The following is a 69,752-nucleotide window of genomic DNA, read 5'->3' on the forward strand; positions in this document are numbered from 1 at the left end:
TGTGTTCTCAGAAGGGAAGAAAGGAAAATACATGCAGTTACATGCAGGCTCCTTCCCCTCCCTTCATCTGCTCAGTTCACACACATCTGTGGAGGCTTTAGTAAAATGCTGGCATGTCTCAGATCTTGTCCTTGAAGCCTAGGTGGGAGAGAAAGAAATGTTGACAACCAGACTGTGGGTCTGGGAACTAAGAGCCACAAAGGAGGACTAGGTGAGACTTAGCAGAAGTTGGAAAGACACAAGGTTGCCTGGAAGGGAGGGTATTCACAAAGGCTCCCTGAGGGAAGGGCTGTCTTAGACATCTGGGTATGTGAAACAACTGTACAACTCACAGCATCCATCTTGAGGAATCCTCACAAATCAAAGTAAACCTGGGTAGCCAGCACCAGGGCGGGAAATGATGGCTCACACCTTTACTCATTGGGATGTAAAGCAGGCAGATCTCAATGCATTCAGGACCAGCCCTACATAGTGAGACCCTTTCTCAAATGAGAGAAAGATGGTGAACTCAGGCCGACTTGATGCTCCCTCCTTCTTGGCCTTGGTGTTTACACAGGATGAGATCAGAGGACATCTGGCTGGGTACCGGTTACTTGTTTATTTGTTATTAGTTACTTGGGTTTTTGTTTGTTTGTTTGCTGTGGCCAGATTCTTGAAAAGAAGCAACTTAATGGGGGAAGGATTTGTTTTGGGAGGTGGTTTGAGAGGGGAAACACTTGGTGACGGCAGGAGGGTGTGGCAGCAAGGCCATGAGGCCACATTGCATCTGTAGTCAGGAAGCGGGGAGAGATGAATGTTCGTGCCTGTGCCTTCTCTCTCCAGTTTGCCTTTTTATTCGGTCCAGGACTCTAGTCCATGGAATGGTGTGGCTCACTCTCAGGATAGGGCTTCCATCCACAGTTAAGCCTCTCTGGAAACTCATCAATGACTCATCTCTGCAGGCGTCTCCTAGGTAATGCCAAGTCAACTTGACAATGGTTAACCATCGGTCAGTCACCTCAAGATTATAGGACCCACATCAGAGATTCCAGTTTCAAACATCCTTAGAGTCCTTTTAGACTCTAATAGTAAACTCAATTTTTAGCCAGTTCCTGGAGTTACAGGGAACCATGAGGGCTTTCAGCAAGTGTGATGACTCGTATCGATTGTCAACTTGACAGGATCTGGGGTCACTTAGGAGACAATTATCTGAGCATGTCTATGAGGGAGCTTCTAGATTAGGGTGTCTGAGATGAGAAGACCCATCCTAACTATGGGATGGCCTAGGGGCCCAGAGTAAATAAAAAGGAGAAAGTGACCAGGTTAGTATTCATCCCTCTGCTCCCTGGTTTGAGGTTACATTGTAGATACAATGTTACCAGCTACCTAAAGTTCTTGCTGCCAGGCTTTCCCAGCCATGGCGGACTGTGTATCCTTAAACTGCAAACCAAAATAAACCCTTCCTTAAGGTGCTTGCAACAAGAGAAGTAACTAACACTACAAGGCAATGGCAGAGTTTTGAAAGATGATGCTGGTCTGTCTGTATCCACAATGCCGCCAAGAAGGAATCTTAGGATATGGTGGTGGCGGTCCAGAAATGCCCTGGCCTGAAGCAGTTGAGGAAACCATTGAAGGAGGGTGCTTAGGAAATAAATTAGCTAGACAGTGCTGGTTCCTATCAGATATGGATGATGGGAATATAGACGATTCCCTGGGCTTCTGGCTTGAGTGGACGCCACAGAGATGAGCAAACTTTGCAGGCAGGAGAAGCAAGGTCAGATTTTTGTCTGATTCACTTATCTCTGTTGACACCATGCAGGCATCTCTACAGATCTCTGTAAGAACCTTTAAGCATTCAGCAAACGTTTTTGAAGCGCTGCCTATATATCTGATACTGTTCGGAGCATCAAAACCAAAGGGGGACAAAATATGGAAAATTCACTGTGTTTCCCCAAAATATGAACCTTTTGCTCCTTACTGTTCATTACATATTATTCAAGGAAAGAGTCCTTGCTAGGTTAGTTCCCAGAGATGCAGACACGAGTGGGTCATGCGGAAGGGAAGAAGAAAGAATGGAAATGGGTAGTAGTCTGTGTTATTGTTAGAGTCACACTATTCTCCTCGAGGCACCTTATACACACCACTGTTTACTTTTGTCAGGGGAGGCCTGTTGAGGCAGGGTATTAGTATATGTAGCCCTGGCTGTCCTGGAGCTCACAATAAGGACAAGGATAGTCTATAAATCACCAAGATCCACCAGCCTCTGTCTCAGCTTCGAGAGTGCTGGGATAAAAGGTCTCCTCCATGATACCTAGCACCTTATCTGCATTTTTATAGAAAAAAAAGAAAAAAAGAAATCCTCTTAGGAGCCAAGTGCTTCATCCTGAGGCTCAGAATTCATAAGTCTCATTGTGTAAGCCTAAAACTATGTCTCTCTGCACACTAGAGTCAGGACTCTCAATCCCTCATCGTTGTAAGAGGAAGATGGGGCTGTGAGTGGCTTGATTCGGGGCCTAGGGTTGACTAGCGAGCTGAAGACAAAGGCAGAGGTGTTGAGATAGGTGTTTGTCCTTTGTCTGCCTGTGGCTCTGCTCCGATGACACACATGCAGCCATATATAGCCACCTGAGAGGATCCTGTTGTTGAGATGAGGTTCAAAGAGGTCAGCCTCAGGGTCAAGTTTAGCTGTGGACCATGGTTTAACTGAAGAGCCAAGGATAAGACACAGTAGGAGAAAAAGAAGAAAGAACCGACTGTTCTATATTTTGCTCAGAGAGACCTTGGGCTGTTGAAAGCAGACCAACCTTGACCTTGAATGCTGGATTTACCTTCTTAAGAGTTGGTTTGGTCTTGCGGAAACTCTGCAAGTAAAGTAAAGATAAGCACAGATGTCTTCAGCAACGTGTGATCAACAAAGTAAGAGAGATTTGCTTTGAGAGGGGAGGAATAAAACATCAAGGAAGGAACTGAAGGCCCATATTACATCCAGAGAGATCGTTAGCCCGAGTCTCACTCCTAAGGCCTCCAGAGCCTTTCCCTGGAAGAATTAATTGAGCTCCCAAAGGATCCTATTACAGGGGTTGTCAGAACCTGTGCTGAGGAGGACATGAGTGATTGGATTGTCCAAAGGATGGGTACTGAAGTCAGAAAGGATGGAGGGCACACAGGGCGAGGCTTAATAACCACAATGCTGACACCTGCTCTCAGAGGGCCTGGATCCCTCATCTAAGTAAACATACGGAACCATGCCCCTCCCACCTCCCTTCCCAGGGTGCCCTGTCTTTGCTTTGCCCTTCTCTGATGATTGGGGCTTCTTGCTGGTCACTAACACAGCAGGCTCCTGTGCGAATGCTCATCTCTCCCCACCCACCCCCAAACCCACTGCCAGCTAAGGGCAGTTGGACTCCTTAAAGGGAATGTGTCCCTAAAACAAAGCCAAAGAAAAGGCCTACGGACTGAAATGCAGGAGTGTGACTGCCTGCTGTATATTGTACATACTGGACAGCCAGTCAGGGAGTTGGCCTGGAGTGGCTGGTGTGAGCAGGAACCAGAGAAGACAACAGAGGGCGAAGGAGATAAGCTAGCCAAGTCTGTTGTGGGGGATACCTTGCTTCCTTAATCTGTGCAAACCTAGTGTCTCATAGCATCAAAGCACCTGGGGCAAAATCTAGCTAGGTCTTGTGTATCTCTGAGACTTGAGGATGACCTGCTGGCCAAATGGACCTCTTTTGTTATGAGGAGCATCCTTTGGCTCTGTAACTTCTCTCGAAGAACTTCCTGGTGGCAGCCCCAGGCTTTAGCTTATGGAAGCTATGTTCATTTCTCTTTCAGTTCTGCATGGACTGTAGAGTAAGCAGATGGTTGGGGAGTACAAACTGAAATGCATCTTGGGACCCCACAACTCCAGGTCCATATAGGGCATCCGAGTAGAATCTTGGAGGGACGTGCCCAGGGAGGGTCTCATGGCCTCTGTTTTCATCAGCTTTGTCACCACCATAATCAGAAAGGCACATTTCTTCTTTATCGTTATTTTTCTTGTTATTGAACTAGAGGGTCAGTGGATGAAACCTTTATCAGAGTTTACCATCATAGACACCTGGTTCTCAATAAGAAAGTGTCAAGGAAGGAAAACATAGGAAAATAAAGAACTTACTGACGTTCTAAAGTTTTGGTTTTTGAGACAGGTTCTCACCCTGTATCCCTGACTAGCTTGGAACTCTATGTAGACCAGGCTTGCCTCAAAGTTACAGAAAAATGCTTACCTCTGCCTCCCAGGTACTGGGATTAAAGGCATATGCCACTCAATTATAAGTATTTTTAAATCCCAGACTTACACATCACTTTTTCTGGAGCGCCTTCTTGATTTCCAGAGCTGGTCAGAGGTCCCCATACCAGTCCAAGAGAGCTCTTTGTTTCCTATCAAGAGAACCCACTGCTGGATCTTAGAATAGTTATCTGTTCAGTTGTGCTTCCTGCTGCTAGATACTCAGTGAGCTCACTGGGAGGAGGGGGGGAGGAAGGCCACTGCTCACCTCACTCACATGTCACCCCGGCACCCAGCTGAACCTCAGTGAGGATAATCATTAAATGAGCCAATGGCCAAAATTACCTTCCACTCTCTCCCAAGTACTGATCCCAGGCAACATGACTGGATAATTTTGTGGATTTGATCAGGAACGATGTTTCTGGAGAGCAGCAAGAGTCAAGGCTGTGGTGCAAGTAGACATTAAACACTCATTACATGCTTGTACAATGTCAGCCCCTTTGTTAGCATGCAGAATATACTGGATGGGAGGAAGTGTGTCCCAAATTGATTTAGCTTACAAGGTGATTCCAATTAAACTCAGGGGGTCGGGGAGATGGCTCATCGGACAAAGTGCTTGCTGGGCATGCATAAGGTCCTGAGTTTGGATCCCTAGCTCGCAGTAGATACTAGGCATGGCAGTGCCCAACCGTAACTCCAGCACTAGTGGTCAGAGACAGGCAGATCCCAGGGAGGCTAGCAGGTCAGCCAGTCTATCCACAAACTCTCAGTTAGTAAGAAACTCTGTTTCAAGAATAATGAATATGGTAGAGAAACAATTGTGGGAGATATGTGCTCTAAGCCCCTGACTTCCACATGAACCTGCCCCGGTGAATACATTTGCACATGCTTATGTGCACACATGCATATAACATATGCGCACGCGCGCACGCACACACCCCTAAACTCATAAAGAGCCTCAGCATAGGAAGGCCTCAGGAAATGCTAAATATTATTGGAAGAAACTAGCAAATAATTACTGAAGGACAAGACAAGAGTTCTGAAGGAAGAGTGGGTCGTGCTAGGGAGAATCGAATGGTTCGGAAGTGTGGGTGAAGGACTTACCTACAGGATGAGTTGGAGCAGGAAGGCAGAGGGGGTTATGGGGCAACCCTTCCTCAGAGCCACTTCCAAGCAGCCAAGACAGTCATGTTGATGCTCAGGAAACCTGAGCACCGTCTGGAGTCCTAGGCCATCCAGGGCCATCCAGCAAGGCCCTGTCTCAGACACCAAGCAACACCAGATTCTAGGCGCCAATGTTTATAACCGCCATATTGATAGCAGCCCAAACATAGGGACATCTGAGATGTCCTTCAGTGAGTGCTAAAAACAAGCTGTGGCACATCTATGCCATTGAATAACACTCAGCAGGGAGTTCTGGGTGATGGAATATTCTGAATATTTCTTTTGGCCATAGTTACTTGAATGGCCAATTCATACACACAATGACTTGGGCACATCTCCAAAGATTTACACTGGGTCAAAGAAAAACAAAAAAGAAACCCCAAACAAAACACAAAATAGAGGGCACATCAGTGCTTGCTAGGAGCGAAGGAACAGCGGGGTGTGGAAGCAGAGCAGGCATGAGGGGGGAGTCTCCCTGTGATTTATAACAGTCTGTTTCTTGGTTGTTTTACAAGATTACCTCTGGGGACATGGGGTAGAGGCAGACTCTCTATCATTCTTACTATGGCGTGAGATATGTATTATCTCCAACTACAAGTTTAAAAGACTGTGTGTGGAGGCACTTCATTTGTGGGGTGTTCTGGACAAACACCCTGAAGATGGAGCACGGATCCAGATTTAGGAGTGGATTCAGCCGTGAGTGCAAAGACATAGTGTGAGGGGACTTTTCTGTGCCAATGGGATATTCTGAGTCTCTCCTAAGTCCATACATTAAACTTCATAGATCTGCATCCCAAAAAAGAGGAAACTTTAATATATAATCATTAAAGTGAAGAGAAATGTAAAGACGTATGTATCTCCTTGATATTTTATATAGCTCAGTTGTACAGTAACCAAACACAGCAGCCGTAACAGCAGGGGCAGCTGTCTTTATCATTGTCATTGTCATCCTCATGTTTCACTGATTATTTTATTCGAACTTCACAGTAGCTTGTGAGGGAGCCATTCTCAACTTTCCTAGCGCTGTGACCCTTTGATACAGATCCTCATGTTGTGACGACCCCCCCAACCATAACATTACTTTCATTGCTACTACATAACCGTAATTTTTCTATTGTTATGAATCGTAATGTAAATGTCTGATGTGCAGGCTATCTGATATACAATCCCCCAGAGGGGTAGCAACCCACGGGTTGACAACTTCAGTGAGGGAACGAGGGCAGGGACTATTAAACCCTATCTTATCCTGAGATCAGCTCAAGCCTCAGGTTTGGCTACAAGTTTGTTACCTGCTGGGGCATCTCACTGGCTCGGTAAGCCCCATCTTATGGTGAGAACACGAAGGGTTAGAGAGGATAATCTCTCTTTCAAGATCTTACAGTGTGAAGTTGTCTTCCTTGGAAGGAGAAGCAAGTTTTCCAGCCGAGAGCAGCGGATGAGCCTAGGAGGCCAGGGGAAGTGGCCATTGTGCTAGTCAAAGGATGTTTTTGTTACATTTAGAGAAAGATGCCCTTCCTAAAGTAGCTGAGCCATCAGTGGTCCTGCGGTGTGACTAAGCAGGGTAGCAGGCAACACCCTGGATGCTTCATCTGTTGCCTTTGGCTTTGGCACATAAAACCATTTGCTTCGGAAACCATCAGTTGGCGTTAGGAGACAGTCTAGTGACAAGTCTTTCTTCCATGGAGCCAGCCACCTGGCTCCCTCTGGCTCCTCTGGGATGTGGTCTAAGGCCTTTGGTGGGAGGCTGGGAATCATTGAAACGGTAGTCTTACCGTAGGTCTTCTCCTGTTCTGCAGACACACTGGCAGCTTGGGAGAGTGTCAGAATATCCCTGTGCCTAGAAGCTCTGTCGCTCAGAAATCCAACTGGCACCTCCCCATTCCCCTTCAGATCCTGTCACCTCAGTAAGGCTAGCTAGCAGAAAGTTCACTGAGGTTGGGCAGGATATGCTTTTGATGGCCCCTGTCCCTGATTCTGTAACATCACTGAGGTGTGGACTGGCTCTCAGGGCCCCTCAAGCACCTGAGTTCTGAAATTCTGACCTCTGAGAGGCAGAGTCTGTAACTATCAGAGACCCCCTGGGAGCCTCACTGGCAGGGCTGGGGCCAGCTACCCACTCTGTGCTCACTGACAAGGGGCGCCACAGCCCAAGCAGAGTGGGTCCTAGAGAGACTGCCGTATCATCTGATCCATAGCTGCTTAATCTTTTGACAATGTGCGTTGGAGACATGTCCATGAAGGACGTCACTGAGGTAGGGGAAGAATGCGGCCGTTGTCCAGGCCCAGAACACAAAGGCGGGTCTGTGCACACGTGGGTACTCCCGGCCCCGGCTGGATCAGCTGCTCTCGTTTCCTCCTTCGCCATCACAATACAACTACAGAGATACAGCCTGTCCTTCAACCCCCGCCCCAGGAGAACCAGGCAATGGGATTTCTGCCCACTGGGTGCCCGCTGAGCATAGCCAGCAACTGCAGCCTCCCAGCCCCCCTTGGCTCCCGGTGAGTCTAGAATTTCCGTTGCCTGCCTCTCCCTGACCTCATTTGCTGTGCCCTCTCGGCTTCCTTTTCTCTTGTCCTCCCAGGCACGCGTGTGAGGGGCAGATCCAGGGCGATCTGGACTCTGCTGATTACCAGGGAGCCAAGGCTGGAAGCTGAATTCTTATCTGCTGGGCGGTGGCCAGCTGTGGTGCAGGGTTACTCCAATGCTGGGGAGCAACAGCTGTCCTGGCCTACCATCCTCATCCTAGGACACTAGACCAGGGACATTCTAGTCACCGTCCCTGCCATTGCCCAGCATGGGGACAAAGTGAGACTGCCTGATGGCGGCAGGCACTCAGCATTCCATGCAGCAGCAGCAGCAGGCCAGGCCAGGTCCTTCGGCCCTGTGTGTCTCAGTTTCCCGTTGATAGACATCCAGGAGAATGTTCTTATATAGAGGGCTGTTGAGAGCTGTCTGTGGACCTTGATGCAATCTTTAGCATGGTTAATCCAGGGGTTAGTCCTGAAACAGTAATGCATGTACCAAGCATCAGCACCCAATGCTCTTCATTTGTTCATCAAGGACTGAGTACCTTTACTTGTCAGACATGTATGACTATGTCAGACTTCAGTATGCTTGATAAGTCAGTGAAGGAAAGAGACAAAAATCCCTCCAGCAGGAAGGTAGTCTCCCTCCTCCCCTCCCTCCTCCCCTCCTTCCTCTCCTGCCTCCTCCCCTCCCTCCTCCCCTCCTTCCTCTCCTGCCTCCTCCCCTCCCTCCTCCCCTCCCTCCTGCCTCCTCCCCTCCCTCCTCCCTTCCTTCCTCCCCTCCCTCCTCCCCTCCCTCCTCCCCTCCTTCCTCTCCTGCCTCCTCCCCTCCTTCCTTCCTTTCTTCCTCCTTCCCCACTGCCTCCTCTTCCTCTTCCTGTTTCTCCATCTTTTCACAAGTTCTCACTTCTAAATGGAGAGAAGTAAAAACTGTGAGCCCTAGTAAATGAAAGTACAGAGTATACGAGAAGGTATTGGGGCTCAGGGCTGGGAAAGAGGGCTCTAGCATCAGGAGTCAGGGTAGGCCAGGGTCTAAGCCCCGGACAGTCTTTGGTGATGATGTAAAGGTCTAAAGGAAATGAAGGAGGGTGCCAAGTGGGTTTCTGGGGGAAGAATCTTCTAGGCAGAAGGGATAGCTCCTTACTCCCTGGGGAGCAGCTTACCTGTGTATCTGTGGATTGGGAGGAGGGCCATTTCACTGCATAGAATGCAGGAGAAAGAACTGAAAGATCAGGATAAGGGCATAAAGGGATCTGATAACATGAGACACTTGAAATAATATGTTATGTCTGCACTGAGCACCCGACAGAGTGGCTTACATAACAGTGCGTTGGGTGCCAGCAGCTAGGCTTCCTTACCAGGTGTCAAGGTCCTTGGCTCCCCTATCAGGTTCTTCTAATTATTATTCTTGTGTGTGTGTGTCTGTGTGTGTGTGTGTGTGTGTGTGTGTGTGTGTGTGGACTGGGTACCCTCCCTCTTCCCACCTGTCCTATCACCAAATTAGATCTCAGCGATCTCTTGTCATTTGCTTGCTGGCTTACCTGCAGCGTTCCTGGCGGGCCACTGTGAACTGGCAGTCCTGCCCCTTCCCGCACCAACAGAGAACCTGCTGACTTCCTTATCTCTATCCTCATACTTGACCCCAGAGGCCCTTTTCTGACTGGGGTTTGTTCTTCCTCTCTCACTTGGCTCTGCCCTGAATTCAGCAAAAACCCAACCCACTCCTCTTGATGGGTATGTAGAAGGTTCGTCCCTAAAAACACAATTCTTGCAAAAAACCAATAGCAACTCCCAGGGCTAGTGATGGTTCTCCTGTTTTCCGTCCTGCTATGTATCATAATTATTTGGAAAAGTAACTTGACGTGGTGGATAGTACACAAAGAGCTATAAGGTTACAGATATCCTTTGGTTTGGGAATTTCATGTTTCATGTTTCAGCTAAAGAAAATAAATCCGATTAGAGAAATACCCCACATAGGATTGTAGATGTTCAGTTGGTAGAGTGCTTGCCCAGCGAGAAGGAAGCCCTAAGGGATTACTTGCCTCACTCAGGGATTATTTGATCATTCAGGAGGTAGAGGCAGGATGATCAGGAATTCATGATTATTCTTGGCTATTTAGGGAGTTAGAGGCTAGCTTAAGCTACACGAAACTTAGAAAGAGAGAGAAAGAGAGACAGACAGACAGACAGACAGAGAGACAGAGAGAGTCAGAGGAGAGAAAGAAAAAAAGAGTGGATATTTATGAAAGAAAAAAGTAAAAAGAAAGTGTGAATTTGTTCATGTAAATAAAAATGTGCATCTTAGAAACGTTTATAATATGGAACACAAATGGTAGCAATGACTATTTAAGTATTTGCTAAGAACCAGAAGAACTAGGCGTCATTATGTTTTTACAGTATTATTATTTTATCCAATCCTCTCCCTGTCTCTTTACAGGAAAAAAACAAAGGAACAACGATTATCTAAGAGAGAGCTACAACTGCCATGTATTCATGTGAGGATTCCCTATAGCAACAGACCAATATATTTTAATATATTAAAGGGGGTCTTTTGGACTTGCGGCTATAGGTGAAATAGTCCCATAGATTAGATTCAAAGCAAGCTGGCCCAAGCCCTGCAGGCTACTGGCCTATTTGGTGTTGTAACTGTATCTTTAGAAGGCCATTCCATCATTCTGTCAAACAATCTGTGTCAGGATGGTGGGGAACACAGTAGGGCAACTGAATTTCATAAGAGTGAACCGACTGACGCACATCCTTAGCTGTAAAGCTGGTTCCCTGGTCAGAAGCAATGTTATGTGGAATATTGTGACAGGGGATCAGGCATTCATTAAGCCCACAGACCTTTCCATTATGGAGGATTAGAATGGGTGCCTCTGTGTGTGTGTGTGTGTATGTGTGTGTGTGTGTGTAGTTTTTTGCTTTATATATTTGTTAAAACACCTTTACTGCTACTCAGGACAAAAGATCCCCCTCTGTGGAAACTTGGAAATACAGACATTTACAGAATGGAGTTCAGACAGAGAAAGGAAGAACGCAGTGTCCATCTCAGCCAAACTTAGGTGCCATCCAGACATTATCTTGTAGTGATTACAGATTGTAGCTATTTTTGGAGAGTTTGTGGCCAGTGCGGGAACTTCATGTATTTGGCTATATCCCTGGGTGACTTACCACCAGGTCAATGTCAGTCAATGTCCTGGCTACCCAAACTCTTAAGTTCCTCTGGAAATCCTTCCTAAATGGTAGACACTATAGAAATAGGAGAGTGGTAGCAGCTGGCTCAGGAAAAGAGCTGACATGAAGTTACACCTCACAAGTAAGCTTCTTTAAGAGACAGTCTCACGACCACGGGAGCCACGATCTGGCCTTGAGGTGAGAGAATATAATAAAGAGGCAGTACATCATATCTGTGATGTCGTGATGGGACTTGAAAGGGAGACGTGCCCAGAGGGAGCCTGGGAGAGCATCGGACAATACCTGATAATGTCCCTTCATGGTGACAGGACAGCCTGTGTCACAGGAGGCATAGAGGGCATAACTATACAGAGGGGGTGTGAGGCCACAGCGTGTCATAGATTCCTTATGCCTCAGAGAGAAGACGGCAGAGGACATGGCCTGATTCCTTCAGGTTTGGGGATCTGGCTTCTTGGTTTTTTGTTTGTTTGTTTGTTTGTTTGTTTGTTTGTTTTTCGAGACAGGGTTTCTCTGTATATCCCTGGCTGTCCTGGAACTCACTCTGTAGACCAGGCTGGCCTCGAACTCAGAAATCTGCCTGCCTCTGCCTCCCGAGTGCTGGGATTAAAGGCGTGTGCCACCATGCCCGGCGGGATCTGGCTTCTTATAGTGAGACAGTGTGAAGCTGGTCCCCCACATGAGTTATGAGGTGGCCTTTGCCAAGCTATCCCACGCACTGACACTGCTGAAAGCAATAACAGCTTCTTTACTGAGGATTTGGTTTTGAACAGCAAATCTACTTAAGTATTCCAACTCCCCTGAGCCTTTGAATCTCTCCATCAAAACTAAGCTAGGGGTATTAGACATCTCCAAGTGACCAGCAGGTCATCTTTTGACCTGTATGTCAAAATCAACAGCCAGCTGCTCAAATAAACTCTCTCCACCTTCTTTAAAAATACAAAAAACAAACAAAAATTATTTATTTATTTATTCTTGTTTATTATTTATTTAATGTACAGGCATGATCCATCTGCATATATGTCTGCATCATGTATTTTTCTGGTACCTGTGGAGATCAGAAGAGGGTGTTAGATCCTTTGGGATTGGAGTTACAGATGGTTGTGAGCTGCCAGGTGGTGTTGAGAATTAAACCTGGGTCCTCTGGAAAAGCAGCCAGTGTTCTTAACCACTGAGCCATCTCTTGAGCCCCCTGGGCACCTTCTTTTAATTTTATGAGATACAACATGAAACCTAGGATCTCTGCTTAATGAGCCATATGGATAAACTCCTCTGGTCTAGTTTTATGTTCTTCCCAACGTTGTTCCACTTCCTCAAACCCACTCCGGCCCATAGTCCCCAGGTTTGCATGGGAATGGATTAGGAAATGCATTAAGTTCTTTAGGGTATAGTGCTCCTCCTCATGGACCACACTTCCTATATAGGTTTAGGGGCAAATGCGGTGGACACTGTTTGGAATCATAGATTAGTGCTGCTTTCAACACTGGTCAGAGACGCCTCACTTTGTAGTGGGTACCAGTTAGTGTGGAGACTCATAACTGGCATAAGTGCTGAGAATAAGTGAGTATCGAGGGCTCAGCCCTAAAGGAGACATTCTATCAATAATCCACTGTTGTGGATGGGCCTGGTGCTGTTCTTGTGAACCAATCCCCTGACGAATAAAGGAGCCAATCACGGACAGGGTGAGTAGGAGGGACTTCTGGGTTGAGCAGAGGAAGAGAGGAAGCAGGAGAGAGTTAGGTTCTTTTGGACTGGGATAGTGTGAGGACAAGAGGTAGCTACGAGTGTATCCAGTTTTAATGGCAGATCCATCAGGATTCCCATCCCCAGTAAACCAACTGAAGAGAGAAGCAAAGAGATTTAGTCAATGTGGACACATTGGGAAGAGGAACAAATAAAGGAGCCCTCAAGTTCATCTTCTAGGTTCTGACATAAGGTTTCGCTTTAAATAGAGGCCAGAAGATTCGGCTAACAAGCAATGGAGGAAGTGTGTGTGTGTGTATGTGTGCGGGGAGCCTGTGCAGAAAAGGAAGGGAGGAGAGATAGGCAACGCCAAGGATGTCAAAATTAATTTAAAGAATTAAACAAAAATGGCACCCTGCCCCTCATTGCCTCAGCATTATGTCAGCTCTCGTCTGGCTGGCAAGGTGCTCTGATAAGTTGTTAGACTGTGTACACTCCCTTCCTGGGAAGCAAGGTCCTCTGACTGTCATCAGGACTTTAGCCTTTCCCTTTGGGTTCCTGGGGATCCCATTCTTTGGGTCTGTTGTTTCAGTAGTCTGCTAACTTGAAGGAAGGGAAAGAAGGGCACCTCTTTACACCCCCACCTCCTTTTGTCCTGCCAGGACGATTACAATGTAACTGTCTGCATCATCTCCAGGGTTCCATGGAACACCTGCACGTAGAGAACCTCTGAAGTGCCTGCCAGTGATGACCTAGGCATTTTCCTTATTCATTGGGCTGTGCTTCCCAGAACTCCACATGGCAAATTTGGAACTCCAGATGTGCTTGTACAGATAGTGTGCCTCTTTACAGTACCCCCTGCCCCTTTAAAGCCTTTTCAGCCCATTCATTTTCGTGGGGCTGCTGTGTTTTCTGATCACATCTGCATTTGAGTCTCCCTATATCTTTCCTCAGGTCAGCTCCAACACTATTAAGTGGCAGCAGAACTGCCCACCACCCTGAGAGCAAGTTGACTCTGTCCCTCAGTGCCTAAGGACTGTGGAGGGAGTAAGGGAAGCCCAGAGAGTCCTCAGCTCCTATGTTCTGTTCAGCTGAGCCCCCAGTGAACTTTTTTTTTTTCTTTTGGTTTTTCGAGACAGGGTTTCTCTGTATAGCCCTGGCTGTCCTGTCGACCAGGCTGGCCTCGAACTCAGAAATCCACCTGCCTCTGCCTCCCGAGTGCTGGGATTAAAGGCGTGTGCCACCACGCCTGGCTTGAGCTTTCTTCTTTAGATCTTCTTGCTTTTCTGCTCACCATAAAACCCCTCCAGTCCTTAATAGCTATATTGGTAAGTTGCAGAGAGTAAAGATGAATCCTTGAGCAGAGAACTGTTTTTCTTGTGTGCGACTTTCAAAGGTCTGCTGTCCTTTTGCCCAGAGTTCTGTATGGGCAGTGGCAATTTGTTTTCCAGAGGGACACATCTCCACCTTTGTAATGACAGGCACATGGAGCGGGACTCCAGGCCCTTGGCTGGTTACCAGGTGGTAGCTAACTTTTGTAGAAGGGAAGATGAAATAAAAAATCCTTAGACTGTACTGTCTGTTTGTCTGCCTGTTCTCAAATAAAATTGAATGAAGAATTCCTGCCTTATTTATGGGTAAGTGAAATCTTTCCTGTATTATGAAGAAATAGCTTCATCTATTAGATCTTCAATGTCATTCCAGGATTGTTAACTATCTTCTGATTGTCTAATCTTTGGTTGGGGCTGATAGGATGCTTCAGTGGGTAAAGGTGCTTGCTGCCAAGCCTTTTGACCTGAGTTCAATCTCCAGGCCCTACATGGTAGAAGGAGATACTCGACTCCTGCTCAGTTGGTTATTTGTTACTTTGTGTCTCTCCTTAGCTGCCATCTGATCCTTAGCTGGCACGCAGAGAAATAAGTGTATCCATTCTGTAAACTGAAGCTCTGTTTATGCTTGAAACTATGTATTCTATTTATGTTTACCTGATTAATGACTGACTCTGCAATGAAGACGGTCATTGCAGGACATGTTCTGTGAAGTTTCTTGGATTCTCATTTGCTTAAGAAAACAAATGAAGATCTTAATTCAACTTTTATGCCAGAATGTAGACTTTGTAAGGCCCTATTACAATCTTCCCATGTCTTGACCTTCTCTCAGGCTTGCTGTTGGCTGTCTTTCCCTCTCACTGTCCCTGTCCCCTCCCTCTCACTCCCTCCATTCCTCTCTTCCTCCTTCCTTCTCTCCCTTATTCTCTCTTGTCTCTTCTCCTATCTACAAACCTCTCTTGTTCTCTCCCCTCTTTCACTTTTTAAAAAGTATTAGATGATGATTTATTTATTTTTAGTTTATGTGTATGGTATTTTGCCTGCCTATATGTCTTATACCATGTGAAGCATGCAGTGCCCCAGAGGCCAGAAGAAGGTGTCATATCTTCTGGAACAGAAATTACAGACAGTTGTGAGTTACCATGTGGGTGCTAAGAACTGAGTTAGGGTCTTCTACAAGAGCAGCCAATGCTCTTAACCTCTAGGGCATCTGTCTGGGAAAGCCCCAGTATTGCCTCTTTGAACTAAGTTCTCCTTTGAAGTTTTCTATCCCATGTGGTACCTGAGCTCTTCCAGTCTCCAAGGTTGCTGATGAGTTAACTTACTTCTGATCCTTTCAAGTCACATTCCATATGTCTTCAAGTGTAAGACGTACATGATTGCAGGAGTCTACATGCCTTAGAGAGGACCGAGTGAAGATGCAGGATTGCAAGCGTGCAGAGGGTTTATTAGGGCTTGATGTTAAGGACATTTTCATCATGACACACTGTGCTTCTCAGAATCATGAACTGTATTTGAGTTTTGAAGGGAGTCTTCTTTGGGCAATGCTGCGATGACTCCCCTGGTAGAATGATGCGCATTTTGGTGGGGAGAAAGGATTGAATGACAGGGGACTTTGGCTGCCTATGAGTTTCCCATGATGGCTGTAAAAAATGATCACAAATTTAATGACTTAAAACAACACAAACACATCAGTTTACAGCTTTGTAGGCTAGAACTTCGTCATGTCTCTCACTGGGCTAAAGTGGAGGTGCTGGCAGGCTTGTTTTTTTGGTTTTTATGTTTTTTGTTTGTTTGTTTTTTTAATGGAAAAGTATTAGATTTCCTGTCTTCTCCAGTGTTGGAAGGCCTTCTGTATTTTCTGTATACAGTCTCTTTCTCCACTGTCAGGGCAGAGTGTTGCTTCTCTATGACCCTTTGTAGTCATGTCTCTCTCTGACTCTCTTTGCCTCTCTCCTTCCCTCTAAGGATCCTCACAGTGACCTTGATGTCTTTATAGCCAGTATAACCTTCCCATTTGAGGATCATCTGATTATCAACTTTAATACCTTAATCCCCATAGCTATGTAATCCTCATATTCACGGGGTCTATTAGAACACAGGCATCTTTGGATGTCATCACTGTGTCTGTCAATCCTAAATATAGAAGTCCCAGTGTGGCAGGGCTTGTGAACATCAGGGGTGGGAGGAGACATGAAAGAAACCAGTCATAAACTAGCTTCTTCTGAGTTGTGACCTTTTCATGTTGTTTATTAGACAAAGGAGCCAGAGAGCAGCAAGTGAGTATTTGCTGTAGGGTTGATATCATGGACATGCAGAAGTGTGTACAGAGAAGGCACTGTCTGTACTGTCCGTGCAAAACACCCTTCAGAGCATCCCCTTGGACTCAACAGAACTGGAAGTAAAGGAAAGCTGGAAATGGTGTGTGTGTGTGTGTGTGTGTGTGTGTGTGTGTGAGAGAGAGAGAGAGAGAGAGAGAGAGAGAGAGAGAGAGGGAGAGAGAGAGAGAGGATTAGTACAGGGATGCATTACTACAGTAGCTGGGGTTAAACTACATCATTTTCTCTCCCTTCTCTGCTCTTGGTGACTGGGCATCAGCAGCTTACTTGTGGGCCTCACTGTTTGTAAAGTGGAATTAACAGATGCGCTGTAAATACGAAGAGAAAAATAAGCATACAGAATGGAGCATTTATCCAGGACTTGGGCAATGACATCCATTCCTCCTTTCCCACGACAATATGTAGGCTGCCCTGCAGTTGACAAGGATTTTTTTTTGCAGCTGCTTTTTATGAATGTAAGGAAACAGAAGGCCTACATCGTAAGCAGGGAGCAGAAAGGAACCAACCAAGCCAGGCATCCAGCAAACGCAGTCGGAACTGTGCCAGGGCCTCTTGGGTGCTCCTACCCTCTGCTCTGTCTGTTGTTTGCGCATGTGCACTCCTAAGTTCCTATACCCAGGAAACTACACACACAAGTCTAAACACTGCTCAGATAATGCAAAGGAAGCCTAGTACAAGCCCACAGTCCAGTCTCTGCAAGCCAGCCCTGCTAGCCAAGGGAGCCCTGTAGCCTCTAGGTAAGGGGTGGGGGGTGAGGGGATGTTCTGAGTTAGCTTCCTGTAAACAGCTGACTTTTGGGCTTGCTTAGGTCAGTTGCTCCATCCTCCAGTAAACCGGACTTCAGAGTAAGAGAAGGAAACACGGACGCATCTTTTCTGCTGCACACAGGAAGAGTGTTTGCATCAAGTTTAAAGGGCACCGTAGTACCTGCCAGCCACATGCAGAAAGCCCTTTGTGTGGTAGCCATGGTGCCTGCCCTGTAATCTCACTTAATCCTTATTTAACCCTCAGGGTGCTGTCCACTTTACATATTGGGAAGGAAATATACAGAAGAGAAGAGAAGGTTGCTGTAGGTCACAGGGAGTAAGCGGGGAGGCCGAGCAGGAGCCTGGTTTGATCTGGACAGTGTGTTCCTGACAGCGGCGCTCCTCTGTAAACGGTGTAGTTTTTCTTTCAGTAAAATGCTTTACTGGAATCAGTTCTCCTCTCTTGCAGTAGAGTTTCTCTTTACTGTTTCTATCATGCTATGTGCTAGCTAGACAGTCTCCTGCCCCTGTACCCCATCTCACTGTAAAACTGCTAGGACTACAGGTGTGCACCACCTTATCTGGCTTTGTCCCAGATTACCAGGCTTACCCAGCAAGTGCCGTTACCTACCGAGTCATCTCTAGCCCTCCCCAACCCTTTATTCATTATATGTATGAAATAGATGCCGTTGTGTGCACAGAACTATGTTTGACTGGCTTTGGTAAGCGAATTCAAGGATAAGTCGCACACTACCCAAACCCTCAAAACCAAAGCTGGGAGCACAAGAAGGCCTGGCTCTGCAGAGATATAGTACCCACACCTGTGTCCTGCCCCACAGGTGACCCAGCCTAAAGAACCCACTGGCTCTTGTCTATGTTTTCCCCTTTCTGTGGCTCCAGATGTTGTATTTAACTTTAAATGGTGAAACACTGCAGAATAAATGTGGCCATATGCCAGATGTGTGCATGTGTGTGTATGTGTGTGTGCACATGTGAACATACACATGTGCACCCATGTATTTATGTGTAGAAGCCGTCTCTCAGTGCCAGCTAAAAATATCTATCAAGCACTTCGTCAGTGCTGGAAATTGAGGGCACCATATGTTTGCATTTCTAGGTCTTCCTAAGAATTATATAACTGCCCCCAAAGATCAGGGCCAGCCATGGGACATATCTCTAATGAGAAAGGCTGAGGAAGGCCTGACCTTGAGGAGAACTAGCTTGCCAGCCCATGGAATGTTCCCAGCCTCGGGCTTTCAACAACAACGGTATTCAGAGGTTGAACGCTCTGTTGAAAGCAATCTGTCCCCTTGCTTTGTCTTGGGGACTTAATCAAGGTGAGCCCTGGCCCTTTGAGGCACTGGGTATCGAGTTTAGAGCTGGGCACTGCTGTCAGTAATCTTGCCAGCCATCTCTAATTAGCAGGCTCTGGGCCCCCCAGGGTCACACAGTCCAGGCAGAAGCGAGATAAGCAAGAGTTCTAGTCTCCTCACTCCCAGAATAGTACCCCAGAAAGGCATCCTGGGAGAAGAGAAGCAGAAAGGGTTTCTGGGAGGAGAGCCATGCGAGGCAACAAAGCCAGCATACAAAAGCTTATCAAGGGCTCCCTCCATGCAGGCCCTCCACAGAGGGAAGTATCTGATTGCTGCAGGCCCATTGTGGGCCTCTGCAGCGTTCTTCCCTAGAAAACCCTCCCTCATTAGCCTCCACTTCTGCTCTCTCTTACTTGACTAAGGCCCCAGTACAGAGGTCTGGAACTTAAAGTTTAATTTTCAAACAATAGCTCATGAGCCGCTAGTCGCACATGTATTTGGTTTAGTGGGTGATATTCATCATGTTTAAAATACAGAGAGAAATTAGGTTAGACTAGACTTGAATAGGAGTGTAACTGAGGGCATGAGAGATAAATGAATGTAAGCATGATGTCTGTTAGAGTCCCGTGAGTGCTGCATCATGATCGAAAAAGTAACTTTCTGGTTTTCCTTTCAGTACTTGGGATTGAACCCGGGGCCTCGTATGCTAGGCAAGCTCTCTCCTGTGAAGGAATGAGGCATATGAAAGTGTTTATAGGTGAGATGACAAAGTCGGAAAGAAGTCATGATAGGAAGACAGAAATAGACGAAGCAAGATAGACATGATGCCAGTGATCATTCGGCGTAGATGATAACCTCTGCATATCTGTTATATAATCATCTATGTTTCTGTGTCCCATCAAAAATGTTTTTAATTAAAAAAATTTTTTTAAACCACACACAAACACAGAAAGATGTTCATGTGGCAAAAAATACATTGAAATTAAGCAAAACAAAACAACCATCGAGGGAGCTAGAGAGATGGATCAGTGGCTAAGAGTGTTTATTGAGCTTACAGAGGACCCAGCTGGGCTCTCAGATCCCACATAGCAGTTCAACCATCTGTAACTTCAGTTCCAGAGGATTCAAAGTCCTTTTTGGGCCTCAGTGACTCTGCGCACAAGTAGATCACAGACATACATTCAGGCAAAACACTCATGCACATAAAACAAAAATAAATAGAGAGAGAGAGAGAACAAACCACTTGTGCCTATAAGTACAGGAGCACTGATGCCCTCTTCTGGCCCCCATGGGTATCTACACACATGTGATGCACATAACCTCATACAGGCACAAGCACGTGCTACATACATATATATTTTTCAAAAGGTTTATTTATTTTATGTATGTGAGTACACTGTAGCTGCAATCAGACACATATCTGTAATTGGACCCCATTACAGATGGTTGTGAGCCAGCACATGGTTACTGGGAATTGAACTCAGGACCTCTAGAAGAGCAGCCAGTGCTTTTAACCACTGAGCCATCTCTCCCGCCCATGTACATATTTAAAAAACAGATAAATATCAAAAGATAAATTGGTTATCTGCTATGATAGGGCACATAGCACAGCACTAGAGGGCTTGCTTAGCGTGTGTGCAGTCCTGGATTTGATCCCTACCAAAACTCAGCAGCTCTCCCTGTGGGAGTGGGGGAGACTACTTATAAGTTATAAGAAAAGACTGGGAGCCAGGCGTGGTGGTGCACACCTTTAATCCCAGCACTCAGGAGGCAGAGGCAGGCAGATTTCTGAGTTCGAGGCCAGCCTGGTCTACAAAGTGAGTTCCAGGACAGCCAGGGCTATACAGAGAAACCCTGTCTCGAAAAACAAACGAAAGAAAAGAAGAAAGAAAGAAAGCAAGAAAGAAAGAAAGAAGGAAGGAAGGAAGGAAGAAAGACAAGACTGGGAGTTTGGCAAGACGAGAAAAATAGCAAAAAGAATCGGAGAAAGATTTGGCCTTCCCACATTCCTTCAAACCCCTGCCCCACCTCCCCACCACTTCAGTCTAGCATAGGTCCAGGGGAACAGATCAAGGGACCAAGCAACCAGCAGGGGCTTCTCAGAATCCACCATTTTTTTCCTCCAGAAGCCCCCTTCCAGTCCCAGGGTGTGGTTCAGCTCTTCCTTTAGGGGCAGCCTTTCACACAATTATCACACATCATCTTGAGGCATGATCGTGGCTCTGTCTTCCCCACCATACTAAGTAGCAGGATTTGTGCTTCTGTGTTCACAGCCTATGACATAAGTGTACTCTGTAAGAGCTGTTTAGTGAGAGACAGTCCATGCTGGTCACTTGTTATCTGTGTTGCCTTATAGTGGTCTAAAGCAGGGAGAAGGAGTGCTTTCTTCATTTGACCAACAAGAGAACAGAGGCCCACGGAGGCCAAATATCTTAAAGTCACACTATCAAATGTAAGTAGAGCTAGGATCTAGTGAGTTCATAGAGCCAGTATTCTTAGTCACTGCACCCTTGAGAAGCCCTGGATACTCCCAAGCCAAGTAGTGTGTTTGGTGATGTGGGTTCTGGGTGTTGTGTGGCTGAGAAGGGAGGCCATGATCAGAGACATTGAGGACGAAAAAGATGAGTGTAGTGCAAATAGCTGTAGATGGTCTCTGTGATGGTTTGTATATGTTTGGCCCAGGGAGCGGCACTATTTGGAGATGTGGCCTTGTTAGAGTATGTGTGTCACTGCAAGGTGTGGGCATAAGACCCTCACTCTAGCTGCCTGGAAGCCAGTCTTCTACTAGCAGCCTTCAGACGAAGATGTAGAACTCTCAGCTCCTCCTGCACCATGCCTGCCTGGTTGCTGCCATCCTACCTTGATGATAATGGACTGAAACCTCTGAACCTGTAAGCCAGCCCAACTGAATGTTGTCCTTATAAGAGTTACCTTGGTCATGGTATCTGTTCACAGCAACAAAACCCTAACTAAGACAGTCTCCAAATGATTAATGGTCCAACCCAAACAGCTTCCCTAAACTGTTAAGGGGCTGAGGTTCAATAAAGGTCTCTTCCCTTCAATCTCCCCACCAATTTCTTTTCCATTTTGAGACATCTCATGTAGCCCAGGTTGGCCTCCAACCTTCAAGGATGACCTTGAACTCCAGATGCCTCTACCTCTGTGTCTCAAGTGCTTCCATCACAGGTATACTCCAGCACCTGCAGCTTCTAAACTCTTCTTAATCACTGGTTCTCAGTTAAGGGTGATTTTGTTCTCTAGCAGACATCTGGTGATGCTAACACACATCTGGTGATGTTAACATATCTCGTGATGTTTAGAGATAATTTTCAGTCACAAGTTGGATGAGGTTATGTGCTGGTCAACCTTAACTTGACCGTTTTGAGACATGGGTAGAAGATTGTTAATAAGACACCTTTGGGTGTCTGTGAAGATGTTACCAGTGAGGGTTGGGGGGACTGCTCTAAATGTGGGTGGCATCATCCCCTAGGCTGAGAACCCAGGTGGAATAAAAGAGGAAGGAAGAAGAGGCACCATAGCAGAGCATGCTGCTCTTTCTATGACTTGGTGGTCATGAGGCCAAGGGTGGAACAATTTTGTTCTCTTATGCTCTTCCATCACAAACACTGCCTTGCTTCATGGAGCCAGCTTCAGGAGGAATGGAACCTCTGAAATGGTGAGCCAGAGTGAAACTCCCTCCTCCCCCATCTCTCTCTCTCTCTCTCTCTCTCTCTCTCTCTCTCTCTCTCTGGTAAACATGGCATGGGATACAAGAGGAGAATCCTCCACAAAGATTTTTCCTCAAATTGTAGAAAGGCCAAGACTGAAAACACCTCCTCAAGCCATTCTTTCTTGCTTGTTTGTTTGTTCTTATGTTTTGTTTGTTTGTTTAATTATTTTGCCTATTTAAAACAGAACTTTAGCTGTAGCATGACAAAGACATTACCAACATTTATTGCATATTAATCTTTATTTACTGAGTGTGTTATGATCAATGCGACTAATTCTTACATGAAGGATATCACATTAGGTACCACTGGATTTGAGAAATGACAGTAATGTAAAATAGAGTATCCACAGTTAGCACACACAGTAATGAAATGAAACAAATGATTATACACATTTCATACACATTTACATTGTTAAGACAATATCTTAATGGAGCCATTTTCATGGTAACATAATATCCTGCCTTCTAAATCACTTGATGAATAATTGGCAAAAGTCCCAGTGGTATAGATTTAAGCAAGACCAGCAGACCCTGTCCCTCTTTTGGGATAAATATTTAAATAGAACTCAGTAGTTAATTATGCTTTAAGGTAGCTTAGATTGCCATGTGTTAAAATTCTGAGTAGTGTATTACCACACAATCATACCCAACTTAGTAAGCATGTTGGTTTATTCAAAGCTGGCTTGCTAATTTTCTCCCATTATTTCTTACCTTCTTCATTTACAATATAGTCACATATACTGTTTGCTAGACTGCAAAATGCCAAGTCCTGTTGATAAGGACATGGGAATGGGAAATTTTCACAAGATCCACTGTAGGCATAAATCTTTTGCAACCTACTTTTAATAAACGTTCAACCTCTCCTCTTGCCCACCACCCAGCAGAGGTGGTGGAGAAGAAAAGTTATTAGGATACGGGGGAAGTAGACATGTTTAGCAATAGTTCTTTGGGGTGAACTTGATCTTCTTTCGCAGCAGTTCAGACCCATAGAAACACCAAATATGACTCAGTAGCTGCAGACCAGTCCTCTAGGCAGGCAGACACCACACACGAACCAACAGCTGTGTTCAATCCTGAAAAAAACTGAAAGGCTTGACAACCGGCCCGGGGTGAGGCTGCAGAAGCAGCAAGCTGCTACAGGGACCTCACAAGCAGTTCTTGGGAGAGTTTCTCTCAATGGTGACATTATCACAAGTGGAGCTCAACAATGCTATATAAGGTGAACCAACACATTTGTGTCATTATTAATGAAAAATATTGAGGTGGAGCAAACCAAATGAACGCTCAGTGCTCATCTCCCATTGTCTGTGGGGTTCTATTTATACTCCTTTATCACAGGTCCTTTCATGTGTCCATTATAGCAAAACATCCTTTCTCCTGTGTGGCCCAACAAACCATCATTTGATTCCAAAGAAACTAGAAAGTTCCACTTTAATCCATGTAACAAGCTATGGGCTACCAATGGCTGTGAAGAGAGGGAGAATGAGTATTCTCCAGAGATGGGCTTCACCGTAAGTGACCAGGCCTAAGGACATATGAAGATAGGCACAGGCAACAATAAGCAGATTCAGCATGTTGTTCACGTACACATCCCCATATTTCATATGCATATATATGTAAAAATAATAATTATAGAAGGAGAGGTCATGGGCTTGATAGGGAGTAGGGCAGGGGATACAAAGTGGCTGTCCTGAAACTCATTATGTACACCAATCTGAACTCAAAGTCATAAAGATATGCCTTTGTCTGTCTTCCAAGTGCTAGGATTAAAGGCTTGTGCTGCCATGCCCCCCCAAAAGTCTAATTTTTTTAAAAAAATTTATTTATTTATTTATTTATTTATGAGTGGGTGTTCATGCACATGTGCCATAGCACATAGTGTGCATGCCAGGTGCCTCAGAGGTTAGAAGGAGGCATCAGATCTGGAACCAAAGTTACAGATGGTTAAGAACTACCCTATGTGTGCTGGGAACTGAACCTGTGTCCTCTCTAAGGGCCACAAGCATTCTGAGTGGCTGAGTCATCTCTACAACTCCCCTTATGCCATTCTGGACATGGAATATGTGTCTGAAATTTCATCCCCTCTGCTTCCCCGAGTGCCAGTCTCCCAGCCTCCAGAGGCTCTGAGTACCAGGACTTGGCACACACAGGATGCTGTAGAGTGGTTCCTGAGTGCTGGGCTGGGCAGTCTCAGGACATGGCATTTATTTGATAGCTTGCTGCAGCCACCCTACTGCGTTCTCACTTTCTGGTGCTCAGTCCTCTTCGTGTGCTAGGTGGTATTTTACAGCTGCTCTGGGGGAAAGCCCAGTTTGCCCAGTCCGTGGTAGTTGATAATTTCCATGATGTAACTATTACAACCTTTGCCAGTTTTGCGTTACCAAGGTGAAGTTTGCTGGCTTGCAGACTTTCACCAGTGCTGGACTCACTCGGAGAGCTTAGAGGAAGTTTCCCTCCCTGCCTCCCTCCCCCCTCCCTGCTCCCATAACTCTCCCCTCTCCTTTCCTGCCTCTTCCACCTTCCCTTCCTTGCCAAGGTCTCAGTATGTAGCACAGGCTGCATCTTGAACCTCCTATATAGCCCATGATAGAGAGCTTTGAATATGCAATCCTCCTGCCTCAGCTGCCTAAGTTCTGGAATTGCAGGTGTTCACCATTACACATGGCTAAGAATGTACATTTTCTAGCAAGTCCACAGCTGGTGCTGATACTGGCAGATTAGATATGGTTTTGAGAGCAATGCCTTGAGGCAAAGGCTCTTAACATTAGCTTTTACATTAGCTGCAGTCCCCTGGGAGTGTTAATAGTTTGTTTTTTTGTTTTTTCGGGACAGGGTTTGTCTGTGTAGCCCTGGCTGTCCTGGAACCCACTTTGTAGACCAGTCTGGCCTCGAACTCAGAAATCCAACTGCCTCTGCCTCCCAAGTGCTGGGATTTTAAAGGCGTGCGCCACCACTGCCTGGCTTGGGAGTGTTAGGGAGTGTTAATAGTATGATGCCTGGCTTCCACTTTTCAAGGCTAAATTTCTCTGTGAGGTTTCAGGGTACAGTCAAAGAGGAACCTGTGCTAAGGAGCACCGCTGTTTCCCCCACCACTCAGCTGTTGGGTTTTGTGACATAAGCATCATTCTAAAGACACAGGGGTTGAAGATGAGGTTCATAGCTGATGGATCCAGTCACTAAGTGGGGCAGATCCGGACCCGAGGACTCTGCCTTCATCAGTCAACTAATCTGCCAATGGATTTGGAATATGGTGGTGTTCTGGAGAGACGGTGAAAACTTCCAGACATGGGACCTAATTGAAGAAATAGGTAACAGAGGGTGTATTCTCAGGGGATATATGTTGCCCTGCATCTAGCTCAATCTGTATCTTGTCAGCTGAGGAAGGCTGTTTTGATACTAAGTGGTTCCCTCTGTGTGATAAGAACACACCTTGACCTCTGGCCCACAGCAATGGAGTCAGTTGGGAACTGGAACCCTGAAACCATGAGCCACAATAATGTGTTTTGTCACAGGTACGTGGAAATATGAGACGATCCCTCTCAAGACAGAGGGAGACTTGTTTTTGTGTGAAAGGGCGTCTTAGGCAGGGTTTCTATTGCTGTGAAGACACCATGACCATAGCAACTCTTATAAAGAAAGGCACTTAGTTGGGGCTTAGTCCATTATTGTGCCCTTCCCCCAGCCTTAAGCGGGCTAAATCAGACCTTGTTTTGGCTAGCCCACCTAGGGTGGAGTCTATTGTCCTGCCACATCTGCAGCTTCCTGCAAGAAGCCACTACCTGCTGAGCAGCTGCACTTGTCTTCCTGTCAAGATCTGGGCAAAGTGTGTGTGTGTGTGTGTGTGGGTGGGTGGTTCCCCCCTTTATATTCAGCCTTAAGAATTAAACATCTTTGATCAGAAACTTTGTCTCGGTCTCATTCTTCTCTTGTCTATCCTTCCCAACCACTCCCAGCTTTCAGGAACCCAGTTCTCTTGGCTGCTGGTGGCTACACAGTATTGTTATGGTGATGAGCATGGTGGCAGGCAGGCACGCAGGCAGGCAGGTAGACAAGCTGGAGAGGTAGCTGAGAGTTCTATATCTGAATTGGCAGGCAGCAGGAAGAGTCAGCCACTGGGCGTGACTTGAGCATTTGAAACCTCAAAGTCTGCCCCCTCCCCCCAGTGACACACTTCCTTCAACAAAGCCACACCCACACCATCAAGGCCACACCTCCTAGTAATGCCACTCCCTCTGAGCCTATGGGGCTCGTTTTCATTCAAACCTGCACTAAGGGCTTGTGGTTGAGCCGAGGAGAGATGCATGTGTTAGGCTAGCTCACATCCCATTGCCTCCAAGAGTCCCTTGACTGAACCTCCAGGAGGTTGGGAAGTGTGATTCAGCCGGCTGCTACAGAAGAACGGGGATGAGGCTTACTAAGCAAGCCACTGCCTGGTTGCCAGCCTCACTGCTGTCTGGGAACAAGCACACCTTGGGCAGATCTTCAGCTGGGAGAACCTACAAGTACTGGTGCTATGTTAAAGTGTAGGAGAGTTCAGATGTAGGGTGAGCGTGCTGGGGTAAAATGACCAATGGTGATTTGAGATGTTTTTATATCCATGCCCATGGAGCCTATGTCAAAACCATGTTTTATGGATAGCACTCAATACTTCCCATCCACTCAAGTCACTAGCCTTTCCAGACTTGAGTTTCTCACTGTGACCGTCCACTTGCATCGGTTCCATGGGATTCGACGTGACAAACCACCACGGGCAGGCAGTGCTGCAGGCAGGATTAGCTGCTCAGTGGGTGTTGGCTTCCCTCCCTTGTGAGTGCCAGTGCTCTGGAATGGAAGCAGATGGCCTGGGGATGCACACACACACACACACACACACACACACACACACACGGTGAAGAGCTGGCTTTGAGGCTTTCGCTGTCTGCTCTGGTGGGGGAGACACCCCAGAGAAGCCTCTTACTATAGTAAGTGGGAGGGGGGGTGTATGTTCCCAGGGCAACGGGTGGCACCCATGCCCTTCCTGTCTGTCACACCAGGAAAAGTTTTAAACCTTGCCGTAGGTTTTTAATGGAGCCATTATTCATACTATAAAAGGATTCCTCGCATACTGAGCAGGCTCTTTAGACATTTCTACTTTCCTACACACAGATTAACTACACTGAGTCAGAGCCCAGAGTGTAGAAAGAGAAGGGAAGGGAGGGTGGAGGGGACAGGCCAGAGGGAGGAGGAAGGGACCTCTGTCTTTCAGAAAAGCTGGTCTGAAATCCACAGGGTTTAAAAAAAACAAAAAACAAACAAAAAAAAACAAAACAAAACCAAAAAAACTCCACCATCACAAGCCTCGGCAAGGACAGAACAAAAATTGACTGCTAGGGACCAGTTTGCAATGCTGAAGCCCAGAAGGTATCCTCTGCAATCTGTAGGAGGAACCAGATCTGCCACCTTCTCTGGGAAGGCCTGTCCCAGACTGACTGCCCTGGGGCCCAATGGGAGAGGCAGGCCTCGCTTGCTCTGATCATAACTGCCTGCCTTCCCGCTTCCCAGGTTACACAAGTTGCAGCCTGGTTACTCAGGCCCTGGGGGCACATTCATCTGAGTAACTGTTCAACAGGCTGTGCTCAGTTTCCAAGAAACTTGCTGTGCTCTGGTCTTAATGCCAGCTCCAACCTCCCCTGTTCTTTGTCCCTCATAAAAGCACTGCCCTTCTCTGGTCCTTGGCTTCAGCCTTGGCTCTCTACTACACGGTCAAAACTTCCCAAGCATCTCATATGCTAGAGACAAAGCATTAGCATCCCACGTGCCATGCCCGAGTGTCCTGGGTATGGGTTGGGAGGTGGATGTGTCACCTTCTGTCACTTGTCAGTGGCAAGGCACTGGGCAAGTCACCTCACAGCTCTGAACTTCACGTTGTTGTTTGTTTTGCTTAGACCATTGCCTGGCCTGTGATAAATGTGATAGGTAGGTATTGGGTTCCACTAAGTAGAAACACCAAACTTTCCCTAGTTTTATCTTCTGTGAAACGGGGCTGGGGGGACTTTTATCTAACTCTTAGGAAAGCCCAGGCACTTGCCAAGCCCTCTCTGCAGGTTATTTGATCTTTGCAGCAACCTTGTAAGGAGTGTGTAATGACTGGGAGAGAGGCTTGTAGAGCCAGTGAATTGCCTAGACGGAAAGCTGAGGAGCCAATACCTCGATGCCTACCCAGAGATGCCCCCACCTCCAGATGCACAGGGGAGGGAACCTTTCCCATAGGGTGTGTGTGTGTCCAACAGGAGGCCCTGTCCCTGTGAACATCACAGCATGCTGTGTGTACCCCTCAGGGGAGTCAGAGTGGTTTGGGGGAAGTGTGAGCCCTCTCCTGGATTTGCCCTTTGTTTTCCCTTCTGAGCTACGTGGCACTCTGAGTAAGGTCTCTGCCCTTCTCTTTGAGTGGAGTTCTGGCCGTTGTATGACTCGTCCTTTGTGAGGCACTGAGCTGAGCAGGGTTCACAGTGGAAGGTGACTACCTAACACATTGGGAACTGTGTATGAGGCACAAGTCAGCGATCTGATAGGCCATCCCATCCTCACTGGGGAGAGAGGGACTCTTATAAGATCCTGAGATACCCAGATCAACGACAATGCTTCGGAACCCAGGTCATCCCCGGCTCCAGTGCTCTTACGGATGCCTCTGTGCTTCTTAGAGGAGCTTGACTTCTTCATGACTTTGACATGGTCCCCCACTCTAACTCTGTATCTAGTTCTAGACACCTGCTTGTGCTTCAACTCTCTGATTTCAAACTTCAGTGTTGAGATAGAGGGAACCTAAGTCACAGGCTGGTGGCAACCTGGGCACAGATCAGATAGGCTAAGCTCTTCCCCTTGGGAAGCAGTGGCACCAATGAGCATACATTTAAAAATTATAGCTGCATAGGCATCGTGCACTTTTCTACAGTATATACTGTAATTATGTATATATGTAATTATACAATATATGTAATTATGATATGTAGTATACATAATTATATAATATATACACACACTTACACATATAGATATAAAAATGAGTAGAAGTCATTCAATTACTAAATAGTTGTGCTTGAATCTGGGCTATCAGAAAACACCAAGCCTCTGCCCTCAGCCGCCTTGTCCGTGCTCACAGCCGCCTTGTCGGTGCCCACATCCTGGTGATTGTCTCAGCATGGTTAGAGGTCTCTATAGTTCCAAGTTTTTGGCTTGGGCAACAGGAGATGGATGCATCACAGCCCAGATTTTGTTCATTTTGCAGGTACTCAAATAGGTTTGCCTCTTAGGTAAACTGCCTAATTTCCGAATACATGAAGATGTCCAATATGCAAGTGGATTTAGGGAGGAACGATCAGATTAAAGGTGATGACCCCAGCAGGAATACAGAGCCAGGGGAGAGAAGGACAGGAAGCTATTCTTGTGAGGACCAAGGAGCAAGGAGCCGTGAGAAATGAGGGGCTTGAGTGAGCCGAGATGGCTGCAGGACAGATGTTCTGGAAGCGGTACAGCAGGTGGCATGTGTGCTGCTGAGGCCAGGGAGGACTAAGGAGTGACCATGGCTGCATAGTCTGCTCAATCTGATTTCACATACATGGTTTCAGGGGGCTGCTGTCAAGGGGGGGTGGGTGGAGGAATAAGCGTTCCAATCGGGAAGTGAGCAAAGAAAGAAGTCATGGTTCTCCTGGTGCCCTCATTTGTGGCCCAGAGAGTGTGTGATGGCCACAGGGAGGGGTGGGAACTCAGGATGTACAGGGCCAACAAGACTCACATTCAAATGCTGCAAGGACCAGTAAAGCAAGCAGTGTACAGGCCAAAGCCTTGGGGAGCACTCAAGAGGGCGGTCAGGGCAGGCTCAGATGTGCATCTGTAGGGCACAGACAGTTGGCTGGTCACTGAGTCATCTTAGGCACTGTTACTATGAGGGGTCAGAGAGATTCCTCATAGGCTTATTTAGTGTAAGGAGGAGTTAGAGCCCCGGCCACTAGGAGACTTGGTTTTGGCAATAGCTTGCCCTGAACCTCTGGCTACTTCGCTTCTTTTTCTACATTCAGTATTTGACTGCCCCTTATCCAATGGTGAATAATCACTAAACAGAAAAGGGCAGAAAGGTCCTGGTGGACAAGGGGGTGCAGCCTCAGAAGCCCTCCTCCCTCTGAGGTGCTTCCCAGATTAGAACAGTGGAGGGGCTCTGACTGGCAGCAAGCTGTCCTTCCAGGGAGGGCCGAAGGTATCAGGCTGAGTCAAATCCTTGTCTGTCAACACCCCTGACCTTCATCATAGTGTGCTGTCACTGGATAACATGCAGGTGTGACAGAAAATGAACACACAAAGTGTCACGGTTGGGACAAACAGGCTTGTGGTGGTCTAAGCTCACTGGGACGTCTCCCCAAGAGGACACTTTAGAGTCTCCTCAGCCTTGGTGGGAGCCTTCTAATCCCAGGGTCTCTTCTTTCCTCCCAGTTTCTATGTTGCTTTGAGACACTTCTTGTAGAAGATGACTTGTTGGCATGCATTGATCAGTAAAGAGCCCAAGGCAGGAGATGGATGGTGGTGCCCATGCCAGGCTTGGAGCTGTGGTGGTAGTAATAGGGAGCATGTGACATTTGCTCCCCACACCCACGTCGGAGCAACACAGGAACAGGATTGATGGGCTAGACTTCTCAGACACACACACAGATCATCTGGTGGATGAAGGTCACTATTTGGCACCAGAGTGACCACAGCTCGTTATACTTCCCTCAGGAGAGGCAATAAGAGCCATTGTTAACAGCCCTTCTTAGCACTGAAGGCCCCTGACTGCAGTGCATGCTCCTCCACCGAGATCCGGAAGCACATGGAACCTTTCATTTTTTCAAGGCCTCCTGGCCTGTAACCACTTCCTGGAACTGCTGCTGGTGGCACTAATTTCGGGAAGGATTTATGGACCAGACCACACATGTCTGACAGCCATGTAGACTTTCCCATTTAGTCAAACAGGCTCTGAGGCACTTGGAGTGGGCTGGATTTGGAGAGCAAGCAGGAAGGAAGGCCTGAGGGACTGAGATTTGCATAGGCCTTGGCTGAGGTCAGGAATTCACCTAGGTGAAGGGTTCTTCACTAAGAAGCCAAGAACCAAGGAACAGGTGGGACGGTGGCTGGGGAAACCGGGGCAGTGTCCAGGAAAGTGGGTCAGGGGAGCTCGTGGACCAGAAGAGGAACAGTTTCCTCTTGGCCCCTGGCTCTCAGATGTGGGTGTCAGTCACCTGGGGAGCTTATTAAACGCAGCTGACAGCCTTGTCAGGGCTGGGCTGCCTTTCCTAACAAGGCCCAGGAGATGCTTCAGAGCTGACGGCCTGGGATCCACCTGGAAACACCGCACAGCTTGTCACATTCAACCTCTGCCACAAGAAGCGACAAGGACTCAAAAGCAAATTCCATTATGATAGCCATCTTTATTTGTAAAAATCCAGATATAAAACGTAATCTTTCAGTCTTTCCAGGTTTTCCTTTTTTACAAAAACAAAAAGGCACGTATAAACCTTGCCCGCTGTCGTCCCCGTACACGGTGTTTCTCAGGCAGCCCTCCCCCCCGCCCCGCCCCCCGTTACAGCTACATGCTTCATTCCAGGACGTCTGCATCCCCACATGCTTTGGTGCTTTCCTACCAGGGTAGAGTTCCGAGCTCCAAGACTTGAAGTACACAAAGAGGGGGTAGGGGTGGGTGCAGTGTGTGGCACAATGTTCCACGGTGGCGTGCAGGGCAATGGGCTAGTAGTAGGTTTCCTTCTCCACCCAGCCTGAGAGAGAGGGAGAGAGAGCCATAGGTAGTGAGTCCTCTTTTGGGAAAAACCAGGACAGTGACTCCCTAAGGATAATCGTGTGTGTGTGTGTGTGTGTGTGTGTGTGTGTGTGTATGTATGTGTGTGTATACACGCTCGCATGTATGCATGTGTACCTGAGACCTCAGATGTAGCCAATTAGCTCTAAGAATGTTGTTATTATTATTATGTTTATGTTAAGGCTTTCTCTACATTTGCCTTGCACTTTTTAAGGTCTTAAAAACCACAGTGCGTTTCTCCCTTAGCACAGCCTGTCCGTGGACGCGTACCTGTGACCTGACGGGAGGAAGTCCAGCCCTGCCCGTCGCACTTACCGCCAGGGCGCCGCCTGATAATGAGCTTCCGCACCTCGTCATACACAAAGATGAGAAGGGAGTAGGGGAAGGCACAGAACCACCATGTAGGTCTGCAAATGAAATCAGCACTAAGTCAGACACACACGCAACCATTCAAAGGGAGACAGAGAATGCGTACATCTCCAAAATCCCAGAAACCATCAGGTAGCTGACCACATGGATTCATTCACAGAATTAAAAACAAACAAACAACCACCTCCCCCCGCCGAGAAAAACCCAGTAGAAGCTCTATTGCTAGCCCCAGAGCCAGAGGCCAGCCTCCATTTCATGCAGGAAGCCCGTTCACCTTGAGCTTCCCTAGGAAGCAGGTTGGATTTTCTGTTGACAATCTGAGAGCTCCTGAACATTTTCCTTCTTCCTTTCCTAAAGTGCTTAAGTTCCCAAGTGCATTTGTCTCCTGCCTTCGCATTTGCAGACAAAGTCTGGGCCAAAGCCAGTTTATTCAGACCCTGAACTTGGTCTCTGACCATGGAATCAGGGAGGACCAGCTGAGCCCTGACAGATGACAAAGGTCTTCAGAGAGGGAGCCTGGAGAGGCTGCCACATGGTCCCCAGCAGAGACAGAGGCTCCGGGTGGCCTCCCGCAGGCACCAGGCTTCCTTGACTACGGGCTCCTGGATAAACAAAGGAGGAAGGATGCCCTGCCAGCTCTGTAGTCTCCGCCCTTCCTATGTGCCCTGAACAGCAGTGGGAAGATGACCTCAGTGCTTCAGCCAGGAACAGAAGCCCTGACCAAATGGAGGAGAAGCTGCCAGAAACGGTCAGGTCACAAAAGAGTCAAGGTGCCCAGAAAATGGCAATGTCCTGAGGCTCTGCTCTTCCTCATTGGGACTTGTCAGAGGCTGTGTGGCAGCCTGTGACCTCTCTGTCCCTCTCTCATTCAACAGGGCTCTGGCCAATATAACCCAACTTAGACACTTCTTCCATCTTATAATCTATATAGGGTACTATGGAACCTCTCACAGCGACCAAAAAAAGCCATAAAGATTATTATCAGAAGAGCAGAAATAGCAACCCCAACAGAGATGCTGCAATGACTTCAGCCCAAAGGGACTATCAGGATTGATGGGTTGGGTGGGAACATCCTTACCAAAGATGTAGGGAGAGAGAGGGCAACAGTGAACTGACCTACTATGGCCTTGGACAGGCTGTGAGACACATCCTGGAGGCCTGCCCCACCTTGCACCATAGACTCTGCACTTGATGAGGCCAAAGTGCTTTAATTCTAAGATGAGATCAGTGTATGGAAGTGTTGGCAAGAGGCCAGGAAGAGAGATGGTCCAGATGAGTCTGAGCAATGACAGGGCCAGGTGGAATTCAAGAGACTGATGCTCTCAAAGGATCTGATGTTGGAAGAGCATCCTGTTCTGCAACTCAACATGTTTAATCAAGTTGTAACTGCTCAGCCTCAACCAGTTACTGGACAGCAGCAATTGTACGTGGAAGTTTCCACTGGCTGCCAGACTGGATGGTGAGCACTGCATATAAAAACCGAGACCTAACAAAAGCGCAAAGTCATTCGCTATGTTTAAGGCTGGGCTGCTTCTCAACACAGAACAGCTTGGGAATTTAGTTTCTAAACTATGCAGCTCCACTCACAACTGACTGAGGTCAAAGGAACCACGAGTCCTCTCCAAACTCCTTTGGAGTCTCCCGAAAGATGGAGAAGTGATATGTGACTAGGAGAAGCAAACAGGACTTGAGCCTGGACCTCCAAGACCTAGAATAGCTCTAGGTGGCTCTAAGGACAGCTGGACTTTACAGCAGAGGACCTGAGGGCTCAACAGTCTGCTGTTGAGCAATTTCAAGGAAGCAGAGCCTGTGCAGTCTCACCTTTAGTCAAATCCCTAGACCTGGCAGGTCTAGATTTGCCGGTCTGATTTATTGGCAGGTCTGGCTTCCCTATCTTCTAGTGCCGAGGAACCAGTACACACATCACTCAGAAGCCAGGCCCACGGCACAAGGGAAAAAGCCACACACACTATGTCCACATCTTCTGGAATGCAAGAGGCTCAACTTACTTGAGGGGATACATCCTAAGGGCTGCTCCCATCCCGGGGCAGTAGGATAAGAAAGCAGCAAGGGCTGTCTCTTCAAAGAGGCCAAATATCAAGATCTTGTTCCTAAAATTCAAGGGAGACAAAAGTTTTCAAGTTGCAGAGGCAGATTTCTCTCCTAGTGCTTTGTGTTAGGTGGCAGTATGAGGGGCCAGCAAGATCCTGAGCTGCAGGATGGGGGTGGGGGTCTGGGGCTGAGCTTTCTTCTCTGTGGGTGTGGAAAACATTCTGATGCTGTAACACCCTGACATCTACAAAGACCAAGCTTAAGAACGGCAGGCGGTGGGGAGAACTAGGAACAACCACGCAAACCCACACCCACACAGCCCTTTAAGTTTAAAACTTTTATGTTGGGCTCTATTCACAGGAATCCTGACATGATGCCGCCCTCAGGGTGTAGGCTGGTGGAGATTCCAGGAACTGGGTCATGGATGTGGGATGCTGAATTTATTCTGAAGGTTTGTGTAAAATTACCAGATCCTTCACAACTTACTTCATTCCCTGCTGGAAGACAGAATTCCTTCTGGTCTTGCAGATGACCAAGTCGGCCCACTGCACTACCACAATACTGACAAAGAACGCTGTATGGCAGGTGAACTCCACGATCTTCCTCTGCTCGTAGGTCTGCAAGGGGAAGCAGGCACCTCAGTCCTGGCTCTTCCCCAGCTCACAGCTAGTGGCATTGCTGCTGGTTCTCAGGGTCGGAGGAGCACTGGCTTCCAGTCCCCAGGAAACCGGTTACTTACCCACTGCTGCCCGTAGCTGTCCTCCACATCGTTGATCCAGCGGTCATCCCAGGTCTCTCGGATGCCCAACAAGTGAAAGGGCAGGAAACCGTTCTCAGCCAGAATCACAAAGTAAGTGAAGAAGCCTCCCAGGGCCTGGATCATACCTAAGGTGGAAAACCCCTCTGAGTGCTAGACCTCACCCCAGGCCCCTTCTCCACACCCACTCTCCATACCATCACCTCAGCAGCCCCAGAGAATTCTGGAGCTGGGGACAGAAATGGGGTGGATCCCTTTCTGGATCACCAACTGATGAAGGCACAGGAAGGCATGCCAGCCACTGACTGTCCCTTAAGTGCTGAGGGATGGGAGGGAGTGTATGGGACACATTGGGCTCAAGGCCACTCTGCTCTTGAGAGTAAGATACAAACACCCATCTTCTTTTTAAAACACCCATCTCTCTATCAGCTGCTCTGTCATGGCACAAACCCAATAGGAAATCAGTTTTCCTACTATTTAAATCTAAAAAATTATCATTTCTTTTCTTCTTCAAGACTTCCCCCACACTGCCACTTTGCCAGTCAGTGAGATACAATTATCTCATGGCCACCCCTTTTCTCTTGCCATCCAATCCAGCCAGGATACCCCAAGTTTCCCAGGACAGAGCCATCATTCTCTCAAAAGTAGGTCTTCCTCAAAGATGTAGGGCCTTGCTGCCAGGGGTCAACTAATGACCGCTGGTCATGGCTCCTATATGATGCTAACCCATGCCTTCTCTAGCAACTGTTCACAGACCTAACTGCTGGCCAGATCCAGTCACTCCTGGTGGCTTTCACCTGGTTCCCTTGAAGGAGACCGGCATTAAGAAATAGGGCATTTGGGTTTCCTGTCTCCCAGCTATTCTGTTGACTGGTCAGTCTGCTGGAGCAGAAACCAGTGGGAGATGGGGGTGGGAGAACCATCATTTGGAGAGGACTCATGGAGCAGGCTGTCAAACTGACAGGGTTTTATGATGTCAAACTCTTCATCCCATGGGACAGAGGGATATGCCCTGCCACTCCCCAAACCCAGGGAAAATGCCCAAGTTGACAACCCAAGGCACTGATATTGTACAGGGCTCAGTGAGGAAGGTTGCCACCACTGCTTAAAGAACTATAGTTTTCACAAAAGTCACCACCAGTCAGGCAGCTGAGGACTTCTTCCATGGCAGAGACTCCAGTCTGGTCCCCGTCTCCCTCTACTGCACACTCAGAACTGAAGTCAGAGCCTTACTCTACGGCTGGGCTCTCTCCTATCCATCTCTCTTCAGTTTGAGCCCCGTCACCGCTTACCCCAGACAGAGCATACCCCTCTAGGCCCTTCCTAGCACCCGCCATGCACAGGGACAAGGCTCACCGATCTGTCCATAGGCCATGCTGATCAGACGCTCGTTCACAAGTTTGTCCGTTTTGGGGTTTCTGGGCTGCCTCTTCATGATGTCACTCTCAGCTTGCTCGTAGGCCAGGGAGATGGCGGGAACCTAGGGGAGGTGAGAAGGAACATAAGTGGGTATTGGGAACTGTTTGCTGTAAAACTCCTGCTCCCTCTTTAAAAAGAAAGATTCTATTTTTGTGTGTGTGCATTTTAAACGGGAGACCTGGCGGGCTCTCTTAACCACTGAGCCCCATCTCTAGCACCTTGCCTTCTTTTTTCTGAATGCATTTCTTTTTGGTACATGGAATAATATTAGGGAATCCAATGTTTTTTTAAAGTAAATTATACAGAAATGAGAATTTTCTTCTGGTAAAGTGAATGTGGACAACTGCCCCTAGGGCAGCTAACACGGAGCCTCAGCCAATGATGCTGAGGCTGGAAAGAAACCTGGACATTCACTGAGAACTTCTCTTCATATGCCAGACTCACAGGTCCCAAGAACCAAGCCCTGGTAGCAGCATACGGGTACATGTTAATACTACTTGCGTGGATATAGACACTCACGTACCATGTCAGTGCCCAAGTCAATGCAGAGGATGGTCACGGTCCCCAGGGGCAGTGGAATGTTTGCAATAATAAATATCAAGAAGGGGGTGATTTCCGGAATGTTACTGGTTAGGGTGTAAGCGATGGATTTCTTCAAGTTATCAAAAATCAGACGACCTGGAAAAGCAAGATTGTTTTTATTATAAAGCTTGAAGAGACAGGCCGACGAGAACCTGAAGACAAGCTCACTAACTGCCCACTGGGATGAGCTGTCGTCGGTGGCCTCTTAAAGGTGCTCTCACCTTCCTCTACTCCAGTCACAATGGAGGCAAAGTTGTCATCCAGAAGGATCATGTCAGCAGCTTGCTTGGACACATCAGAGCCAACAATCCCCATGGCAACCCCAATATCTGCCTTTTTCAAAGCTGGAGAGTCATTGACACCATCCCCTGTGACAGCCACGATGGCACCCTGTCCAAAGAAGGAGGAGGTGGGGAGGGGGTTAATAAAGCCCAAATCCTTGCAGGGATGAAATGAAGGGAGACACACTCAGCAGGTTATAGATGCCCCTCTCTCCCATTGAGGCTGCAGGGATCGAGTCTTGGAACCATCTTGGCCAAGTAGACATGGACCCCACCCACAATGACAATAGGGAAAAATGACAACAAGCATATTCTCCCCCCCATTTAACCCATGATCTTGGTGAACAGCATTGTGGTAAGCCCTGTCCCTGCAGCCCAGCAATGGTTAAAAATCAGGGGAGGGTCTTCTGGCAACGTCCACTTCCACTGAAGACAGGAGGACCCACTCTGCTGTTCCACGAGATTTCATCAGGGCTTAACAGTGGGCTACAGCATGGCAGAATCCCTCTTCCTATGCCTGAACTCCCAGGCACACAGAGAGCCTGTCCTCTCTACTCTGGCTCTGCTTTCGCTGGACCCCGGAGTCTGAGACCCTGTGGCCCCATGGCCCCCGCAGCTCACGGACCTGCCGCTGGCAGCCCTCCACGATGATGAGCTTCTGCTGAGGAGAGGTCCTGGCGAAGACGATCTCTGTGTGGTACCGCAAGATGTCATCCAGCTCCTCGGAGGTCATGTCCTTCAGGTCACTGCCGTGGACCACACAGGCCTTGGCATCTCTAGAATTGGGACCAGGAAAGTCACAAAGGTCACCTGCCCATTCGCCAGCACTTCCAAAACAGAACCAAGACCCAAATGACTTCCCTGACACTTAAGAGCTGGTCCTGTTCAGTATTTATAGACGGTCACACGGACCACCTCATTCAAGGCTCACAGCCACCCGTGGGAGGCCAGCTTGCAACCTCCCTGTCCCCAACTCTATCAGACGGACTGGAATAACAGACATGCTTTTAGAAATGACAGAGCCGAGAAAACCCTTTTCTAAACCCAAATCAGGGCGAGGAAGCTCTAGACCACAACAGAATGAAAACAAAACTGATGTCTCCACTATATGCTTTTTAACTAATGTGTGTATGTGGATGCACCCAAGCGTGCATACATGTGGATGATGTGTGTATGTAGGAACACATGCCAAGCCACACATATGAAAGTCAGAGAACAACTTAAGAGTCATTTCTCTCCTACTTCCAGATGTGCTCCAGGGATCACTCAGGCCATGAGGCTCCTGAGGCAAGCACCTCACTGCCTGAGCACCTCACCCGCCTTCTATTACCCATGCTCTACTTCAATGGCCTCTCCCTTCTTTGTTGCCATCTGAACAATTGTCCTTTCTCATTTATTTCTTCAGCCTGGAAACTGACGAGGCACGAATGGTCCAGTGGCTAGTCTAGACTATTTAATATCTGACTTCTCCAGTTCCAAGCACTCTGAACATCCCTAAGCCTCTACTTCCAAGGTCAGCAAGCGGGATTCCCTCCCAGCCTCTTACATCATTACATCAAGAACTCAGAACAGCAAGCGCCATGTGGATTAGTGTGACTTCTCCCTGTGCACCAGGCCACTTCCTAGTAGTGCGGGTGCACTCACTACTCCCTCGGTGCAAGCCAAGACACAAATTGGTCCAGAGCCAAGGAGGGACTACACTTAAGCTTTCTGTCGTACCTGGGGTTCACCTGGTTCACTGGAATGTTGAGGCGGGCAGCAATGTCTTCCACAGTCTCATTGCCTTCTGAGATAATGCCTACCCCCTTGGCAATGGCTTTGGCTGTGATTGGATGGTCTCCTGTGACCATGATGACCTGAAACAGGAAGTTGAATGATATGTATCAACTTATCAAAAATATAAACATGGATTTACAGAAAGAAACACAGCCCAATACCAAGATTTTATGACACATGACCACATCCATACTGCATATATCGTATCTTCTTACAGAAACATAAAAATCAAATTCTACTAAAACCATTAAAAGAAGAAAGAAAGCCTAATATTGGTTGGACTATATATCATGACGTGTATATTGCTGGTTAGCACTTTCACACTTGCCCGGTTCTGAAGGACAACAACTATAGATTTTATTTTGATTATGTGTGTATGAGTTTGTGTCAAGGGGTAGGGGGGACAGTGCACCAAGTGCAAGAGTCCTTGGAGGTATCAGACCCCCAGGAACCCGAGTCATGGATGGTTGTGAGCTGCATGAGGTGGGTGCGAATTCAGGTCACTTAACCACTAAGCCGTGTCCCCAGCCCGTGTTTAGAACTACATCCTTTAAAAGAAACAACGTCCTATTATCAAGCTTCTCAGAGAGGCTTTCTCCTAAGCGTGAGGACAGTGGAAGAGGGCGTAAATGCAGCAGCATAGTATTGAGCCCTTCAGAAAAAGACAGAGACCAAATCACCGAGAAGTCAGCTCACAACACGGGGAACGTGCCATTCACTGCATTTCCAAATTTAAACCTCAATCTTTTCGTCTTTTTCTTGTCATTTGTGTTTCTTTTATCAAAAACTAAGTAAGGTGCTTCTTTACCTCCAACTGCACATCTGCTCTTTACCCAACCTTTTAAGAATACGAGAGAGAGAGAGAGAGAGAGAGAGAGAGAGAGAGAGAGAGAGAGAGAGAGAGAGAGAGAGAGAAGCTGCCTAGACCTGGGGCACTGTTGAGAACAGGACCCACGGCTCTGTGAGGGAGCCAGGAGACACACAGGCCCTACCTTAATCCCAGCGCTGCGGCATTTGCCCACAGCATCGGGGACAGCAGCTCGGGGCGGGTCAATCATGGAGATAAGACCCACGAAGCAGAGGTTATCCACGGGGAAATTGACATCGTCAGTGTCAAACTGGAAGCCTTCGGGAAACTGTTCGTCAGGCAGGAGGAGGTGGCAGAAACCTACGAAGGAGAGCACATACCTGTTAGGTTCCCAGTGCCTTAGACAGTGAGGGTCACTGCAGCCCTTCAATATCAGGACTGTCTTGGGCTGCATGTTAAATGTGAAAGTGTACGAGTAAGACAGAGTCAGGGAAAGAACAAAAGTGGCCGGAGGACAGAATCCTCCAGAAAGAGTTACCAAGGGACAGAGTACTCAATGTGGGGGACACTGAGCTGACAACATTAGCTCTTAGCACCACACCACTGGGCTGCAGTGTGATGAATATCTAAGTACCTTATCTGGGAAACTGAAGCCATCTCTTCCTATCTAGTCACTGTTACTGAGCACCAGTGCGGACATTCTTAGGAGCTTCTTTGACGATGAACACAGAACAGACATCCTGCTGTAACTGAGTCATATGGTTCTATCATTCTAAGACATAAGACATCCCAGACTTGGCCTTCAGTACTGTGTGACAGTCACAACAGTCTGTTCAATGGGATAGAAGACACCGTGCAGGCTCAAGAAGAGTAGTAGATCCTTCTTACTTGGGGTTGGGCAAAGCGAAAAAGCAAAATGACCTTAGAGAAGACTGTAGTCCTTTGGTTGGACAGACACATGGGAGAAACACCGCCTGTGGGTTAGTTTTGCAGGAAAAGGTGTCTGACTCAGAGAACTAGACCAAGTGATTGGTTCTCAATGATCTCACCAGGAAGAATCAAATAATGGATTTGCGTCTATCAACATACAAAATATTTTTAGTGCCATTTGCACAAATAAACTGGACAGAGGGAAAAATAAACTTCTGAGCTAACTTCTCAGCAGTTGCTAGGTTATGATAATCAGCAGCCTGGCTTTCTGGTTTGCTGTGCTGGTTTATAAGTAGAGTGGTCACTTCCCATGGGCAAGAACAGTCATCCTAGGTATTACTTAGGCACACCAAACACTAGCAGGTTTTAACTAAGCTTACAGACCATGGCCCTAACAATGAGGTTAGGTAATAAACTGCCTCCCCCACCTCTTGCTATACAGAACTGAGTATCATGAAGCCACAGGTCAGTAAATCATCAAGACTGGGCTAAAATGATCATTATTACCCCACCAACTATTGCTTTAAACAATGTAAGGCATATCAAATAAGCAGGGTAGCTCCCCTCAAAATTAAGAGGAACATCCAGAGGACATAGAAATTGCCGTGGCTGTCTGACAAAGCTGTGCTCAGGAGTCATGGCAGTCACCTGCATACCTAGCACACGTTCTCCAAGGCCCCCCAGCTCTAGGTAGGCATTCTGAAAAGCGTCTTTCAGCTCTTCATCCAGTGGCTGCTCCTTGCCGTGGAGGAGGATGGAGCTGCAGCGGTCCAGGATCCTTTCTGGGGCGCCCTTCATCACTAGCAGGTGTTTAGGCTCAGATGCATTTGGGTTCTTGTGAATGGACAACTGTGAAGATTATTCAGAAGGAAACATTAGGTGGCTGCATGCGGCAATTCAGGGAGAAAGAGTAGGCCTTCCTAACTAGTTAGAATTTACTATAAAGCAAGTAAGATCTCCTTTCAGGACCTCTAAATACCTCACAATACATACATGTTGAGTGCTACAGAAGGAAAAAGCACTTAACGCATGCTAAGTTCATGTGTGAACACACATCTTACATGTGCTTGCTCAGAGACAACCATGAACTCTTGGACAAGCAAAAGGCTGGTCAATGCTTGCGTATACACAATCTCCCTCCCCTTCCAGCCACCCCCAACTCCAAGGTCCCCAACAACATTCTGAGAGAGGTTTCATTTCTCCTACTGATATTCAAATAAAAAGGAAAAACTCCCAAATTTAAAGTTACACCTTGTGGAACCTGAGTTTGGGATTAATCTTCCTCTCGCTCATGTCCCCAGCACCCCCTTGCGCTGCATGAGCGTCCCTGATCGGCATACCTGGTACTTGTTGGTGGAGTTGAAGGGGATCTCCACTATCTTGCTGTATTTCTCCCTCATCTCCATCACGGAGCCGCAGCAGACTTCAATGCACTTTAAGAGCGCCGACTCAGAGGCATCTCCCGCTACTGCCCGCTGGGAACAGAGACATCGTCTGTTAGTGACTTGGAAAGGCTGATTCACAAGGCATGACTGGGAAATAGAGAACTCTGGATGTAGTCCAATCTTGTCAGTGGCAGAGACAACAGGTGAGAAGTGACCCGGACCAGGCTGCTCAGTTCCCCAGGCTCCAGCCTAACCTCCTTCAGCATCAACGCCAGCTTCAGGGGAAAGGGTTCCTGGAGGCACCACCAACACACCTCCCTACCTTCTGCAGTCTAGCATAACCTTCCCCCGGGCTGCTACAAAGCCCCACATTCAACACTATTCACAACTGAACACTTCTGCTTATAAGTCTGGGGAAAAAACAAAATCAAAAAGAGCAAAGATTTCTAGTATCACTTTAAAGGCTGGGCCTTTAAAGTGAAATGGCTTAGGGTTCAGAGCCGGGCACAAACTGTCAAGGGCAAAGCAAAGGCCTCCATGCTCTAAACCTAACTCAGTTGTGCAAAATCACCTGAAGTTTGTGAGCTGGAAGCTGTTCCCAGCTCTGGCAGCAGCATAATCAGCTGATATTTTAGTCACTGTCTTTGTTTGGGGACACACACCTATGTTTTTCTCTGATCTACTTATTCACATGGCCATATAGCTGTTTTGACCTACTAAGCATTTCTCCTGTAAGCAACTTTGATACAGGTGAATATGTGAGAGCCTGGGCACACAGGTGAGCAAGTGAATTCTCACAAGGACAGCAGCTCTGTGTAAGAAGGGTGGTGGTGAGCATTTGAGAAGGGGGAAAAAGGAAGGAAGGAAGGAAGGAAGGAAGGAAGGAAGGAAGGAAGGAAGGAAGGAAAAAAGAAAATCCAAGTATCGAGCAGAATAAAATGACTTGCAGAAACCTTGCCAGGAAGGGGTAGTAAAGCTATTATTTTCACAGCTTAGCTACCCAAATACTTCAAACATCTCCATAATCTCCCCCCCCCCTTTTTTGTCAAGATAGATAGAAAATGCCCCATTCTGAGGTAAGGCAAAACACAAAGCAGCCATCTTCAGTGTGACTCCCAAGATAAGCATCATCATTCTTTTTTTTTTGGTTTTTCGAGACAGGGTTTGTCTGTGTAGCCCTGGCTATCCTAGAACTCACTCTGTAGACCAGGCTGGCCTCGAACTCAGAAATCCGCCTGCCTCTGCCTCCCGAGTGCTGGGATTAAAGGCATGCGCCACCACGCCCGGCTAAGCATCATCATTCTTAAACCAACGGCAAGCAAACTGCCTTCAAAGAATAACTAAGCCCAGCCTCACAAGCCGCCTCAGTTACGTCTGAGCCATACTCACTTTGGCAACTGAGTTTATACAGAGAACTCCCACAGGCAAGCAGTGGCACAGGGGACAGATGGGGTCCCGGAACCTCACACAGCACCTGGACATTTCTAACTCGTGGGCCTTGTGGGACTCCAGGGGCACATGAGCAACAGTAAAATCCCAGCCATGCCAGACTGTGTGTGAGTATCCCGGAGAGGCTGAGGTTGTGCCTTGATCTAATTTTTGCATCATTAGTAAGCAAGTTAAGAGCGAGTAAGATAAGGGAAATAGCTATTTTAAGAACATAAATGGCTTAAGGGATTTACTGGAATCTGGTGTATCTGAACATGCAAACACAATTAGAGTCAGTAGGGCAGCCTCACTATCCTCTTGGTTAGGTGCTGTCTGAGGGGCAGGCTAACCTGCTCTACCGAGGGAGGCTCTTCACCAAGAAAGACTTTCTCAGGTCCAGTTTTCACTTTCTGTTCTCTTCCTCCCCATCAGTATGGACTGTGACCACTGAGAGCACTTGGAGCTCTAAGGCAACACAATCTTTGCTATAAGGAGCGAAGAAGGTTCCCACAAAAGATCTCAAGCATGCTGCAATGAAGCTGTTTTTCTACACACAAAGGCAAGGTGCTGTTTGGAAAGCAAGGTGGTGTTCTTATGTGCTAATCACACCCTTATCCCCATCCCCACCCCCACCCCAAACAACCACAGGCCAGAGCACTTCTCAGAGGCATACCTTAAGAATAGGCAGGTTTTCTTGGTTAGCCTGAAACACTGCCCTGTTACAGAGACCAGCAATTCTGGACAGAGCGAACCAGGTGGCTGACGTCTTGTCAAAGGAGACACCTGATGGAAGGAAGCAAGGATACATGATTTTTATGTGTGCGTTCTCTGTGTGCAGGAATACTCGCATGGATTTATGTGTGTCATAGGCATGCAGGTTCTCAGAGAGGCAAGAAGGCATCAATTCCCCAGTGACTGGAGTTATAGGCCCTTATGAGCGGCCTGACAGAGGAACCAAACCTAGGTCCTCTATAAGATCAACAAGCACTCATAACTGCCGAACCATCTCTCCAGCTCAAGACTCGCTCACTATGTAGACTGCGCCATACTACCAGTTCTATTAAAGTCTCATAAAAATCTGAACTGATACATCCCACTTCCTAATTAAAGACATTAGCTTCTAGTGGTTCTTAATCATGTGCATGGGGTAGCTTCATTGGTCTCCTTTCTCCCTCTCTCTCCATCCAACAATAAGTATTAAACCAAAAACCAAAACAGTGTCATGGGCTTAAAAACAAGCAAGTAGGGCGGGCAGGAAGGCTCAGAGAGTGAAGGCCAGCATGATGATCTGGGACCTACACAGCAGCGGAGAACAGACTCCTGCAAGCTGTCCTCTGACCTCCACGTGTGTGCAATGGCACGCCTGTGCCCACATATACACAGAATAAAAAGGCCAAGGTGAGCAGGCACTTTGGCGTAAGGTGCGCTCCAGCCTTACCACTCTGATTCTCCGTGGTGTCAGCTTCATGGATCTGATTGTCAAACCACATGTGGGCCACTGTCATCCGGTTCTGAGTCAGAGTTCCCGTCTTGTCTGAGCAGATGGTAGATGTGGACCCCAAGGTCTCCACAGCTTCCAAGTTCTTCACCAGGCAGTTCTTCCTCGCCATGCGCTTGGCAGTGAGTGTCAGACAGACCTGCAGACAGGATAGGCAAGAGACGGACATCACTCATCCAGGCTGGAGTGCTACACAAATTCCACCACGTCTTAATACAGAAGAAATCTGTTTAGAATTCAATCTCTCTAACATTCTCCCCAAGTCATGATGTCATGAAGATGGTAGGGACTTCCTCCCATCTCCAATAAACAATGTAAAAAAAACAAAAACAAAACAAACAGAATTAATGAACTCTATCTATCCTTCATACTACCTCCAAATTACTATTTCCTCCATTGCCCTCAGCTGCATTACATGGTAACTTAAAAACATGACATGCTGTGGGGTTTCCGATAAACCTGTGCTAAGGTTTTCTCTGTCAAAGTTTACCATGTGATGTGGAACCAAAGACTGCACAGACATAAATATAGACGTTGGCAGCTCCCTGCAAGAGGCTCATGGCTGAGCCCTGCACCCACACAAGCTGATCAGAGCGATGGCCACTGCTGCTGTCCCCCGGCATCTTACCGTGACAGTGGCCAGCAGACCTTCTGGCACGTTGGCTACGATGATCCCAATGAGGAAGATGACAGCCTCGAGCCAGGTGTACTCAAGGATCAGAGAAAGGATGAAGAAAGACACCCCCAGGAACACGGCCACCCCCGTGATGAGGTGGATGAAATGCTCAATCTCTTCAGCAATGGGGGTCTGGCCGCCTTCTAGCCCAGAAGCAAGCGTGGCAATCCTGCCCATCACGGTGCGGTCTCCAGTGTACACGACGATGCCACGTGCGGTTCCTTAAGAGAAGGGGTGTGGGGACCGTGTCAGCCAGAGGCCAGAAAACGTGCTTGGTTTCAGAAAACACACACATGCAGATTCCTGTCCTTTATTTAAACAGAACCAGTTTTCTGGGTAACTTGCTGTCTGTTTTAAAGCAGAGTCTGGTGACAGCATTGGTATACACTGCCAGGAGAGAAGTCACACTGGCCTGTTGCTATCAGCACAGACCACTGTGTGGATGAAAGAAAAACTTCCTGGGCTTTCCTGGCAGCAGAGGAAGCCTCCCTCTCTGCTCTATGCTGAGGAAAGCTGTCAGAATAGAGCCAATGAAATGAGGAACTGTGCCCCGCCCCCCTCTCCCTCTTTCTGTAACACCCACAATAATACTCAGACATGCCAAAGAGTGCCTTGAATAGCCTCACCTTCCACACAGTTGGTTGAGAAGAAGGCAATATTCCTGGTCTCCAAGGGGTTCTCGTTTGTGAAATCCGGGGACCGAGTCTGGGGTTCTGATTCACCAGTGAGTGAGGAGTTATCCACCTGTATGTGAGGAAAAATAGCATCAGGTGATTCCCAAGTCTCACCATGGACCCAGGTCTACCGAGCCGAGCTAGCCAAGAGAGGTCTCCTGGTTCACCTACCTTGCAGCCGTTTGCAGATATGATTCTAAGATCAGCAGGGATCCGGTCTCCCCCTTTCACCTCCACCAGATCCCCGACGACGACATCCTCTGCATTGATGCTCATTTTCTCTCCATTTCGAATCACAAGGGCTTGCTTCAGAAGGGAAGATGGTTGACACCGTTAGAGTGAGCCCAACAAAGCAAGGGTAAAGCTCAAAAATTTAAAAACTAAGTTACAAAAATGCGTGTGTCCCAAATTACCTGGGTCCACAGCAAAGATATCACTCATGTTTATATAAAAACACTGCAGCTCAACAGTTACCCTACAGCTGTTCTCACTAGACACTGCCCTTGCTCTTGGAGACATCACTTGATACTTGGACTACCTTAATGTCACACTAACTTATATTGTGAGAGCTGTCAATCTCTCAAAAGGGAAGGATGAAGCAGTGGGTACCTGAGGGACCATGTTCTTGAAGGATTCCATGATCTTGGAGCTTTTTGCTTCTTGATAATAGGAGAAACAGCCAGTTATGATGACTACAGCAGAGAGCACCACCCCGAGGTACAGCTAGAAGTAAAACCAGACAAGTTAGGCCCCAGAGGGAATAGTCAGGTAGCTCAGACGGAATAGAAAACACATCTGGAAGGGTCACAGCTTCAGGAATAGGGAGCTTGTGTCTTCACATTTATCCCTCTAGATCCTGTGGGCAGGAGGCTCAGAAACAGAGGAAGTTACAGATTCCTGGCCATTGACTTAATGAGCCTTTTCAAATCTCCTAGGTGAGTCTATTTCTCCTGCTTCATGAAAACAATGATATCTTTCCAAGAACTTCTAAAGGACAAACTTTTCTAGGCAAGTCCAGCACGCCTAAGTGCAGAGCTGAGCTGTGCCATCAAGCAGTGGGAGGCAGAGCCAGGCAGACCTAGGCAGACCTCAGCAGAGCTGTAGGCACACTCAGGCCTGCAGAATGACCCAGAGTGGGAGAAGAAGGGACGGCCAAAACGGTCTAGGAGGCAACAGCGCTACCGTAACTACACAACTCACATCATCGTTTGGCGGTTCCTCTTCTGTAGCACTTCGGATGCCATAAGCCAGGAAACAAAGAATGGCCCCAATCCACAGTAACATGGAAAAGCCTCCAAACAGCTGCCGGCAGAATTTCACCCATTCGGGAGTAGTGGGAGGGGGTGTGAGGGCGTTGGGGCCATCCCGGGCCAGGATCTCAGCGGCCCTTGCAGGTGTTAATCCCTGAGGAGTAGAGAGGCGTACATCAGACAGAGCACACCAGCATTCATAAGCCATCACGCTCTTCCAACAACAAGAAATCCACGGAAGAAACAGGCTCTTGGCCGCAGAGCCAGGTGAAGCCTGGGTAACTCCCCCAAAATAAGCAGGGAATCTCAGAAGACAAACAAACCTCATTCCCCTAGGAGCCTGTAATACCCTAAGATCTCATTTAAAACACCCTTTAAAAGGAACTGCGGAAAATCTGAATCAGGTTGATTTTTATACCGAAAAGATCTTGGTTTTAACCAACTGGTTCGGTTTTGCAAGTCAGGAGCTTTGAGAGTTTTCTGTACATTGATTCTATAAGGGGGAGGGGGAAGCCTAAAAACAGGAGAGCAGGAAAATGTTTCTGCAGGAATCCAAGCCTTCCTGAGTTAACAGCCAAGTTGTAAGTACAGAACTTCATTCTCACAATGGTAACGAAAACACTGGCCCGGCCGTGAAGGGCTCACCCACACGCATACTTCAGCTAACTCCTGGGAAACCCGTCAGCTTAACAGTGCTCACTGGAAAGGCCACTGCACAGCCGTCTGCATGGTCTAATGGGCCTTAAAACCCACCTCAGTGGCAGACAAGACTCACATTAAGAGGAGAAAACAGGATTACTCTTGTACTACTAAAATATCAGCTTAGAAGGAGACAGAACACATTTCTGTCTAACGTGTGCCTCTATGGACATGCTGTCTGGTATTTTTAACTTTGGGGCTACCTAGGAAAGAGAGAAGTGAGGAAAGAGAGAAGACCAGTTCCAAGATTCAGCATCCACATCTGCGTCATGTGCCTGCTGCAGCACCCACTGTTAGCTCAATAAAACAACCACCTAACGTCTGAGCCCCGTCTACACGCCCAATCACTGGGTTGGAGCCTGCTTAATTTAATGACCATCTCTTACAGGCTACTAAACCCAGTTTACAAAGTAAAGGGCCCACAGTGTATGAGTTGACTGACTCGGAGTCCCAGATAGCCCACAGACATAAGAATCTAATAAAAACAATAAATAGGTGAAATGCTTAGAGAAGGCAGCCTGGCCCACAGGGAGCAGAGGGTCTGAGCAGAGCCTAGGCCCTCTCTGAGCACAGGGGCAGTTGTTCCAAAGGCTCAGACTGTTTACTAAAACAGATACAAAACACATTTTGGAGGGAAGGTGTGTTTTGAGATTTGTACATAAGTTGTACCTCAGGGTGACAGAAGTTCTGTCACACCACCATGATCCAGGTGGAGAAAAGTACAAGGACACTAACTGCTAAAAACCCAGCAAGCAGCTGCTGTGTGTCTCTCAAGTTTTACAAATGTAGACCATGGAGTGAAGGAGCCTGGCTTTGGAACCACCTACAAAACCGGGTGCTCCGTCCGGAACAGAGAATCAAACTAATGTCCACTCCAACAAGGTTTCAGGGAAGAAATGTCAACAGAGAAAGTTCTGTGCATGTCACACAGCCAACGGCGGGCGGCTGTCAGTCCAATCCTCCTAGTAAGGTCTGACCTAAGGCGGAACACAATACCACAGGGAAAACTATGATTTGCTATGGCAGGCATCAAACGGGTACCTACTCGGCTCAAATCTGTTCCGTATTTACGATGGAGTTCATCCAGGCTGAGTTTATGGTCATCCTAAGGGGGAGGGAAAAAATAATTATACACCCTAAAATCAAAAGGAAAAAAAGCACCCTCACTCACTCCTCAACCCTATTGAAACTTTCTTCCCACATCACCCTCACAACTGTCTCCTGAGAGAGCTTCCTCTCCGATGCTGGCTGACATTTGCTGAATTGAGTCAGAGAAACCCAACGCCTCTTGGGTGTCTAGGACTGTGGCTCTCAACCTTCCTAATGCTGTGGCCCTTTAATTCAGTTCTTCACGTTGTTGCTTTCCCCAGCAGTGACTTTTTTTCACTACTACTTCACAACTCTAATTTTGCTATTATGAATCATACGGTAAATAAATACCTGATATGTAACCCCCGTGAAAGAACCGTTCAACCCCAAATGGATGGCAACCCACAGGTGGGGAACCACTTGTCTAGATGGGGACCTCATCTGTCCAGGTTGGCTAGAGATGGGTTAAGTCACAGAAGCCTCCTTAGCTTAAAGAGGCTGCAGTACCAGCATCCTTCAGAGAAAAGCATAGACTGTGGTACCAAGAACGCTTCCACTGCTTATGAGGGGAGACAGAGACCTTGCTTAACCCTTTAATAGCTTCTAGAATGGAGACTCTTCAGCACCAACCCCGTCAGTCCTCTGCCCTAGGCCGGTGCAGAAGCATACACCCACAGGGCTCGGGTGCAATGAATTTTTAGGAAAACTCACAGAGCCAGTTTTCTTCCCAACACTCACCATAGACACTTCCTTCTTGAGCTCATCCATATCCCTTTCCTTCTTGGCCTTTTTGCCCTTTTTGTCACCATGCTCCGATACAGCAGCAGGTTCATACTTGTCTCGTCCAACCTACAGATGGGAGGAGGGGAAGGGAGAGAGGGTGAGCTCTGTGCAGCGCCTGGGAGGGAACACAAGGTTGTGTGGGGTGTGTGTGTGTGTGTGTGTGTGTGTGTGTGTAGGGATGGAAGCTACAGGGACACAGTGCTTTGGAACAGTCACTGGGTAAATATTCAGCACAACACAACCTAGCCTAGGGGCTTATACAGGGAGGCACCTAACCAAGGCCATCCATGGTGGATTACTGCCACTAAAGACATCTTGTGTCCACCCTGGGTTATACAGAACAATGGGGAAGTTGTAACAGGCTTCAAACAGCCTTGCTAGGGCAACTCCCATTTGGAATGAACAGTGGCTATGATGTTAAAATCCCTACTTTGCAGTCTTCTGCCTTGCCTACTGAAGGAATGAAACCATGTTTCTATTAGTAATCATTTTTTGTTTTGTTTTGTTTTGAGACAGGGTTTCTCTGTATAGCCCTGGCTGTCCTGGAACTCAATTTGTAGACCAGGTTGGCCTCAAACTTAGAGATTCACCTGCCTCTGCCTCCTGAGTGCTGGGATTAAAGGTGTGCACCAGCACGCCCAGCTCCATTAGTAATCTTGAGGCCAGTCCAGTGCCTAAATTTGTACTGTCAATCAGACAGACACTGAAGTCCTGGGCCCTACTAGCCAACAGTTAGAGAAGTTTGAGGGAAGTTACCAACTCCCTAAGGACCAATTCCCCTTTCCACAACACGATAAGGACAGACAACTCAGACAGCATTCCTGAGGATTTAATGATACATCTAAGTGCCAGTCACTCTGATATGATGATTAAATTCTTCTCGCTGCAAAGCCATTATACACAGTTTAAACACCATTACTATTCACATAAGATATTGACCACATTTCATTTTTTTTCAGAGAGAAACAAAACATCTAAAGGTCCCTAAAAAAATTTTAAATAACGCTACAAAAACAAAAAAGAAGAAAATGAAAGAAAGGGAGTCTCCACCCCATTCTGTAACCTAAAATAAGATCTCCCCAAATGAAAGGCCCTGGAAATGTTTTGACACAAGCAGGATGCAGGGAGAGCGCGTGCGTTACCGTGTAATTCACAGGATCCACCTACACCTCTCCAGACTGGAAGGAGTTCTAGAGAAAATGTTGATTCTATAGTTTAAATTTAGACCGTTCCACTCCCTCACCCTGTTAAGAGTGCTGGGCCAATCTGTATGAAACCAGAACTTGGTACTCCAAAGTCAGGCAGTGGAGAGGGTTCTCCCCTGCAGGCCACCTCCCTTGCCTTACAATGAATGCTTGGTAATGCTGTTGCTATTATTTTGTGGGTCTATTTCCTAACTTTAAGTGGTGTATTAAAAGCTAATCAAGCTATACCCGGGAACTTTCCTATTTACACTGGGTTTTGTTGTCCCAAATGAAGATAAAACCCCAAAGCGTGTATTTCAGTCACTTAGAGTTAGTAAGTAGCAAATAAAATACGCATTCACTTGACTTTGGAAGGCTCCAAAGAGAAAGCTGCTCAGATTAGTGCGTGGAGGAGAAGTGGGTATTTGTGACGCTATTCAACACCATGTGACTTGACAAATGACTTCTTCCTTGAGAGCAGGGCCCTTGAATCTTCACCTTATCTGCAGAGTGGAGTTGGGCAGAGTGGAGGACAGTCAGCATTCCTAACATTCTCTCTCTGCTATGGAGTCAGCACAGCTTCAAGGGCCTCTCGAGTGGAGCTGTGTGCTGGAGTTAGGATGGAGCGCGTTTCTCTGCATATCTGACGGCGGTAAAGCCATTCCATGGCTGCCGACTTGGCTCCTTTACCTATGTGGCCAGATTAAACTGATTTTTTTTTTTCAAGACAGGATTTCTCTGTGTAACAGACCCTGATTGTCCTGGACTCCCTTTTGTAGACCAGTCTGGCCCCTGCCTCCCAAGTGCTGAGATCAAAGGCGTGCACCACCATGCCCAACTTAAACAGACTTTTAAAATACGCCCAATACATTTTTAAGCAAGTCCCATTTCACGGAAATACGCTTCCATGAGGAGCAGTGTTAGAATCCCCCAGCCTCACTGTCTGCGTGCTTCGGTTATTCTTAGACTTCTCACATTTTCCACTGCAAGAGGGAGAAGAGAGATATTGGCACAGCCAGCCCTCTCTGGATACCTTCCAACGTTTATCAGCCATCACAAAGGCAGTGTGTTGCCTGTACCTTCACAGCTATTGAGAGTAAAGTTGAGGAATCTACATTTCCTAATAGCCAAACTCCTTTATAAATTCATGCTATTTAAGGCACTTTTAAATGGGGACAGCTGTAAAAGGGACATGGAAAGTATTAACATGTAAAATCACTTCTTCAAAATCTTAATTTTTCCAGTAGGCAATTTTTGTCTAAAAGAACTAGGCAGCTTATCCGATCAGTTCTTGCCCACAAGTAAAACAATAATTTAATGTTAATTCTTCCTGGTGTGGGTCAAGAGATCCTTAGGTTCCTATGGGCACCAAGAACTGTAATTTCAAAGCTGAAAAAGTATGCGTTTATGGTGTGGGGTAAGACAACATTTTCCTTATTTCTTTTAAAAACAAAGGTCGCAGCAGGGAGTGGTGCGGTGTTCCTTCCCGGGCTCCGCTGACCTTCCTGCTTGTTTGGGCACCAGGCATGGAACTTCTCCTTTCTCAATTAGAAAAACGAGATTGCTTCTTCACTCAGCACCACAGAGCAAGAACACTAACTCCAGCGACTCCCTTTGAGTGTCTCTAGCTTATCTGGAAGGGGCATTCAACAGGCTGTGCCATCCTCAAAAGGGCAGTTGGTTGCAGGGGAGTAAGCTAGGTTATTAATCTTTTCCATTCTAATTTAAGAACTAGGAAGTTATAGCAAGGCATTATTTACTCCACGTGACACTTCAAGGCTGGGTGTGTCACTATTTCAACCTATGTGTCCTCCAGATTCCACCTTCCCAGAGATTCCTAAAGCTACTGCGCCTTTGGACATGAGGAAGACACGTTGGAGATGGAAGGAGAAGACCCTGGATGGGAAGAGCAAAGACAAAATAGATATGTAACAAGACTTTATGTTGGCCCTCACAATAAGGGAACAAGAAATCCCCGTGACCTTTTAGAGTGGAAAATCTTCCTTCCTCTTCTTCAGTTAATTCATCACTTACAGGAGGAAATGTGCTTGGGGAAGGTAGAAGGCAGCTGCAAATTTACCAATAATTACAATAACATGAGGATCATACACCCACATAGTTCACACACACAATTCACATACTCTCACACCTTTCTCACACATACACACTCTCATACACATACTCAAAAACACACTGTCACACATTCACACACACAATTTCTCACACTTTCACACAAATACACTCATACATAGTCACACACACACTCTGCAGTGAGATTTAAATAAGGACCTTCCTCCCCAGTAGACTGCAACTTGATGCCTACACAGCCACCAACACGGCCTCTGCTTTGTGCACTAGCACCTAGGGGGGCCTTCTAAGACTTCCACTCACCAGCAACACCTCTGGTTCTACAGCCAGAGAACTCAGGAGACCCTTACAGACTTCTGAAATGCCCTCTGATTTGCCCAAAGGGTACTTGGAAGTCTAAGATGCCCACTCCCATTAGCGAGGTCAGTGGGTGGTGCTTTCAATTCTGGCCCATGTCATTACCCTAGCACTGCCACTTGCCAGCTACATGACCTTGAACAGTCAGCCTTAGACAGCAGCTTTGTCACAACTATTAACTTACCTAACACAGTCTGATAGTTTGGTTAGTACAATCTGAAAACAGAACACCTAACAAAACAAAACAACCCCCACATTGTTTCCAGAACTGAGAACAAAAGCTTTTGACTAGCAAGAGAGGCTACCAATATGGCAAAGTAACTGCTCCAAATGTTGCTGATTCATAGCTGGCCAAGAGGGCTGTGGAGACAGCACCTTCAAACTCAATTTGGCAAACTCCAATTTGGCAGGGAAGTCAGACACAGCCTGATTCAGCTACAGAAGGCTCTGCCTAGTTTTGGCCAACTGTTAGTACAAAGTGGGGGAGTATTCCCCAATTTTCCTGGTTCTCATCAAAACCTCAAACTCAGCTCTGTCTGAAAAGGTCAAACACAGCACAAAGGTCACTATGATAACCCAGTCACTACACACATTACTGCCATTCCTTGCTTCCTATAGAGGTAACTTTCAGAAATATGTTAAAGAAAGTATCACTCTGGCCTAGTTTGCTACATTTCCAACTGATGCTCAGCCTAAATGGCTTCCGGTGGGTTCATCTTTCTAGCTGGAGACCTAAGGGATTTACCAAGCCTGTGCTAGGTGGGAATTGGCAAATGGAAGACAATGGGTAAACAGTCATAGGCCTTTAGCTGTTTTCCAGCCCACAGTGATACTTTTGGAATAGCAATTCTCTGCAGAGGAGGTAACCAAGGGGCACCCCAACCCCGTACCGTGCCACAGGTCCCTCCTTTCACTCCTGAAGACATGCATGCTGGAAATGTACTCCTATGAAGCCAGAGCACTGGGTCCTTTGTGAAGCCAGTTCAGTCCCTAAACTTGGGCTGTATCCATCAGTCACAGGACCGTGATCAGCCACTGGGTTCCCTCATCCCATGGGAACATCATCTAACCTGCCTCCCTGGTGAATTCTTAAACAACCCTGCTAGTCCACCCTTGTGGCCACGGAATGTACCGTGACCATTTGAAAAAAATAAAAATGGTAAGAGTATGTGAAGAATTCCTATATTTTAGATTTTCTTCTTCTTAAAATGTATTTCTTTTTCTTCTTACTAAAAAGCACCAGCCCCATGGGACATTTGATCACCCCAAGAGACCTGAATGAATCAAAACGTCCTGCTCATGCCTTAACACCCTCCACCTGCCCTCCCCTATACCCCAGCCCCCTTTTTCCTCATCATTCTGGTTTGAGAGAGAATAGCTTAAAAACTGGAACCAGCACTGCAGAGGGGCCGTCAGTTTCCAGGAAGCCCTGATCACTCTTTGATAGGTGGTTTGGAGCCTAGGAAGCAAAGGGACTGCTGCTGGGTTGAAGAGGGCAAAGGGCTGAAGGCCTACAGAAACACAGCTTGGTGCCATGGAAGTGAGACAGAGAGCATGCAAACAGACAGGTTGTGCACCCCAACTGCCCCAAGGCTCTGAATAACAGCAGGATAACAGACTGGAAAGATAAACACCAGGGCCCAAGGATGACAAACCGTTACAGTGATTACTAGTTCCCCAAATAATGAAGGCTCCAAAGATAAAGCCTGCACCACCATCAATCAACCTTTCAAATCACCAGCAGAGAAGATGAGATTGCTGGTACTAAGTGGGGTTTGAGTAAAACCTGCTAAGAGACAGTGCCCAGATGCATTTCACTGTAAAATCACAAAGCAACTGAAGAATGAGGTCTATTGGATTAAAAAAAAATCCCTTTGGCTTAGGACCCAAATGAAACCAAATCAGGGTAAAAATGTGTGTGTATGTGTGGTTTCCTCTTTTCTAATTCACAGAATCTGTTATCCCATACACCCAACAAATACATGTTAAGAACATCTTATGGATTCCCGACACCAGATTTCAGCACGGCTAATGAGGTGAGTCATATGCAGAGAACACTCGCTCTGACTCCAGCCAAAGAACACACTTCCTCTCATACTCTCAATTCAAGGCAAAGTGAGAATGTTCAGACCCGACTCTGCTCGTTAGTCCCCACCCCAAATACACATATAAAGGAAGGAGTGTTTAAAGATTGTTGCAATATAACACTCCCTTTACTTCACATTAGTACCCCCTAGCCCTAGTCTCAGAGTAATCTAGAATTAGACAGGGCTGGTGAAAGTCTGCCCAGTGCTTTGTTATGCAAACCCAGCCACTCTGATTACTGGGAGCCCATCTGATCTGACACTCGGATTTCTTCTTCAGGCCTGTTGGCTGGCAGCCACCCCCCCCCCCCCCAGCACCAGTGTTCTAGCTGGGAAACTGCCATTTTTCCCTATGACACTTTTAAGAAGTTAAAAATGACCACTGATCATGGTGAAAGTCTTCACTTGAAACGTGAATGTTGACGGAAAGTCTAAGATGCTGCTGATTGGATTTGCTTGTGGGACAGTGATACAGTGCCCAGTCATGCCAATGAATACTTCCCTTTGAGGAGCAGTTAACAGGACTTCTCAATTTTTCCCTATCGTTAATATTTCTCAGGGGAAAGAAAACAGTTCCACTGCTTTGAAGGGCCTGGGCCTGGAGAGCAGCCGTTTGTTTCAGCAGATCTGTGTCTCCCAGCCCTGATGACTTAGGAAGCCCCGGCACACTGGTACGGCCCTCACTCCACACAGCACACAGAGGACTCTACTTGCTCTCAGGGCAAGGACTGTACATCTGGCCAGACCAGAAACCAGAGCTCCCAGGCTGTGCTTTTTCAAAAAACCTGCTTGTCTTCAAATGAAGCAATACTTTAACTTAGCTTTTCATATAGAGTCCTTCAGGGCTGTTTAGTTAATGGTTCCCTCTCATTATTGAGGTACTCCTAAAAGAACAGTCTGTGGAGAAGAGAAAGTCACTTCTCCGTGCACTTGTTGCTAAGTAATCCTCAGGCGTTGGTTTTGAAGAGTTCAGGGACGGATCAGTGCGAGTGCCAAGTCTCTGCTCTAACACTGGGCCTGCTCTTTATTCTTAAATGTGATTCTAAGTTTTAGCCCTCAACTGGATAAACACCCTACTAGACCTTTATAAAGCTTTTTTTTTTTTGGGTGGGGTGGGGGGTGTTTTCTATCATCTTGGGTTTATAAAGAGCAGCCTTCCGGTTTCTTACTCTTCCACCCCAAGGTGAGTCACCATTGTTACAAACTTGCCAGCAGAGAACGCTACAAATTAACAAACAGCCAGCAGCCAAGAACACACAGCCTTATAATGGGGGTGGAGGGGTGGTGGAGTAGGTGAGTGCCGATAACCTTCCAGGCATGAACTGTTTCAATCTTACAAGGTGGAAACAACCTCACAGCCTATTTTCTGTTTTCCTGGCCTTCCAGGACCAGCCCCAGTGTGTCCTGTAAGCGCGCCTTACTTGGTCCTGTCCAGGCTGGGCCACTTTCCACTGGGAAGACTCTACCTCACAGGGTTTTGAGTCTAAAGTACTAGCTTTATAGCAGCCAGTGGGTATTTAGTCACACTTTCGAGTTTAGCTCCAAAAGGGCAGCTGATAATGTTACCCTACAACCAAGATTCCTGCTGACATGTGTACCTTGTGTCACCTCTTTCCCTGCCTGGTCTTTAAATCACTACCCATAAGCTAGGATTTCTTTTCTCAGCATCTAAGTTAATATTAAACCAAATCCAGGACTGAAATGAAAGGCTAGAGAGACTCTTCCTTCTCCCACCTTTTATAAACTTTAAACAAACAAGCCAAGTCTCCTACATTTCTAAACAATTATGATGTGCACCTTGGGTGAGCTAAACAGTTGTGGGTGGTAGGCCTTATGAGGCTATAAGCCGAGTCACTGGCAAAAAACACTGAATAAGAAATAAGGAACAAAATCCTATTTTATCCAGGAATGATTCAGCAAGCCGGGCTTTCATTTTTCTTACCAAATGTTCAAGACCCCAGTTCTGATAGTTAGGAAGAATCATTTGGAGATATCACCCACACCTAGACCCTAGATGGCACTTGAGAAAAGGGGTGGGGGTGGGGAGAAGATCACAATGACCTTAAAAATTAGCTGCCTTTAAGCTTCTTGGTTAACCAATTATCAAGAGGGTTTTAGTCATCGCTCCACCCACATTTTAATCCTCATGTGGAAAAATCCCAACATTTCAGTATGAAATATTCCTCTGACCAGTTTGCCATTGTAAGCCACAAAGACATGCACTCATACATGAATGCACGCAGGCAACCTAATATCCAATGTATAGAGTACTCCAAATACTAACTTCGCTAGACACCTGTTAGGGTACATGAAACACTTCGGTTGAACTTGACTAAATTCTCAGTTGAACTGTTATTGTAGCACTTGAGTGCCTATGTCCTAGGCCTAAAGGCTTAACTCTGACTTAAACATCCTCCTGGATTATTTATTATTATAAACACCCCAATTTCTTCTGGAGGATAACTTCAGAGTTTTGCACACAAAATGATGCTTCAGAGGCAGATGTTATGTGTAAGCTGAGAGCAACAGGTTGTTCAGCACCTGTTGCCACTAAACAACCGTTTGACCTTGAACAAGTCACTTCACCTTCCTAGGCTTTACACTCCCTAAAAGCTGCTCAAGGTCTCCAAATGACAAAGATACTTTTCGGAGGGGATAGGAGATAAAAGATGGGCTTTAAGGAATAAATGGTTTATAGGAACGGCTTGGATGGCATGTAGGATGGTGTGACACATAGATCCGGTTTCCATCGTGGAAAGTGGAGGCCAGGAGGGAATCAGTTCTTTGCTAGGATGCTGCATACGCTGACCAGCCCACAGTGGACACTACCGGGGTCACTATTCACTCTTCCTGGCCCACGTCTTATAATCATCTCTTTCAAGTCTCCAAAGAATGTGCTTCCCTCTGGCTCCATCCAGTATATACCCGGGTGCCTTAGGACCTGCAGAGTGTCTACAGCTTGTCTGCTTGGTCAGCCCTGAAGAGGGTGGAGTGGACTCTCCCACCTGTATTCTCATGACTGGTGCTTTTTCAAGCTAGGAACTGATATTTTCAGGGTTATTTTTTAAAGTTTTTAATCTGCTACTTTGAGGTCAGGAACTAACTCTTCCGAGGTGGATAGCAGTAACCGAGGTGGGAACTCAGTGTTGTTCGTGCCCGATTCCCTCATTCTCTTTGGGAACCGCTCTCGGGTGAGACAGCAGTGCAGGAAACCTGCATGGCTTTTCTAACACCATCAACTGCCCAGTCTCCAGTCCTTTGTTAGATTGACAGTACCCTGCGACCCTGGAGGGTCAGCCTGGCCCCATTTAAGAATTGTGGTCCGACATAAAACCATACACCCCTCCCCGTCGTTAAGACGATAACACCAGTTACCAAAGGCACATCCTGTTATGGACAGTGGCCCATTTTAAAGCTCTCAAAAGTATACCTTAAAGGCTATCTTTGGGCTGTGAAGTCACACCCTTTCTGGCACCAGCTTCGCTGGGCTAGTTCGGCCGAAGGGGAAGCCAGTTTTTTTCCTTTGGAGGAGGGCGGTCGCCTCTGCGGGGAGCTGGCCGAGCCCCAGCGCCTCCAGGAGAAGGGAGTCTCGACCCGGAGGCTGCCCTCGCCGGCGCCGGGCCGCGGCGAGGACCGCCACCGCGAGGGGGCCCTGGCGGAGCTCCCCGGGGGAAGGGGAGGAGCGCTCCTTCCCCTGGGCACGGTGGGAGGAGGGAGAAAGGAAGCGCAAGGCGCGCGGTGAAAGCGACCAGAGGGCTCAGGCAGGGCAGGCGCCCGGCTCAGAGATGCCGCCCCGGGTGCTCCTCCTCCCGGGCCGCTGCCCGCGCTCAGCACCCGCCCCTCCATTGCTGAGAGCCCGGTCTCTAAGCCGCTTCCTCCCGCGCCCCCGCCCGGGGCCCGGGCTCGCCAAACACTCACCCCCTTCCCCATGGTGGCGGCGCTGCGGGCCCCGCGCCGGGTCCTGTTGCTGGAGACTAGAAAGAGAAGAGAGCAGCTCCCGGCCGGGAGAGCGGAGCCGGGGGAGCCGAGAGGCGGGAACTAGGGCTGCCGCGGGAGGAAAGAGGGAGGACGGCCGGCGCCCCGGACCGAGGCCGCCGCTGCTGCCGCCGCTGCTGCCGCCGCTGCCACGTGTCCGCCTCCTCCCGCCGAGGCTCCGCGCCCCAGACCCAGCCGCAGCTCGAGCCCGTGCCTCCTCCTCACTTCCTAAAATATGCAACCTGCGTGATGGCTCCGCCCACGCGTGCACGTCACCGTTACCGGAGCAACCTGACACCGGCTCCAGCTGGCTCCGCCTCCGCCTCTAACCCCTCCCAGCCGGGCCCCGACCGCGCTAGCGACTGCCTGCCCGGGGCTCTCGGCAGGAGGGCGCCGGTGCCCAGGACGCGGTTGTCTGGGTCTCTCGAGGGCTACGGAGCGCGCCCGCCTGCAGAACACTGGGGACTTAAGTGAGCAGCCTGCGGAGTAGGGTGCGGAAGGTCCACAGTGGGTGCGGCGCAGTCGGGGCTAGTCTACTTGCTCAGCGTAGTTTTTCTGGGGTCTCGAGGGGCCGGGGTTGGACAGCAGCTGCACGACTCCGAGGGATTCCTCTCTGCAGAATCCAGGCGGGCATCATAGGCGGCGGCGGATGGTGCTTTCTCTTTGATTCCTTCCTCCTGGGGTCCTCTCACTCCACCACTAGAGAAATGCTTCAGGACATATATGCGCGTGCGCGCATCACTTACATTTCCCTTTCCTTATGACCCCCAAATGACTATCAAAAAAAAAAAAAGTCAGTAAGAAATTCATTCACAGCACTGTATGAAAATGAAATCTTCTTGCAAAAGAGGAGGGGGAATTAAACTGTTTGTTGGAGAGATTCTCCTTTTTACTGCAGAGAAACCTGAAACCCAAAAGAACACCCATCTTTAGTAAAAGAGGTGGCTCAAGCATTTTGAAGAACAGCATCCACAGCATCCATGGTTACCCTGAGGGGCTCATCAGACTCACTCCCAGCCAGTCGCATCCCACTCTTGGCCTGGCAGAGTTGCAGGGCGGGGCCTCTCGTTTCAGTGGCTAAGCAGGCGCTGTGATGGCTGAAACTTAACATCAGAAACAACAAAGTATTTGTTGTTGTTCTTACCAATCTCAGGAAAGCAAGCAGTCTGGGGAAGCTTAGGATTCAGAGGAGAAACTCGATTTCCATCTCTGAAAATACCTAGAAGTAAGGAAAACACTAACTTCTTAGATATAGACTTCTATCAACTTCAAGTGTCAATGCTTTGTAGGATGTAGAGCTTGCAAAAAACGGTGGGGGTGGGGGGAGGGTAAGGGAAGGAGAAACACTCAAACAACTAGGCACTGTGTTATCAATTCTTCCATAGAACAATTCTCAGTACTTCTTAGAAACAACGGTTGCTTAGACAACTGTTGCTTATAGCAGAAGGCAGCCTTTATCTCTTCCAGTGATCTACAGAACTTGATTAAATCAGTTTGGGGCTCAGACAGAAGAGGAACTATAAGCAAAATTTAAAATCACGATTCTGGGGAAAGACCCTTCAAATCCAGAGCACCGGTATCAGCCCTGTTAGTTCAACTGAAGGTCACAGAGTATTAGCTAGACTTAAGAAAGTGCATTCCTGTGTGTGGCAGATCACTGCCGCTGTGCAGCAGGCTTTGCTTACTGAAGACCTTACTTTAAGATGAATTTCCTATAGACTCTGATCTAAATGGGAAAACACAACAACTAAAATGCAGAAAGCACACGCCTGAGCTGTGGTCCTCCTTACTCATCCACTCACTCATCAAGATAAGCCTGGTAGGTCAAGACTCTGCTTTATCTCCACAGCTGCTTCCTTGCAGCTTGGGGTGCTGACAGCCTCTCAGGAGACCCTGGGTTTCTAGTTGTGTTCAAGGATGGAGAGAGGGCAAAATCAGTATGGACGTCTAATTAAACCCTGCACTTTGCTCTTGACTTCATACAATAGTTTTTAACCTGTCCTGGAGTTCTTACATGGCTCCAAATAGTGTGTGTGTGTGTGTGTGTGTGTGTGTGTGTGTGTGTGTGTGTGTTGTGTGGGTTGCTTTGAATTTGGAAACTTAAACTATCTTTGAACTTCATACTTTGGTGTCTGAACGTAGAACCAACTCCCCATGGAAAAAGAGATGGAAAGACTCTGCCTTGTTGAAATGGAGAGTTGTGGATATGGGTAGAGAACCAAGTAAAGGTGATGGTGGCACACGCCTTTAATCCCAGCACTCAGAAGGTAGAAGCAGGCGGATCTCTGAGTTCGAGGCCAGCCTGGTCTATAGAGCAAGTTCCAGGACAGCCAGGGATACATAATGAAATCCTGTCTTAAAAAAACCATCAACAAAACAAAAGAAAAACAAAACAAAACAACAACAACAACGAAACACCAGAACCAAGTAAAATCAAGCCATGGTTAAGATAGAAGTGTGGAGGTCTTAGGTATAAGAGGTACACCATCTGAGGAAGGTAACTGAAGGTCTCTTCTTCTTTTTTTTTTTAAAGATTTATTTATTATTATATCTAAGTACACTGTAGCTGTCTTCAGATGCACCAGAAGAGGACATCAGATCTCATTATGCATGGTTGTGAGCCACCATGTGGTTGCTGAGATTTGAACTCAGGACCTTTGGAAGAGCAGTCGGTGCTCTTAACCACTGAGCTATCTCTCCAGCCCCCGAAGGTCTCTTCTTGAAAGGGATTTCCTCCGCTATTCTCAGGAGAGATTTCTGAATGAAATCTTAGAAATCAAAGATACACATGCTCCTCTTTTTGTGATGATGAAACCGAGATTCAGGGAGTAATGAACACTACACCTCCCTCCTTAATCTAGCAACGCTTTCAAACTGTTAGCTTGGAGCATAGTTAAATGGATGGGCTCAGACTAGGCATTTGCAGAGCTCAGGGCTGCCAGGTGTGGCTGTCTCCAGGAGGAGGCTCTGATCCCAGCTAAGAAGGATTGACCCAATCACTGTGAACAGAGTCAGCAGATGTCTGAAAAATATGATGCAAGTCAGGGTTCTGAGCCAAGAACATTAGCACTTAGAGTGAGCACTTGCAGAGTTGAATAAACACAACGTTGCAATTAAGGACTTTAGGAGATGGCTTGGAGCCCACAGCTAATTAGCATTTTCTATAGGAAGCAAATATTTGGGCCATCAATGAGCTAAGAATTTGGGATGATGAGATTTTCCTTGGCCCTGCTTGCCCTAGAGTTAGCATGTAAACATGCATTAAGTAGCCTTCTTTATAGTTTACCCATTCCCAGGCTCCCCAAGAGAGCCCCTCTCCTTCCTTCAAACCAACTGTGTTTATCACCTGAAAAGTTCTTCCTAGCTCATTTCTACCCCTACAAGGAAAATCCATTTATTTTTCTCCTGTTTGACAGCAGATAAATTGTTGCCTGCTTGGTTTTTAATTTTAAAAATCACACTTTTTTTTTTTTTTTTTTTTTTAGGTGCAGGGCATGCCACAAGATACACAACGACAACTTGCAGAAGTTGGTTCTCTTTCCAAGGATTGAACTTAGGTTGTCAAGTTTGGCAGCATGCCCCTGTACCCACTGAGCTATTTTACCTCCTCACTACTGGCTACTTTAAAAGTGCAGTCCATGCATAAAGCTAGCTAGCCATTCCATTTAGCAGAGAAATAACTCCAGTTCCTGTAAGCTTTCCTCCCAAATTCCATTTCCTACTAAGCTCCTAATTCCTTTTGAAAGCTCCTTGGTGTATCTTTTGAAAGTTCTTTGTTATATCTTCAAGTACTAATGGCTATAGAAGACTTCAAGTTGTACATCTGGGAATGTTGAAGGTTCAGCATAAAATTGGTGATTGTCATAGATTATTGCCAACCACAACAGAATCTAAGTTTTAGGTCCTTTACTAGCCATCCTTTTAATGAAACTGTCACTTAAATAATTTACTCTCATTAAGAGCAGCATTTAAAAATAAAGTGGTACTAAAGGTATTTTAACTGTTTCTTCTGTGCTCTACTCTGGTTCCTGAATTTACAAATCAGAATTCTGTTTTCTAGTGTAGTGAGAATTTTGGTTTCTTTAAAAACACAGAAACATTAGAAGCATATTTTTCATTTTAATCCCAGGTGTGAGATATGGGGCTGCTTCAGACTGTCTACAACAGCTGACTATGATTTGCCTTGTGCAGGGATGTGATTTTGCCAGTGGCATATAGTTTCTGTGATTTTGCATTGTTTGGAATTGTGGGTACTTTTCAGAGGGTATATAAATGCTAGGGCTCCAGAGGTGATGGGTTGTTGGTTGGTTATTGGTAGAGGTTTATTAAGTCTTGTGCAAAGAAAGGAGAAGAAGAAAGAAGATACTAGGTATCTTGATAGCAGTAAAGATCAAACTCCCCCCCCCCCCCAAGGAACTAGATGCCCCTAATCAGCAGGGAGTAGTCTAGTGATAATGTCTCCTCCTTTTCTTTGTATCCTTTTCTCTCTTCTACCTAGTGTTAGGGCACTGGAAGGATGGGAAAAGGGTGGGGAAGGGTGGAAAAGAAAAAGAACTCACAAAGTAGCAAAAAGACAGTTACATTCTAGCACTCACCACCCAAGACTTGTACTCCCTTCATCTCCACCCCAAACACTGAGAAACAGTATAGCATCCTTGCAGTGAAAAACTCATTGTTTACATAGATCAACACAGCAAAGAAAAATCAAACGACAAACAGGAAGGGGTCTGGGACTTGGAAATATTCCCTTTCTAGAGTTTCATCTTTGGCCATCCAGATGTGCAGCTTCAGGCAGGCTGAGCATGAGCAAGTCCTGAGTCTAGAAAGGGCAGCATGGGTGGTTGACTTCAGAAGGGTAAACCTTGAGGAAGCAAGTGTCATATTTGGCCCAGATGGGTTCACTATTCTTGGCCTGAAAATCTTCTATACAAAACCAATCAAAAGTGTTGTACGGAGGTTGGTCCTACTGAGGTTGGTCCTACTAGAGATGCCAAGATACCAGAGTTGGGTGTCAGAGAATATACACATTTTCTTCGTAGGAAAGAGCTACCTTAAGAGGAGAGGATACAAGGCCATCTTGGTGTAGGTTGATTCATTTATAAAAGTCTGGAAGCTTTTGTAATGGTCATAGAAGCAACAGAAAAGTAGGCCAGGTATGAAAATAGTAACCAGCTCAATTCCTAACAGCTTATGTTTAGCCAAGAGACTGCCATTTTAGTGATGGATGCCCGCCCCCATGTGTGAACTCTTACAAGGAAGTCCCTAGGATGTGCTCCATCTTTTACTTCCTCTCTCACAAAGAGCCTTCCCCAACCCATAATCTGGTGCTCCTGTATTAGTTAATGGTGATAAGAACCATTTTACACAAAACAATACCTCCTCAACACAAAAAGCAAAACAACCAAATGTCCCCAGAATAACTATTACAGGATCTCCAGGCTTATTTCAGAGCCTAACACCATGCCTGGTGTTAATGTGTAAAGACCAAAAGGAATTCTCTCCATCCTGGAAGAACTGAGCATGAAGCATGAAAGAAAGATGCTGGAGGAGACAGTTAGAAATATGGTGAGAGGAGCTAGATCTCACGTTATTAGAGCACGGAGGAAGAAGCAGCCAGCTCTGCCAAGGGACAGGAAACATCCCTGACTGGACCTTCAGAGACAGACTCAGGAAGATCAAGGAAACTCAAATCAAACACAGCATGTGGGTAAAATCTTCAGAATATAAACCTGGTCTGTGGATGATGGGCTATCACAATTCATAACGGTTGAGCCTGGGTAAGGAAGGGGAGGAGTCAGTGGTGACTTGGGGAGGTAGTATCAAACAACCTGGCGAGGATTTAGAAGTCCTCCAGGGCTTGAGCTTCATTCTGGAGGTCACAGGGAGATGTGGCAGGGTTTTGAGAAGGGGTGTGGCTTTGCAAAGATTTCTTTGGCAGGAAAGAAACAGTGCTAAGTTTCCACAGCCAGTCTGCTCATCAACGGCCCTCTAGCCCTGTCAAATTCAGAATCTCAAGACATCTGTTCCTCCCTATACCTTCCCGATGGCCTACTCATTTTATTTAAAAGCACATACAAGATTTCTTAATTTCCAGCATGATCCTCATTCTCCACTACTTCCCCCCCAACTGCGTCTTCCAAATTGTTGAGGATGGAAGAGAAACGGACTGGAGTTGAAGCTTACGTTTCACAATCAGTTAACAAACAACCCCCTAACCCAAAGATGGCTCAATTTTCTGGGAAGACAGGGCATTGTCTTTCTTCTGGTTTCCTGATCCGTGTTGTTAAATGAAACTCCCGAGTAGACCAGAGGCTTCTGTTGTTGTTGGCATTGTCAGAAACCAGTGCTTAATGCAATTGCAGTGACTAAAGAAAACTTAAGCCACCTGGCAACCAATCTCACAATAAAGATTGGCATTATGGGGGATAGAAAAAGGAAGAAGAGTCCAAATTAATGAATAATTTAGCTTCAATCGCCCAAAGAGCTCCAGTTGTATTTGTTCCTTGTGGCAATGAATCTTACTGTTCTGCCTTCTTGAAAGGTTCCTGCCAACTTGACATTTGATATTTGCTTGCAGACATAGCCGTAGAGGTAGAGGTGGTGGAGACAGTGATGGTGGTGAGATAATGATGGTGGTGGTGACTGGTGAAAGTGATGGAGGTGCTGGTGGAGGTGGCAGAGATGCAGATGATGGTGGTCCAGATGCGGCTGGTGGTGGTGATGCTCCCAGTGGTAGTGGTGATTGAAACAGTAACTGTTTCAGAAGTGTAAGGAATTATCTTGATTCCAAACACCTGCTCAGCCTGGGAGATGTAAGGACCCAAGAAGGATGAAGATTCACAGATACTGATGTAAAAGAGGAGGGAGTAAGAGCGGAATCCACTTCTACTCTCTCTCCCTCCCTCTCTCCTGCTCTCATCCAACCAGCAACTTAGCTGCTGACACACAACCCGCCGGTCCCACCAAGTCAGGTGGCATGGGTCACCCCATGCCCTGCCTGTCTGAATAATTGGTTAGTACAGAACCTGTTAAGAACCAAGGGGGATAAGGCCACCAAAATGTCACAGCTGCCATCCAGACAAGACACCTGCAGAGTAAGAAGCCTGAAAACCCAGGGTCCTCACCATAGGGGCTGATGCCGAACAGCCTTAGGGAGAAAAATATTGTCGAATTGTCTCCAAATGCAATTTATTTTCCTTTCTCCTTTTCTTTCTCTCCCAGCTCCCCCCCCCCCCCCCCCCCCCCCCCCCCCGCCCCAATCAGATGCCATCTGCTAATAAAATTGCTAATTAGCTGGGGAAAGCTATTCTATCCTCCTAAGAACAGACCCAAGAGGGAGCTGTGTTACAGGCAGGTCACTTCAGTTCCAGGAACCAGCAGCCACACCATGCCAGGCAGGCATCTTGCTTGGGGCTGGAGCTGCAGGGAGCCAGCACAGGCCAGGGACACACTTCCCTCCTATGGCTCTAATCTCATAAACCAGAAGTGCTCAAACTCAATATATTCTCTTCACCCTCTCATTTTTCATAATGGAAAAAAAAAAGGCGCAGTGAAAGTTTTGAATTAAGAAGCAGTTGCCATCTGGGTAATTGAATTCTGCTTGAAGCAGGCCACCTGGTTCACATCAGCTTCTCTTGGCAGGTATGGAGGGTTCAGCACAAACTCTGCTTGACTTCTAAACACAGGCTCGATCACATTCCACGGGCAGTGGAGAGACCTTAATTTCTAAGCAGTGACAGCCGCCTTATATCATGTTACCTCAATGCACGAGAGAGTTCCCTGGCTGCAGACAGATGAGAATTATAGCACAAATAGTTGGACTTGTTGGTTCCTGGTCACACGCTCCCTTTATAAACCCAAAACTGAACCGCCAGTTCCCTTTGGCTTCCTGTTTGGACATCCATGTCAAAGACACACAAGTGGCTTAAATCACCTTGCTCTCCTTGAAGAGTCAAGGAGTTGAGAATAGTGGAGGAAGAGTGGGTAGCCCTGGAGGAGGGTCAGCCTCCCCTACCCTGCTGCCTCCTATGGAGCTGCCCACCCCTGTTATGCTTCTGTAGCCTGCACAGCACGAGGGAGTTGCAGGCCAGACTCCCCCTCCCACCTCAGAACCACACACTCGGAGAACACGGGACACAGAGCGCTAACTGTGTGGCTTCCCAGCCAGGGCTGTCCAAGCCAAGAATGTCTTGTATTTACATGGAGTGACCTTGCTGATGTCAAGAGGAAGGGTTGGCGAGGACAAGAAGAGCAAGGAGCAGAACTGCTGGGAACTCGGATGGCCACGAGCAAGACCTTGTGTTTCAGCCTGTTTCTTCTGTTCCTGCAGTGTTTGTAGCAGAGCAGAGGCTAGCTAGGTGGCTTGTGCACACAACCTGTGTTTTTTAGTTGGGAGAGCCTCTGCATTGGACAAAGCTCTTCCCACAGGGAGTGGGAAGTTTTACAAAGGAGTTTATGGAGTAAGAGTCTTACAGCAGGAACAACCAGCCCTGCCTCCTTCTACCGGACGGGATAAGGCTGAGGGAGTACAAGGGTTTCCCTGCTGCCTTCACAGAGCTGATGCAAAGATTCCCAGCCCTTTCTCTTTCCAGCCACCATGTGGCTTCCTCCTCAGTAGGGCAACTAGAAAAGAATCAGCTTCGAGGACAGAAATGTTTTGCTTCTAAACAAAACAAAACAAAAAAAACTCCAGAAGATTATCTAAAACATGCAATTAAAAAAAAAAAACCCAAATCTTTAAAATGGAATTTTCCATGATGGCCTGGGTATTCATACAGTGCATCTTGAAAGCCTCATTTCTCTAGAGAGATGTATCTACTGGAGTGGTGGTGGTTTGCAGGGTTAGTTCAAGGCCAGCATGAGCTAAACAGCCCAGACAGAAATAGAAAACAAAGAGGACACAAAACAAAAAGGTGAACCAGGTGTGGTGGCCTACACCTTTAATCCCAGCACAGGAGGCAGGCAGATCTCTGAGTTCGAAGCCAGCCTGGTCTACATAGAGAGTTCCAGGGTGGCCAAGGCTACATAGAGAGACTCTGTGTCTAGAAGAAAAAAAAAATTGAGAAATCTTCCTTCCTTCCTTTCTTCCTTCCTTCCTTCCTTCCTTCCTTCCTTCCTTCCTTCCTTCCTTTCATTCTCTCTCTCTCTCTCTTTCTCTCTCACTTTCTTCCTCTCTCGTTTCTTCCTTCCTACTTTCCTTCCTTCCTCCCTTTCTCTCCCTGTTACACACATATGGAGTTATATCTAAATGCATACATAAATGCACACTATAGTTTTCAACTGTATAGCATTCAAAAAAGCATTTTTCTCATTTCAACTTGATGTCAAAGTAAAACAAAGTTAAAAGCAAAAACCAAAAACTTTGCAGGGTTTCTAGGTTCAGGGACCAAAACCTTTAGCACCAGGGTGGTGTATGACTTTAATTCTAGAATTCCAGAGGCAGAGGCAGAGGCAGAGGCAGAGGCAGAGGCAGAGGCAGAGGCAGAGGCAGAGGCAGAGGCAGAGGCAGAGGCAGAGGCAGAGGC

At 47.1% G+C, this 69,752-nt stretch overlaps 1 protein-coding gene across 1 annotated transcript; it reads right to left on the reverse strand.

Annotated features, from left to right (window-relative positions):
* Positions 1-31,678: 31,678 nt before the first annotated feature.
* Positions 31,679-60,471, reverse strand: Atp1a1 (ATPase Na+/K+ transporting subunit alpha 1). Its single transcript, XM_021157466.2, has 23 exons — positions 60,172-60,471; positions 50,496-50,606; positions 49,714-49,773; positions 47,920-48,123; positions 47,329-47,442; positions 46,891-47,025; positions 46,672-46,789; positions 45,998-46,266; positions 45,310-45,508; positions 44,545-44,654; positions 42,399-42,533; positions 41,715-41,907; positions 40,313-40,488; positions 39,264-39,400; positions 38,170-38,320; positions 37,485-37,653; positions 37,205-37,359; positions 36,619-36,742; positions 35,245-35,390; positions 34,992-35,122; positions 34,463-34,564; positions 32,400-32,491; positions 31,679-32,043 (listed from the first exon to the last, which is right to left on the reverse strand). The coding sequence occupies exons 1-23, from the start codon at positions 60,181-60,183 to the stop codon at positions 32,015-32,017; spliced, it is 3,072 nt and encodes a 1,023-aa protein (XP_021013125.1). The 5' UTR covers positions 60,184-60,471; the 3' UTR covers positions 31,679-32,014.
* Positions 60,472-69,752: the final 9,281 nt, after the last annotated feature.

This window comes from Mus caroli, chromosome 3 (assembly GCF_900094665.2).
Source record: "Mus caroli chromosome 3, CAROLI_EIJ_v1.1, whole genome shotgun sequence".
NCBI classification, from domain to species: Eukaryota; Metazoa; Chordata; class Mammalia; order Rodentia; family Muridae; genus Mus; species Mus caroli.

What these genes read in the sequence shown, in the direction of transcription:
- Atp1a1 (XM_021157466.2), bottom strand. An exon ending in GTCTGCTGGCCACTGTCACG is followed by an intron (nt 45,509 to 45,997) that starts GTAAGATGCCGG and finishes TCCTGTCTGCAG; the next exon opens with GTCTGTCTGACACTCACTGC. An exon ending in TTGACTTGGGCACTGACATG is followed by an intron (nt 36,743 to 37,204) that starts GTACGTGAGTGT and finishes CACCTCCCCTAG; the next exon opens with GTTCCCGCCATCTCCCTGGC.